Consider the following 72089-nt stretch of genomic DNA (forward strand, 5'->3'; position numbering starts at 1 on the left):
ATACAAGGAGAGACAAGAAACTGCACTTTTAATGCTTTCAAATAAACAATATACAATTGCATGAATTATTCTTGAATTGACCAAAGTGTGTAGAGGGAGAAGGTTACATTAAAAATATACCTTTTAAAAATGTATGTTAAATATACAGAATTGTTCTATAGTCTAATGCAATTACATCAGATTTATTTTAAATTACAGAAGAATTAAGAGTAATCCCTTTAATTAAATTGCAGTATTTAGATTACTTGGTAATTAATTACACCCAACACTGTATAACTAATTAAAATGTAAAGGTGAGAAAATGCAGACCTCTTTTTGTCTGGCGCTGTTGCCATGGTAACTCATAATATCTGCGCTCCATTGATAATGGCTTTTTATAGTTGTGGTGCACGCGCTTAACTCAGAGTAGGTCAACTCAGAGTTGATTGAACTAACTAATTTCAGCTGATCTGTAACCGAAAACTCAGAGTTTCCCATCTCAGGGTAAGTCAACTCAGAGTTCAAGTTTTAACTCAGAGTTGGTTGAACCTCCTTTCTGAAACAGGCCCCAGATGTTTTAAGAGCTGAATTATCCTGTGGTCACGTCACTGGTCCACAGACACTGACTGACTACTGCAGATTACAGCTGACTGATGTAAATGTATTTGTTTTATATCCTAAGAAGATTTAACTTTTTTAAATGCGGTTTTCCTTTACATTTTTTGAATGTTTATTATTATTATTATTATTATTATTATTATATTTAAAGAATGTTTTTCTATTCTCCAATGTACTATGTGCAATTTTGAGATGAGAATACTGAAATATCAGTACAATATCTTGATGATAATATTATTGCTCAAAATGATGAATTGCAGGGTAAACCTGAGCTGAGATGCCCTGTGTGTAGTGATCAATGGTCTTACACTGAAGTCCGTAAATTAGCCAAACTTACACCTGAAGAACAACAATTCTTTGAAGAAACTCTTGCCAACAATGCTACTAAAAAGATAGTTGACATCAAGAATGTAAGTATGTTGCCTTTCAAAATGGTCTCTCACAATGCTTGAAACACGCTTTGGGGGAAAACTTTGTTTTCTGTGAATACTGAAGCCTGATTTGTTCACCCTATGGCATTTCAGCTCGTAAAAATGGGCAGAGCCAACTGACTATATAAGTCGGCACCGAATGCCATTTCATCAGAATCTTTTAGACCATAACCTTGCTGGACTTCAACTAAAGAATCCTGCTACTTTCCATCGAAGAGCCCTGGCAGACAATTAAAAGAGCAACTAATTATTTGGTAACAACGTTCGGTGGTCCAAAATTATCTCAGGCGCCTGAATCTCAAGAATTAAAAAGGCACCCACTCAGGATGCTGACTTTGAAGCAGATCCTCGTGCAAGTATGCCCAGATGACTGGTTCTTATCAGTGGATCTGAAGGAGGCTTACTTTCATATCTTTTCATAGCCCCTCATTACCGACCATTCTTGAGATTTGTGTTCGCGAGGGTGGCTTACCACTATACAGCCTTTCCTTTCGGGCTGTCTCTGGCTCCACGCACTTTTACCAAGTGCATGGATGCTGCTCTCTCCTCTCTGAGGCAGGCGGGAATCCGCATCATAAACTACCTCGATGACTGGAGCATCTTAGGCTCAGAATCAATTCAGCCAAAAGCTTCCTATCTCCCAGCAAGGGAGTCACCTTCCTGGTGGCAGTTATCGACTCGGCCCGGTTGCGGGTCTGGATCACGCTGGAACGCTCACTGAGTATTCAGCGGCTAGCGGCATCTTTCAAAGTGGGGGCTGTCCTTCCCCACAAAGCTTTCCAGAGGTTGCTCTTGATAGCAGCAGCCTCCTCTGTAGCACCAATGGGCCTGTTCCACATGCAGCCCCTACAGTATTAGCTGAAAGCCCGAGTCCTATCCCACGCTTGGCGTCAGGGTCGTTTGCTCCTCAGGATAGACCACTGCTGTGTCACAGCTGTGGCCCCATAGAAGGACTCTCGTCTTTATTGTACAGTCATCCGACTGGGACTGACTTCAAGATGGATGGTTGTCTCACCAGATGCCTCCTACTCGGGTTGTGGAGGTCTGTACGAGGGCAAATCGACGTTCGGCTCCTGGTCCAGCCTGGAGCAATGCCTGCATATCAGTGGCCTCGTATTTTCTGCCTCTCAAAGCCTTCCTGCCAGCCCTACAGGGGCATAACATCCTGGTCCGTTCAGACAACATGATGGTCGTATCCTTCATAAATCGCAAGGGCGGCCTCAGGTCTCATCTCTTTACAAGATAGAGAGACGCCTGCTCCTATGTCCACAGTGCAACCTGGGCTCCTTGAGGGTGGTGCACGTACCGGGCAGGTTGAACCAAGGTGTGGACATGCTGTCCCAGGGCAGGGTGTCTCCGGTGGAATGGAGGCTCCACCCCCAATCAGTTCAGATGATCTGGGAGATCTTCAGAAGGGCAGAGGTAGACCTCTTCACCTCAAAAGACAACTCTCATTGCCTTATATTTTTTACTCAAGGGAACAGGACGCGCTGGCCAAGGATTGGCCCGGAACATTCCCAAACGATTCCCTGCTCTCTCAGGCGAGAGGTTCCCTGTGGCATCCCCAACCCGAGTTGTGGAGTCTACATTTGTGGTCCCTCAACGGGAGCCTTCGTAGCTCCCTGTGACGGTGGCCAGCATGATGGTGGAGGCCAGAATGATGGTGGAGGCCAGAGAGTTGTGAACAAGATGCCTCTATTCTCTTAAGGTGTCTGTCTTCGACTGGTGTGCAGTCTGGAATGAAGAACTATCCATTGGCGGTGTATCAGCCATTCTTTCCTTCTTAGGAGCTGCTGGATAAGGGGTGTACCCTTTCCATGCTCAAGGTATATATGGCGGCCATCACGGTGAATCACTTCTTCATGGCCGGCCAGTCTGTAGGAAGTCAAGTTGTAGGTTGTCAAGTTCTTGAGGGGAGCCAGGAGACTTAACCTGCCTCGCCCTCATACTGTTCCATCTGGGACCTGTCCACAGTCCATAGGACCCTTCAGGGCACTCCATTCAAGCTGCTCCAAGCAGCCGGACTGCTGAAGACTGCCCTGCTGCTAGCTTTAGCGTTGGTCAGACGTGTGGGCGACATGCAGGCGCTCTCTGTGAGCACTTCCTGTTTGGAGTTTGGGCCAAATGACTATAAGGTTGTCCTCAATCTCAGGCATTGATATGTGCCTAAGGTGCTCCGTAAAGAGCAAATCATTACGCTGTTACCTCTATCCGCCTCGGATGACGAGTAGGGCGCTAACCTACTTTTCCCAGTCCTGTGCCCGGTTGCATAAAGCACCTTAAGTTTTCCCTTAAGTAAGATACTTAAGGGGCGATTTCCCCTTACCTAAGAGAATAACTTAAAGGACAAGTTCGGTATTTTACACTTAAAGCCCTGTTTACAGATCGTTTCTGATGAAATAGAACGGTTGAGATTAAAATGTGGACACATGCTGCTGTCCCGAGAATTTTAGGTTTATTTCGCTTCTCCCCCCCACCTACACAATGGCAGCCTATGGGCACTGGAACAATCCTTCCTAAAACGCATTAAACTTTCGATTACAAAGACGTGAAACTCACCGAGTGGTCAGGGGTTGTTCACTGATATGCTCACACAAAAATCGCTGCAAAAGATGCTTTCCAACAGGTTTTATCGTAGTTTTTGTCCAACTCCATTGACTTGAATTGGATGGGCTGTGTGCGGTACGGTATTACTCCGCCGCTTCTTCTTCTGCTTCTTCTGTGTATTCAATGAAATGCCAGTGGTTTGCTTGTAATTGGCAAAGGTGCATTATCGCCACCAACTGGGCTGGAGTGTTTATTATTCAAGCTCTCAACGGAAGAATCTACGGGTGTGAGACGTTTGGAAAAATAGGTCCACAGTTTTACAACGAATGGTAAAACACCTGTTGGAAAGCATCTTTTGCAGCGATTTTTTTGTGAGCATATCATTGAACACCCCTGACCACTCGGTGAGTTTCACGTCTTTGTAAACGAAAGTTTAATGCGTTTTATGAAGGATTGTTCCAGTGCCCATAGGCTGCCATTGTGTAGGTGGGGGGGAGAAGCGAAATAAACCTAAAATTCTCGGGACAGCAGCATGTGTCCACATTTTAATCTTAACCGTTCTATTTCATCAGAAACGATCTGTAAACAGGGCTTTAAGTGTAAAATACCGAACTTGTCCTTTAAGGGTGTTGCATATAATCTCTTAAACGGTTCTCTTAGGTAAGGGAAACATTTAAGTGTTTCACGACAGCGATCCTGGATTCATTATAAAAGTCTGTTGTTGCCATAGATACGCAAAACACTAACACTAGCAATTTCGCAGTTTCATCAAATAAAGTAGGCTAGCATATCGGAATGGACAAAAAATAAATAAATAAATAAATAAATAAATAAATGCATTCTTCTTGACGAATATGGTAAAAGAAAAACAATTTTCTTGAAAAAAAAAAAAGCAAACTAAATCCCAATGTAACTGCGGGAATTTGACCGTTGCGTTTAAATGACGGGAAAGAGCCCCCGCAACCCGGTGAACAACTCTGCTGACAGACGATTTATGCACGTGGAAAACATCTCCCACTACCGTCTGAACTCTGAAACCTCCCAGTTGCAAAAAAAAGCAGTGCTATAAGCAGTTGTAACACCGCAGGTAAAGAGTGGTTGCGATGTGTGACATGGTCAAGGTCGCCGTCTAGTTTGTTAGCGAAGTCAAATATTGCGCGTCGATCAAACCGGTATTCCTGCAACAATTTTTCATCGCAAAGATGGTCCGAAGGGTTCTCCCTATCCCTAAAAATGATTCTTGGCACATAATGATCTTCAGCTGGTTCCATAAATTAAGCCATGTCGTCTCATTTTTGTCCGCGTTACTCTTAAGGTTACGATTTCCAAACCTTAAATTATACTTAGGGAAATGACCGTTAAGGGGTTTTATGCAACACTTAACGCTTTTTAAGGGATTACTTAAGTGAAAAAAAACTGCATTTAAGGGAATTTTTGGTAACACTTTAGAATACTGTATCTTACTTACTGCATAACTAATAAGTAATTATTGAAGAACTAATAGGTAATTATTCATTAACTACTTCTTCACTACTGTTAACTACTAAGGAAGATGTGTTAACTAATCGTAATATATTTTTATGATTGTGTTAAGTAACAGTTAGTTAATCAATAAATAATGAATTCTGTCATAACTCTTGAAGAACTACTACTAATTATCTACTAATTAAGGTTCAAGAAAAATAACTAAGAAGTAACTACTAATGAACAGTCATACAAAACTAACCTCAGATTAGTTTTTATATTTTATATACAGTACTGTGTGTGTCTGTTTTCCTCAGCATAGAATGCCATTGAGTAAATTCATGTTTGAGGCAATGACTGAGGGAAACTGAAAATATAGGGAACTTATTTGTAATTCATAAATAATTATAAAATAATTCTGCAGGAATTACTTAGAACCTGGAACAGTATTCTAAAGTGAGAATATAGGGAACTCATTAGTAATTAATAAATAATTATCAAATAATTATCCAGGAATTAGGCTACTTATAACCTGAAACACTATTCTAAAGTGAACATATAAGGAAATGAATTGGTAATTAACAAATAATTATTAGATAATTCTTCAGGAATTACTTGGAACCTGGAACAGTATTCTAAAGTGAGAATATAGGGAACTCATTAGTAATTAATAAATAATTATCAAATAATTATCCAGGAATTAGGCTACTTATAACCTGAAACAGTATTCTAAAGTGAACATATAAGGAAATTAATTGGTAATTAACAAATAATTATTAGATAATTCTGCAGGAATTACTTGGAACCTGGAACAGTATTCTAAAGTGAGAATATAGGGAACTCATTAGTAATTAATACAGAATTACCACATACTTCTGACTCAAATCAAACTTACTGTAAAAAACACATTATTAACGGTATTATCTAAACCTTTGTAAAATAGATAAGTTATCATACATTATGATACATTTTGCTAATTAAATAAAAAGTTTGCTTATTTGCAGATCAATATATAGCCTAGTAAATGTCTGCACTTATCTTTCTTATTAGTGCTGAAGAATGACTAAAACTGGCTAGAAAATAAAATAAAAAACATTGATCAGTGCTTTTTACTTTTCAAGTAATTACCTTTGTACATTTACTAAGGTAATTTTGAAAATGAATAGGCTAATAGTTTATCATTTTACTGGAGTAATATTTTATTGGGTTATCTGTACTTTTAATCAAGTACTTGATTTGTGTACTTCATCCACCACTCCACTGCTAAAATAAAACGGTTTATTGTAGTAACCACTGTGTATGACTGTTCATTAGTAGTTACTTCTTAGTTATTTTTCTTGCACATTAATTAATAGATAATTAATAATAGTTCTTCAAGAGTTATGACATAATTCATTAGTTATTGATTAACTAACTTAAACTTAACACAATCATACAATTCTATTACATACTAATTCGTTAACACATCTTCCTTAGTAGTTAACAGTAGTGACTTAAGTGTTAATAAATAATTATCTATTAGTTCCTCAATAATGCCTTATTAGTTATGCAGTAAGTAAGATACAGTATTCTAAAGTGTTACCGAATTTTTTTGTGTTTATGACGTTTCACTGAAAGAAACCCTTAAATAACACTTAAGGGGGTTTTTCTGCAACACCCTTAGGTTTAAGGGAAACATAAGGGCGAACTTAAGGGAAAATTACACTTAAGATGCTTTATGCAACCGGGCCCAGGCCCTCAGAACTTATGTGGAGCGCTCTAGCCAATTTCAGTGGGCTCTGAATGCCCTGTTGGAGTGATGGCCCACTCCTTTAGGGGAATGTCCTCCTCCTGGGCTTGGTCCAGCCGAGTCTCCATTGGGGATATTTGTACGGCAGCTGGATGGTCTTCGCCATCTACCTCTGGAATGTCTTTGCTGAGGCTCCAGCCCCATGGCCTGAGCCCCACTAGTTAGCCTATGTTGCTTAGGGCCCTCGTGGTAGCTCCCTAGGACTGGGCTTGTAGGACAGCTTCAATGTGAGAGACCATTTTGAAAGGGAATGCTCAGGTTACAAACATAACCTCAGTTCCCTGAGATAAAGGGAACGAGCATTGAGTACCCTGCCGTGCTATACATGCAGTCGAAAGATTCTGATGAAATGGCATTCGGCACCGAATTATATAGGTACTTCAGTATTCTGAGAAAACGAAATTTATCCTCCAAAGCGTGTTTCACGCAATGATGGTTCCCCTTATCTCCGGGAACCGAGGGATTCGGTTACGTTAGTAACTGGAGAGTTTCCTACAGCTTTTTATTCTTGCAAACAAAAGTATGGTTAAGTTATTGTTCATAAGCTCTTTCTGTTTCTTCAGTGTCCTGGTTGTGACTGGTTGATTGAGAGATCAGACCCGTCTAATCTCAGTGTGCAATGCACCGTTTGCTCTGCAAAAAATAAAACAACCTTTGAGTTCTGCTGGCAGTGTCTGAGAGAGTGGAAAGGTCATCAGCCTCGATCTGATAGATGTGGCAATGACGGCTGCAGCAACAAAGAGCTGGATCTGCTGAGAGATTGTGCAACTATAACTTTACGTGATGCTGGAAATATTGAATATCCAGCGGTTCGTGCTTGTCCAACATGTGGACTGCTTATTAACCACAACACAGAGAAATGTAAAAACATAGTGTGCTCTCGGTGTAATAAAGAGTTTTGTTTTGTCTGTCTCAAGCTCACACCTGACTGTCTGAAGACAAGTGATTACTATATTCTCTGCTCTGATGGTGTGGCTCCACGACAAACTTCATTTCCATTTTGGAGGAATAACCAATAAATTACAAACACAGTTGCAGTTATGTGGTACAATACTATTTAGAAAGCATGTGTACTCTAGTATTATTATATAGAAGATCAGCCCAAATTAATTATTAAGTCATAATCTCTGTTCCTCTGCCTACCTGTACCTCATCTACTGAGACCATCACAGCCTTCAAGAAACAGCTGAAGACACACCTCCTCTGCAAGCATGATCTTCATTTATAGGTCACAGTGAATAGAAGTATATGCTAAGTGAAAAAAATGCAATGGCGTTATCATTGTTTTAAAGTTTGTCAAGGTTTATTATTGTTGCTGTTTAGTGAGTTATGCTGTTCTAAATGTAACATTGCAATGGCATGAAAAATGGTATTGTATTTCTAAAAATGCTTGTTAAGCCATTTATTTAGACTTTATAACAAAAGCATGAAACCCATCAAGCACTTAGTCTCTCTCTTATTTCATCCTGGTGAATTATAGTATATCTTAAATATTTGCTTCATTAAAGATCACTATAGTGCATAAAACCTGCCATTTATCATTTGTTTATTGTGCAGTGAAAGAAACTGTGAGTCTGAATACTGAAGAGATTTTTGGTATGTTCGAGTATGTAGTCCTGACAAATAAACAAGGTTACAGTGACATATATTCAATATCTTCAAGTTTTTTTATCATACATGGGCTGGTGATAACATACAATTTTGAGTCTTTACAGGCTTCCATCAGTTGCATGTTAAATTTATCAGTCACATTTCATCATATATTAACTTTTGCTTCCAAACATTGGGCAAGTTAATGAGATAATCTCTGAGGTCTACAAGGAGCATTAATAACAGAAAAAGTGTTGTTCTAACAAGGCTATAAAGTGATTCCTTTATGTAGGTGCCAGGTTTGGGTTGATGTCTTTTATTTTGAAATTTATTTTTTGGTTTGTTACGTCACTTGCTTTAGGTGCATATTACCTGTTAGTTTGTGTGTGGTTGGCATGGAGGAAGGGGGTGAGTAGCTGGGACGCTCACTTTCTGTTGACTGTTTTCATTTTATTTAGATTTATTTCATTTCTTTTTGTTTACTTTGCCGTCATCATCTTCATGTTACTGTCCTGTTCAATGTTATAATAAATCACCTGGATCAACAATGGAAACGCGTCAATCTTTAATCCCTCTACTCAGCCTCTTAGCGGTTACTGGATACCGCTACATTTAGTCAACAGAAATCGGCCACTGTTGGATTTGATTATCGTGGATTGGAAAGGATTTCTACGCACACCGCATGCACGTGAAATGCTGACGCACACACTGAAGTGAGATCGCGCTTCTGTATCCTGAAGGCAGAAGAGGTATGTGAGCGGTTTTGCTATGTTTGGCTGCAACATTGCTGTTTATTGAATGAGAAGACGCTAGTGTCGCTGTGTTTGGATACCGCTTATTGGATGGATAGCGGTTGTGGAATGAAGTGCAAGTTTACTACGCACTCGTGATCGCGTTGTGGTGGTGCGTTCATTCATGAAATTGTTGGCTTGATCTACGCGTTGAATACAGCGCCGTTTGGATTACTTGGATTGTGTTGTGAGAAATGGACGCAAATGAGTCTGCGCACGCTGCTATATGCAGCAAAAGAGAACCTAAGCTTACAGCAAAGGCCTTGGCTCTTAGAATTGAGACGTTGCAAAAGGATCGCAAGTCTAAGGTGAATCAAATGAAGAGCTTAATTTTATCAATGAAAGATCTCATGGAATGTGATGAAAATGCTTTTCAATTGTCTTCAATGGTGGGATCTTTAAAATGTTTGAAAGATGATGCATCTGTGTTGCATAAAGAAGTACTTCCTTTTCTTCCTCCTGAGGAACAAAACAAACAAAATGAGTGGTTTGATGCAGTTTCTAAGCACAATGATGGATTTGTGGTAGATGTGGAACGATGGTTGAATGAAGCTAAGAATCTGAGGAAAAATGGTCAAATAACAGAATCAAATTCTACTCAACATTATGCAAATCATTGCCCATCACTTTCTGTCATTCATCATTCAAAAGCAATGGATAATTGTGCTGAACCTCATCTAAGCTGTGATACTAATGTTCCACCTTCTGCTGAACCAGTTTCATCATCTCATAATATGCATGTTCTAAGTGAAGATCCGAACTGTGACATGGACGATGGTGATGTGCAGAATCAAATACAGCCAACCGATAGTGTCTCTAATGTGGGCAGGAGAACGACAACTACTCATGGATCTCGAACCAGTCGATCTTCCATTGTATCTGCTCATCTTAAGGTTAAGGCCGAAATGGCAGCCTTGTTGGCACATCAGAAAATGTTGTCACGGAAACATGTATTGGAGAAGGAGGAGGAGGATTTGAGGAGGAGAAAAGAACAAATGGAACTGGACACTAAAATTGCTGTATCCATGGCCAAGATGAAAGTGTATAGTGACGTGAGGTCAGAACAAAGTGCTTGTACAATTTCTTCTGATGCCAGTGCGTTAAGGGCAAGAAATACTGGAACCAGTTCTCTTAACCCTAATGTGGAGCCATTTTTACCTTTGAGTTCACATTCAATGCCACAACATCTACCTGTATTTCATATACAGGCTCAAGCAGCACCAGAGAATCCAATGCGTTTTCCAACTCAGTCCGCTCAACAACAGCAACAGAGTGTAAATTCTAACACAAGGTTGACACATTCTACATTACCCAGCATCAGTCATGATGGTGGACATGGACCCGGAATGCAGGGTGCACATGGATCAAGTTTACAGGATGGTTTGGCAGGAGGAAGTATCCTTAAGCTTATTGACAAGCAGAATGAGATTGCTGCCCTATTAGCTCAGCAACACAACTTATCTTCACTTCCACCAAGGGAGGTCCCATTCTTTGATGGAGATCCATTGCGTTATCACGACTTTATGCGAACATTTGAAGAAGTGGTGGAAAAGAAAGCAAGTGGCCATGCAGATTGCTTGCATTTCTTGGAACAGTACACTAGAGGGCAACCTAAAGAGCTTGTTCGAAGCTGTCAATTGATGATTCCTTCACAAGGGTATATAAAGGCTAAGGCTTTGCTCAAGGAGCATTTCGGCAATGAGGTAAGAATAGCCTCAGCTTACATGAAAAGAGCACTCTCATGGCAAACGATAAGATCTGAGGATGCTAAGGCTCTGCAGGACTACAGCCTCTTTCTTAGGAGTTGCTGCAATGCAATGCAGAACATTTGTTACATGAATGAGTTGAATCTTGCCTCTAATATGCAAATTGTTCTTGCAAAACTTCCGTATAAGTTCAGAGAAAGATGGAGAATGGTGGCATATGATTTACAGGAAAGACGGAACCATCCAGCTTGTTTTTCTGATATTGTGGACTTCGTAGAAAGACAGGTAAAAATAGTCACAGATCCGGTATTTGGAAACATTCAAGATGTTCTGCCTAGTGGAGGTAGAAACCTGAATACCAAATTACCTCATACAAAACCTAGAAGTAGTTTTGCCACTACAGTCACTGCAAGTGGTGCAAAGGAGTGTGGTGGGAAGGCTGTGAATAAAACCTGTCCCTTCTGTGATGGAGCGCATATATTGGACTCATGCAAAAGGCTTTTTGAAAGATCTCATGCAGAAAAGATGAATTTTCTGAAGAAAAAAGGGATTTGTTTCGGTTGTTTATGTACAGGACATTTCAGCCGTGATTGTAAAGAGAGAAGCATATGTAAAATATGTCATCTCAAACACCCAAGTCTTCTCCATATTTTTCCATCAGAAAGAAAAGGCATGCAGTATAAAGATGAGTCAAAGTCAACAGTGGAAAGTGCTTTTGTCTCGCTCCAGTCCAGTGCTCTTACTGGGGCTGGTAAAGAAAATTGTGCATTGTCTATCGTTCCTGTATGTGTGAAATCAAAGAAAGGAAGTAAAGTTGTGACCACCTATGCCTTTTTGGACTCTGGGAGTTCTGCAACTTTCTGCACAGAGAGTTTGATGTCCAAGCTCAATCTCTCAGCAAAGAAAGTTAACATTCTAATGAGAACCATGAGTCAGGACAAATCCGTTTGCTGTTACGTTTTGAAGGATCTTGAAGTGTCAGCATTGGATCAAGAGCATTACTGTGCTTTACCAGAGGTATACACACAGAAGACCATGCCTGTGGGTAAAACTAACATCGCCACACAAAACGACCTTGCTTGCTGGCCTCATTTAAGTCATCTTTGTTTGCCTTCCATTGATGCTGGTGTGGAGTTACTGATTGGTGCTAATGTGCCAGAAGCTTTGGAGCCATGGCAGATTATCCGCTGTCAAGACAGTGGCCCATACGCTATTAAAACCATGTTTGGATGGGCAGTTAATGGACCAATCAAGCGACAGGAAGAGTATGCTGTTAAGGAACGTTCTCACATGACTGTCAATCGGATCACCGTTATGAAACTGAATGAGTTATGGGAGCAACAGTTCAAGGGTGACTTTCCTGAATGTGTGCAAGAGGAACAGCAAGGATTGTCAAAGGAAGATCATCAATTCATGGATTTTGTTTCACAGTCATCAAGACTGATCAATGGGCATTACTGCATTGGTCTTCCACTTAAAAACGAAAAGGTAGTCATGCCAAGGAATAGAGCAATAGTGGAACAACGTGCTCTGAATCTTAAAAGAAGGCTTCAAAGAAACACTTCTTTTCATGCTGACTATACTACCTTTATGGAGAGTGTCATCGCTAAAGGCCATGCTGAAAAGGTTCCCACAGCTGAACTGGAACGACTGGATGGACGCTTATGGTACATACCCCACCATGGTGTTTATCACCCTAAAAAGCAAAGGATCAGAGTGGTGTTTGATTGCGGAGCATCATATCAAGGAACATCATTGAATGAACAACTTTTGCAAGGTCCAGATTTAACAAGTCCGTTGGTGAGTGTTCTTGTGCGATTCAGAATGGAGGATGTTGCCATGATGGCTGACATAGAAACGATGTTTCATCAGGTTAAGGTAAAGCCTTATGATTGTGATCTGTTGAGGTTTCTTTGGTGGACTGGAGGAAACATTGATGCCAACCTGGAAGAATACAGAATGGTTGTGCATTTATTTGGAGCAACGTCATCTCCAAGTTGCTCTAGCTATGCATTGAGAAAGTGTGCAGAGGACAATAAGGATCTGTATGATGCCAAGACTGTGGACATTGTCTTTAATAACTTCTATGTAGACGACTGTCTCGTGTCTGTGTCTACAGACTCAGAAGCTGTTCGACTGTACCAGAAGCTCACAGAAATGTGTGCTAAAGGTGGATTCCGATTAACCAAATGGATAAGTAACAGCCGCACTGTGTTAAATGCCATCCCTGAGGAAGACCGAGACAAGAAAGTTAAGAACTTGGATTTGGAACATGACACGCTACCTTTGGAAAGAGCATTAGGTGTGCAGTGGTGTGCTGAATCTGATGTCTTCAAGTTCAAGGTGACCATCAAGGACAGACCTCTTACTCGAAGAGGAATTCTTTCTATTATTAGTTCCATCTATGACCCTCTTGGCTTTCTGTCTCCTGTGATTCTACATGCAAAAATGATACTTCAAGATCTGTGTAGAGAAAAAATTGGATGGGACAGCACTATTCCAACAGTGTACATTCAGCGATGGACAAGTTGGTTAGAGAAACTTCATGAATTGGAGAAATTCGAGGTCCGCAGGTGTTTAAAGCCGGAAAGCTTTGGAGAAGCTATATCTGCCCAATTGCATCACTTTTCGGACGCCAATGAGAAGGGTTATGGCATGGTGTCGTATTTACTACTTCATAATGATCAACAATGTGCTCATTCCTGTCTTTTAATGAGTAAAGCAAGAGTGACTCCTTTAAGACCTATCACTATCCCTCGTCTGGAGCTCACAGCTGCCACACTTGCTGGTCGCATGGATAAGTTGTGGAAGAGAGAGCTGAAGATGAAACTTCAGGATTCGGTATTTTGGACCGACAGCACCTCTGTCCTCAAGTACATCCAAAATGAGACTTCTCGATTCAAATGCTTTGTAGCCAACCGAGTTGCTGAAATTCGCAGTGTTTCTGAAATCAGACAATGGAGGTATGTTAAGTCTTCCAACAATCCAGCTGACCTAGCATCCAGAGGTCTAAAGGTTGATTCATTCTTAAAGAACCAGATATGGATTTCTCAAGAGTTGTGGCCCGTAGATCCTACTGATGTAGGTGTGATGTCGTCTTGTGACCCAGAAGTGAAAAGGAGTGTTCTGGTGAATACTGTGCAAGTTCATCAAGAGTATGATTTTATGCCATACTTTCATTATTACTCTTCATGGATGCGATTGAAAAAAGGCGTAGCTTGGATCCTTCGATTCAGGAACATTCTAGTTGATCTCAGCAAGGAAAGGAAAAGGTTGATGACTGCTTACTCTGATATGGATAAGGTGCAACGAGAGACTGTTGTTGAGAAAGAGATACAAAGATTTAAATCCAATGTGCCTGCAAAATTGTTGTCTTCAGATGAGTTGGAAAGAGCTGAATTGGAGATTATTTGTCTTTGCCAAAAGAAGAGATATTCTGAGGAACTGGTTAGTCTACGGAAAGATGGATTGGTAAAACGGAATAGTGAACTCTATAGACTTAATCCTGTGCTTCAATCAGATGTCATCAGAGTTGGTGGGCGACTGGACAAGGCTATGATGCCTGAAAGAGTTAAGCATCCAGTAATACTGGCCAAGGATTTACACATTTCAGATTTGATTCTGCGACAGATTCATCATGACATTGGACACTGTGGACGAAATTACATGCTGGCTAATTTACGGCAGAGATATTGGATCCCTGGTGCTAGCACGGCTATAAGAAGAATTTTGTCCAAGTGTGTGGTCTGCAAACGTCTTCATGGAATCCCGGGTCATCAGCAGATGGCAGATTTGCCACAAGATCGAGTCACACCTGACAAACCGCCATTCACGCATGTTGGAGTGGACTGCTTTGGTCCATTTGAAATAAAAAGGGGAAGGAGCGTTGTAAAACGTTATGGAGTGATATTCACATGTTTAACTATAAGAGCTGTTCACCTTGAGATAGCGAATTCTCTTAATACAGATTCTTTCATCCATGCATTAAGACGATTTATTGCACGTCGAGGACAAGTTGTCGAGATCCGTTCAGACAACGGGACAAACTTTGTTGGTGCCCAACGTGAACTGCAGGAGGCTATAAAAAACTGGAATCATAATCAGATCAATTCATTTCTGCTTCAAAAAGGAATTAAGTGGAACTTTAATCCCCCAACTGGCTCGCACTTTGGAGGAATTTGGGAGCGGCTTATAAGATCAGTAAGGAAGATTCTAAATTCTATCCTTAGAGGGCAAAGTCTGGACGAGGAAGGTCTTTACACACTTCTTTGTGAAATCGAATCAATCCTCAACAATCGTCCAATATCCAGAGCATCTCTTGGATGTTAATGATTTGGAAGCCCTTACTCCAAACCATCTTCTCCTCTTAAAAACACAGCCATCTTTATCACCTGGACTCTTTGACAAGAACGATCTGTATTCACGACGACGTTGGCGACAGGTCCAATACATGGTGGATCTATTTTGGAAAAGATGGACCGGGGAGTACCTACTTCAACTACAAGAACGCCAGAAGTGGCTGGTGAAGAAACGCAATTTTCAAGTGGGAGATATTGTGCTTGTAGTGGATGATACTGCTCCAAGGAGTTCATGGATAATGGGCAAGATCATTCAGATCACAAAGGATAAAAAAGGATTGATACGTCAAGTAAGAATCAAGACCAAGAGTTCCTGTTTGACCAGACCCATTACCAAAGTTTGCCTTCTTCTTGAAACGGAGGATTTTAACTAGGTTATTCTATGACCGACTGACTAATTGACTAACTGACTTGTGAGAGCTCTCAACTGACTTACTGAAGACTTTGACTAAAGACGTTTTAATTGACATGTTTACTTCAGTTGATTATGGACATTGTTCACATTGAAGAATTGGACATTTACATATACATGCAAACATACACATACATGTGTAGCCTATACATTTTTTATTTGTGGAATAAAATTTAGCGATTTATATGTATGTAGGTACATATTCAACGATGTGTAACTTGCATGATTGTGTTGTATTATGATTATTACAGTTTGTGGGTGTAATAATCAGGGGCTGGTGTGTAGGTGCCAGGTTTGGGTTGATGTCTTTTATTTTGAAATTTATTTTTTGGTTTGTTACGTCACTTGCTTTAGGTGCATATTACCTGTTAGTTTGTGTGTGGTTGGCATGGAGGAAGGGGGTGAGTAGCTGGGACGCTCACTTTCTGTTGACTGTTTTCATTTTATTTAGATTTATTTCATTTCTTTTTGTTTACTTTGCCGTCATCATCTTCATGTTACTGTCCTGTTCAATGTTATAATAAATCACCTGGATCAACAATGGAAACGCGTCAATCTTTAATCCCTCTACTCAGCCTCTTAGCGGTTACTGGATACCGCTACACTTTAATTTAGATGTTTTCATTAGAAATGGTTTCCACACTGACCCAGTACAAATCAAACAGACTCTGTTTAATGAATTTATTGGCTTTACAAAGAACATAAAGTCTACTTCTGTGTAGCTACTTACTTCCAGTCACTGCAAATTACACACAGAAACATGTATTCACAAAATCCGTTTTAACAGCATTTTAACCGGACAGATTTTGGGGACGTTGGAGAACCAGAAAAGTCCAGATGTAAGGAGTTTGTAAACCCCTTGGTATACACGCCTACTAGTGCTGGGTTTGTAGTGTAGAGTTTTGTTGTGTAAAGCTGAGGAACTGTCAAGATCTGTAGTCTATGCTTCCACTGCGCTCAACATTGATGTGCAAAGCTATTGATACTGCTTTATTTAATTTTCTTTGGAGAAACAAAACACATTACATTAGGAGATCTATAATAATGGATACGAATCAGGTGGGCTGAACTTCCTTGAGTTCAATACTCTAAATATTTGTTATTTTTTAATTATTTGTGACATTTCATTCTAAATCCAAATTCTTTTTGGAATTTTATACCTAGTTTTGTTTTCTCTAAAGTAGTTGGTCTTGAGTTTCTCTTGATTTGTAATTACAAATTTGACAGAATCCCTCTGAACTTATCTTGCTTTCACAAACAAATGTTGCTGGCTTGGTCCCTGTTATATAAGCATAACTTTTCACCCCATAGATATTTAATTTGTATGGAAGCTTGTTTCCGCCACAGGTATAATTGTGACTCTTTATCTCACAATTTTTTAAATTCAGAATTGCGTGATATAAAGTCACAATTGTGTGTGTTGATCCAAAGATTAAACTTTCAGCAGTTAACAAGCGAGTCAAGTGAACAATAAACACCTGAATTGTTCTCGATAATAAACAGCCCAATAAACACTACACCTGAATTGAACTACGACTTTAAAAAAGTCGTAGTTATCTCTTAACATTTGAGCAGGACGAGAACAATTCAGGTGTTTATTGTTCACTTGACTTGCTTGTTAACTGCTGAAAGTTTAAAGGAGCTGTATGTAAGAAATGTATTTCAATTAATCATAAAATGGCCCTGATATGTCACTAGACATTAAGAAATCATGTTCATTTCAAATACTTATATCACTGACAACAGTAGTCCGGCCAGGATATTGTCATTTAAAAGTGATAGTTGCAGCCGTCAACTGATGTTGATGTTGTCATGTTGTGTTTTGGCCTGAAGCCCCACCCTCCACCTATCTACCAATCACGAAGTCAGTAGTTTTTCGGCATCCGGGTTGCCAGCTCAGCTCTAGTTACCACAGCTACGTAACAGCCTACGTTCCTGCTGGATCCTGCAGCCTATCTGGCAACCTCGAGTCAGGGGGGAGGGGGAGGGGATACACCGCTCTACAGTAATTTGAAAGTGATTGCAGTACCAGTTTTGGCCACAATCTTACATACGGCTCCCTTAAAGTAACACTAAGTAACTTTTCAACCTTCATAATATATTTCCAAAACCCTTGTGTTGGTACATCGACATAAAATAGGTTGAATGACACGTCTGCCATAGCTTGACAGGGTTTGTATAGTTTTTAATCGTACTTTTAAACTTCGGGTTTCGGGTAGTAACCCGAGCAGCACAAAAAGAACTACAAAATTCGCCTGCTTTACGGCATAGGCTACCTCACTTCCCCCAACACGTCCTCACATGCTGTTGGACTTGTAAGTATATTGCTTATATTGTATATCACTCGGACAAGCTTTCACTCGTTGGTGTGAGCTAAAAAGCACCTGGCGTTCTTGTTGATGGATTAGTAGACATCTTCGGAGGCTAGCTGTGCTTGTTCGATGTCCGACGATTTGTAACGCGTTGTGTTTATTCCCCAATCGAACTCGTGTAACTGTCTGTCACACGTTCTACCGTCCACAGCATTACTTGATAGACAAAAATAGGACAAGAATGAGCATCAACAGAGCCCGTCTACGGAGAGCCTGCCCACTCCCTATTGTACCGAATTTTGGTTGTAGTTCCACCAGAGTTCCACTGGGGGCGATCGCCATGAGTGCAGAATGAATGGGAGTCTATGGGGCTAGACGGCTAAATTTGTCTCTTTCACCCGATTGCCGTTGAGAAATCTCAGATTTGATTGTAGATTTTGCAAGTTCAACATGGGTTATAGGTCGAAAGTTGAATGAACGAGTACTTATGACCTTTCGATTTCTTACAGGTTGAGTTGTTGTTGCCCATAACACGCTAGCATTCTGCTAATGAACGCTGATTGGTCAGTGAAGGACTGATTACGACCAGAGATACCGCTTGATGGCATCGTGGCATCCGAAGCGGGACCAGAAACAAACAAAACAAAAACTCTTCTAGCACGTGTATTTACCGGTGTCAGCTGTGTTGTCAATGCCTCGAGTGAAAAGAAAGGGCAGAGCGCGAAAGCACCAAAGTGACTGAAGGATTGCCGTAAAGCAGTATCTCTGGTCGTACGATGTGTATGACGTCATTGACACTTTAAAAGACTTTTTAAAGCAAATAAGTGACTCTAAAAAATCTATACACCCAGCAATGTGTAATTTCTTTGCATCTCCTTTCGAATACAATATTCAAATTACTAGACAAAAAATTATATCCTAAGAAAAGTGGATTTTGATAGCGCCATAGACCTCCATTCATTCTGTACTCGTCCTGTGAGCGCCCTCATATGGAATCAAAGTGGAACTGCAACCATTTCAGAAGCCAGAAGTGTACTGAGAGTGAAACTTCTCGCCTTATTAGACATTCTCTGGCATCAAACAGAAACAACCCGCTTACGGGGTGTTCGAGGCGCACAATACAGACTGCCGACAGTTAAACAGGGCTCCCGCAGCTCTTAAAGGGGCCACACCCAGAGCCATAGAGAGATGGCTCTGGCCACACCTTATTCTTCTTATTCTTCTTTTTCATTTTATTGGCAACCGCACTTTACAGTGCATTACTGCCATCATCCGGTAGCGTGGAGCTTGGACCAGAAACATTCCTATCTCTTAACATTTCTAAGCAATTTTTTCTAATTAATTTTGATTTCGAAATAACGAGAAACAGATTTATTTTTATTTTTTTCTTGAAATGAAATGGAGGGGAAAACAGCTAACTAGAAGTGTGTCTTGCCTCGTCATTTATATTAAAACGATACTGATATATCTTTTTTTTTTTTCTCATACTATGGTGAAGTAGCTAATCACATTTCATGAATCATTTAATTCATAATTCAGACCTGACCATCCTGATGTGGATAATCTACATTTTGTTTAACTGGTGTGGGGTTGTTCGTGCGTTAGTCTAAAGACCAGCTTAATTTCTCATTTGCAGGGACACAGCGAGACATACTCGGTCCTACACCGACTCCGAACACATTTTTTTCTATCATGTATGCTTATGAAAGACACGTGTAGCCCCGCCCAGATCTGCAGGCTGCTTTTTTTATTACATGTAAACTGTAGGACCCATAGACCCGAGACCGCGCCTTAATCACTTGTTTTACAGTATCCAAGATACGAGAGAGAGAGAAAGAAACCTTCTAGATGCGACAAGTAGGCTAATCGTGCACATGAAAAGTTCTGTTTTTTAGTTTGACAAACTTATCATGTCCAGTCACGAGAAGCGATATGATGGATCGGAGAATGACATTATATTAGTGAGAAAGTGTTGCGATATTGGTAAGTTTGTCATCATGTCTGTTTTCTACACCTTGCAAACATAATGTCTTGTCTTGATGTATCGCTAATTTGAGCCTGAATTGTTTCATTGCTGGCATTTTCATCTACACCTAGTTACAGGCAGACGATTAGGCTATTATTTATTTTCAGCTTTCTCGAGTTGAGCTTTTTTATGAACTGAAGGATATTTTTTTCATAGGCCTACAACTAAAGTCAAATATTCAGACCCCCCCCCCAGGGGCGCCACTATCAATTTTGGGCCCTATGAAAGAATATGAGGTTGGGCCCCCTACCGCACCCATTCTGTTAATAAAATCGATATCTGGGGCCCCCAAAAGTGCCTGGGCCCTTAGAATCGTCCTAACTTCCCCCCCCCTTAGCGGCGCCCCTGCCCCCCCCCCCCCCCCCCCCAAAAAAAACTTCGTCCATTATTTGCTATTTTTACAATGTATGCAAGCCTATCCCCAAACCACAGGTGTGTTACGTCACTAAAGAGAACAAACTTGACATAAGACTAAATGTTGGCAGTGTTTAAGACATGTAATTTCCACTTCAGATCCATATGATGATGATCCAGGGGTTTTAAGAGCTCGTTTATCCTGTGGTCACGTCACTGGTCCACAGACACTGACTGACTACTGCAGAATACAGCTGGATCAGGTAAGTGAACTTTATCTGACCAGTTTTATCAAAAAGTACAGGACGATTCGGAGTGATTATAAGTGTGCTTGAGTTTTGGTACTTAAATATGAGTACATGTTTTTACCATAAATATAAGTCATGTTAAGATGAGTATCTGGATAAGTTTAGTAACAGTATCATTTAGCAAAATAAATCTGTGTTGGTGGCATTTGACATATCAAGTGGTCCTATATATTCAAAATATGTATCAACCCCTTTGCTGCAATTTATTTAGAAGAAATCGTACTATTAATTAAACTTAAAGCTTCTTTCAATCTCAATACAAGAAGTGAATCTATATCACACTGGTTTAACCTACGACTCTGAGTGTCACAGATTCCCTTTGTTTGGATTTATGTTTGTTTTGCACCGTCTAATCTGTCGTCATGGACTAATGCGATTTGTTATTCAGCTCAGGTGTGTGTATTTAATTATACTCATTTTCCTTTGTATTTAAAATCCCTTGTGTTCAGTTCTGTTTGTTCAGGTCTCATCAGTGTTATGGTTTCAGAGCAAACAGAACACTTCCAGTGTAGACCAAAGCAAGACGTTTTATTTAAGCAAAGATTAATGTTTGCACAGATTACAGTTAACTCTTGTGCAGACATCATAATAATAAAAATAAAATTTGAGATTGAACAAAGAACCAAATAAATGCAACTTAACAGTAAAAATGATGAAAAACTCAGCGGTTAATTGCCTCAGCTAACTTCATGTCATGTGCATGAAGTTCCATATCGTCACCTTCCTAAAATAATTGCCTAAGTCATTTTTTTACAAAAATGATTTTTTTGCATAAGTCATCTCCTCATGATGCTGGCCATCTCTGGTAAAATCGCCCACGTCCTCAGTTGAACAGATCATGCAATTCTACCCCTATAGTATAATCGCCTATGTCAAGTGTGTGACTTAGGCTGTTTTATTTTGCCTAAGTCAAAAGGCAATGAGACTTAGGCAATTTTACAAACTTTTCAAGATGACAGGTGCATCAAGAAGATCGAAAAGCTACTCAACCTCTGAAGTTATTTCCATGATTCAGGGCTTACCCCCTATTGGTAAGTGATGAGGTTTACTATAATATAGGCTAGACTATAAATATTGCATAGTTTTTTGTCTTTTTTAGTCCACATTTTAGTCAATAAAAATAGCAAAGTCAATGAAGCTAGCATTAGGCTGTCTGTTAACCCTCTATGGCATGGTGTTGCCCTCAAGCAACAAACTACCTTTTGGACCTCACACCACCCCTTTAATTTGTTTAATATATTTTTTAATATAGCCTATATAATATCCCCTGACATGTCTGTTCAATGAAATGAGGGGCTGAAGTGGGTGTGACTTTTTGTTTGGGGGTGGATCAGTCCTTTCATGAAGCAAAGCCACATGGTACACAGTGCCACCAATTAAGATAAATATCACTTTTTAACATGTTTAAGTTAAAATAACTTCATATTAAAAAATATATGCATGTGCATCAGTATGTAAATAAGTATGTTTGATTGTTTAAAGATTTATTTTGTTTTTATTTATATACTAAAACTGTGTTTTTTTGTTCGTTGCCTCAGGGCAACACTGTGCAGTTAGACCGCTTTTGTTCAGGCAATATCATAGGGTTAGGAGGACCATATGGTGCATTCAAGTTCTCCTGGGAAGTTTGTTTTTACAAGTTTGGAAAACTCAAATAATGTGCATTATGTGTCAATTTATGTTTCATTATTGTTGTTGTTGTTATTATTATTATTATTATACTGCCACAGAGAATTATGGGAAATGTAGTTTGGTCACTCATGCCTATCAGCTCATAAACTGGCTAAATGAGTAGTGTTTTCTGGCAAACTTTATCTCTCTTCTTCATTAACAGTACACATAATACGTACACAAACTAAATTGTACTGTCGGAATTCAGAATTAAATTTATCATGATTGAAAACTATTTTCTTCCACCATTGCTTCCCACTCGTAATTACGACTTTGTGGTGATGTTCATGTGCATTCAACTCGTAATTACAATCTTTCTGACATGACTTGAGCGAATCAATAGTCAATGTTTTTGCGATCTACTGATACTTGCAGGAAATGGACACAAGAACATTTTATGGGTGAAATGAACATGGTTAGGGTCATTCCTTCTGAGAGTGAGGACAGTGAGCTTAAGGAGAGTCAGGAAGAGTGTATCCCTGAATCAGGTTTGAGAGACAGTTAGGAGGTCAGGGGTCAGTTAGGGGTCAGTCAGCAAAGTAACGTGTGTGTGTGTGAGTGAGAGAGAGAGTATGTAGTGTTTGTTTGGTGTAAATGTTTTTATGAATATGAACATTTATACATGAGGTGTTATGGGGTGTTAGTTGTAATTAGTAGTAGTAGTAGTAGTAGTAGTAGTAGTAGTAGTTTTTTTTGTTGATTGTTTGATGTTTGTGATTGGTTGAAACCATTTGTGATTGATGTTTGTCAAAATAAAACCTTTTCTAATGCACATATTGCATGTTTTCCCTATTCCACCTATGTAGAAAACCTTTGAGTTTTAGTACCCTCGTAGCACATTGTTGAACAAAGCAACAATAGTACCCACGTAGCACAAACCAATATCTAGTTCAGGGGTGGGGTGGGGCACATTTTATGATGGATATATTATCTGAGACCCCCAAGCTCCCAAAAAAATGGGGTGAAAGATTTTTTTTCCCCAAAAAACAAAAAGTCATGCCATACAGGGTTAACTCTTTTCGGCCTATTTAAACAATATTTAATCTACAGTTGTCGTCTAATTTTTTTCCACATTACATGATCTAATTAAGAAATATTTGAATAGGGTACCGTATTGGAATCAAACAGCTAGAAATGATGTGTATATAATCTGTTTGGTTGTAAAATGTATTACCTGAATGAAATGAAATCGAATGTATCGTCCTGTGGAATCATTCATTCAGACAGCATACGAAGATGTTCAACTAATAAAGATCTTCATCGCTGGCAAACAAAATAATTAATTTGCAGATTTGCTTTCACTTGACTGTACTGTAGGTCCACGGCCAGTACAGTCGGACGCTTGATGTTCTTAAATCTTCCTGTTATGAGTCCGAATGTGAAACCCATTCAGAATCAGTGCGTGCAGGAAACCGAACAAATCATTCAAACTGATTCGCAAACTGATTTAGACAGTTCTGCCAACTTATTTGATTAAGTCCCCAGCAAAGAAGAGCTGGAGGTAGAAGTGAGGAGATGCACATGCCTCCTCAGAATGATGTTTAGTTTGTTTGTTAGTGTTTTATTGTTGACAGAGTTGAACATTTAAAATTGCCTAAGTCACAAAGGCATGTTCAGAAATTTGCCTAAGTCATTTATTTCTGTTACGTTACATAATTGACATGCATTGTTATTAGTATGTCAATAGTCATCTTCTGCCATAACCTTTTTGAGTGACATTATCAATAAATATCATATATTCAATTATTGGTTCAGTTTTTTGTGTTTTCTGAGAAACCTGAAAAAATGACTTAGGCAATTATTTTAGGAAGGTGACGATATACAGGCATTTCCATAAACAGCCACTGGTCAAATTTTTCTCCACTGTAAAGAGTTTATTAAAAGTTTGTTTTTGCTAATTATTATTTTATTTCATTTAGTTTTTCAGTACCTGTTGTTAGTTTCGTTTAGTTTTTGTTTTTCATTTATTATGAATTTTTCATTTTATTTCAGTTTACGAAAATGTTTTTGACCAATAGTTTTAGTCTTAGTTTCAGTTTTCGTTTAGAAAAATAACCTCGGAGTAAAAGTCTTGGATCTTCGAGCCACATCTGGCTCTTTGACACATATCATCTGGCTCTTCAGATCTCTCATCCTTTACCAACAAATGATGGATAAAAAATAAAACACTAAAAATTAGCTTTCTGCTGAAGCTGGTTACAATGCCTTTTGTTGTACCTACCGAAGTTAAAGCACAATATGTAAGATTTTTACATTAAAATATAAAAAAACCACTAGAACAATGTTAGATTTTGTTCACTTGCATTATTCCAAATGTTTCCAACAATGTTTAAATAAAGAGAAATCCACAGTTTTAACCAGTGTAACGGCCCATGTCATTGCGTCGCCTGTCAATCACATCATATCCACCAGTGATGCGCGGGTAAATGTATAAAAAAACCGCACCCGACCGACGTTTTCAACTAACCCGCCCGCAACTCGGACCGCAAAAAAAGAAAAAGAAAATATTGTACCCGACCCGCTTCCTGACCCGCATTTTTTAAAAGTAGTAGGAAATGCTCATCGTAGCGTCTTAATATAACTTAATATATTCTAATTTTGTCAAGAATTATAAAAAAAATCGTCAATAAGCTCATAATTTGTACTAAAATAGTCTAAATGTTTAGTTATAAAAACAATTTTAAAAAGCTGGCTATGTCTATTTTGATGTTTCTGTGCATGTTCAGCAGACAGTGAGGTTCGGGTTTGTTCCGATCAGAGCTCGTGAGTGGAGAGCGCATTTCTGAATATTCCGCTCCAATCGCTCATTCCTCAGGGTCGCTCGCCCAACCCAGAATGGCCTGCTGGTTCGAAAATATGTGGAATAAGGGCTGCCTCCAACTAATTTTTTTTTTTTTTCTAGTCGACTAGTAGTCATTTATTTTGGTTTGAATATTTTCGTTTAAAAGTAGACATTTAAAGCTTTCTGTAATAGCCTATATTTCTCAAATCCGTGAGGCAGAAGCTGAGTTTCGGTGCCCTCCAGTTCACATGCAATGCAAGTGATCGTGCCGGGGCCTTATTACATTGTCTGCTATATATTTGCTTCTTATTTATTAAATACGGGCAATTGATTGATAAAACATTGATCAAAATTAAGATACAATTTATACAAAACGAAAATCTTTTAAAAAGAGTTTTCTATAAAACAAAACTTAATGAAGTCGTCAAAATCATGTTTTACCAAAAACAGCGCCGTTGCTAGGAGGGCGCCAGCGCCTCTGCCTCTCAGCGCCTCTGCCTCGCGAGTGGATGATAGCCCTGAAGACGCCTAGCAATGATATACCTTTACTGGTAGTATACCTTTAGTTAAGTTATACCTTATTAGTCTTCGTAGCGCGCTAAGAGACAATGTTATCAGAAAATGCAGCCCAGGTATGATGCGTATGATGCGTAATGGAGATTCCAAAGCGCTCTTCTTTGGTCAGAATCATGGAGAGCGATCGCGGATTTACTTTTAACAATGCAACAAAATATTTAAAGAGCATCAAGCTATTAAAATCTGTCTTATGTATATGCACAGATAATATAACAGTAGGCTATATTAGTCAATATTTTTTTTATTAGGTTAAGCAGTGATTGGATAACGTTTTTTAATTTTTTATTTAACATTTTTAATTTAAGGCCCACCCACAATTGGTCTGGCCCATCCAAAACTGGAATCCTGGCACCGTGTCTGGTTTGTCGTGCCAGTTTTGTGGTTATCAAATGTGTAAATAGCATCGCAAGAAGTACACATGACAAAACCAGCACTTTGGTCATCATCTTTCATTATTTCGGCAAATGTCTCCCACACTTTGCTCTTTCTATTTGTGTATTTGCGGAGCTTCCACTCCCCAGTCTTCACCTTTTCTCTTGCCGCCTCCATCTCTACCTGCTGACTGAGCTCGTGCGTCATCTTCGCGCCAGTTATTCAGCCAATAAAGTGTAGACATATGTATTTCATAGAAAATTGTGTCTAGTACTATATAAATTACAAAGGTTTAATTGGCATCTTTATTTCAAACGACCCGACCGACCGCGACCCGAATATCATTAAAAATATTTTTGGATGACTCGTAACCGCGGGTAACCGTGGGTGACCGCAGGTACCCGCTCATTTTGGATCAACTCGCGCATCACTGATATCCGCGTTACCCTCGATTTCAGATTTTACTTCAGTAGAAACCATGGAAACACCAAAGACACTTTAATGTGTTTTATTAGACGGGTGAGCAACTGTTTGGACACATTTATCAACAGAAATCGAATAATTGGTATAGCTCGACACGATTAGTTTTATTGTTTGATTCTCTATTTTTCTTGATTTACCGCAAGTTGCATGTTTTTACCTCGGAGACAACACTATTCTGTCTAGTGGCTAACATGACATAATCAGAGAGAGCTTTATTTGTAGTAACAGTAATACAGCATTTTCTCCTCCATTCAATATATTTTATGTTTCATACCAGCCACCGAGCAAACACAGTGTAATGTTAAAACATAACTTTCAATGCACTCAATGTATTTACGATTGTTTTGACCAATTAAAACAATGCCACGTTACCCCACATACACACGAACGAATAGAGCGGATGTGGCCAACTGTGGTGTATAAGCATAATATCTGCTGCTCTCAGCAGATATGGTCATGAAAAACCTGGAAAAGTCATCGAAATTTAGAAAAGCAATTTCCAGGCCTGGAAAAGTTTTGGAAAATAAATTAACCCAGAAAGTTTTGGAAAAGTCATGAAAATTTGTTTCAAAATATTTATATAATAGAAAATATGTTTAATTGATAATATAATATTGGTTAAAATAAATTGCAATACTTAACGTTCTTTCCATCAGATTTAGTTTTGCAGCATTGAGAATTATAACCAATCGCATACGTTTCTGTTGAGCTTATGAATGTGATGGCCAATCAGAGGCGTTCAGATTAGTTATCACTATACCGAAGAGTTTTGTTCAGTGAGCGAAAAAAAAAAAATGAAACGTGTAAATTCTCCCATCATAAACAACAAAGTGCAGATTGTATGTAAGAGATTAATGTCGCGGTGTAGTCAGCTTCCGGGATTTTAACGCAAGAGGTGAGTGTGCTTAAACCTGCGCGAGACCCAAGTTATGGACAGCCTCACGATCGCTCACATTCTCTGCTCTCTTTCTGTATACAGTTTATTCCAGTTAATATAATTTATTCATCATGCTGATAAGATCATGTGAAGTCTTCATTTGCTAATGCATAAAAAGCATTAAAATAATTCACAAATGCTTTTTAGATTGTTTTATTGGTGTAATCAGAATATGACGTGCAGTTTCTCAAAAACAAAAACATTATGTATTCTATTAATCAATGTTAATAATCATTATTACAATATCAAAAGTATTGATTGACAACAATGACCCTGTAATGAGTTATGTTAATTGTATAATTTATGAGTAACGTTATCGTTAAATTAACATGTGTGCTATTTCAGATGCAGCTTCTGTTCCACCTTTGCAGTGTAAAGATGGCTTTTGTGAATGATAAAATTTTATTGGTAACAAATAGTATTCTGATTTAATTCAGTACTTGGTTAAATTTGACACAATAGACAAGGTACTGCATTCATCCACTGAAACCCTGGAGCTGATTATGTGCTGACTGAGTGAGCAAAGTGCACACTTCTTTCTGCACTGCACAAACAGACAGTTTATTGATAAGGACAATTTTAGTTTGTTTGACAGCAATGGCGCAAAACAAAACATTAAGAACTTTTATGTTATTATGAGAATAGTTTCTATTTTCTATTTGTGCCAGAAAATGCTGATATTGTGGCGGGCACTGCAGATATTACATGGAATGTTAGGTCATGAGTATTTGCCTCAAAATTCATGAAAAAATTATGGAAATTTATTGGTAAATTTGTGTACGAACCCTGCCTCAAAAATGTATTCTGTCGACACACTCAAATTTCCATATTCATTCACTACTGACTCCCAAGGAGATGGCAGGTGAGTTGGAAGAACATGCCTTGACACTTCTTCTAAGGCAACCCCTTCCTGTAGAAATGCAAGGTCTGTCCGAGGGCTGAAAATGCCATGCTATATCGGTGAGATAGCCACACAGTGTGTGCCGCGGTGCCATGCCCATCTCAGGACTTGTGTCCAGAGCAAGTGCTGAAGCAGTCTTATATGTATGGACTTAAAGGATAATTCCGGTATTTAACACCTTGAGTCTATTTTGTAGGTTTTTTTGGATGAACTAGAGTGGTGGACACAGAAATGTTGACGATGGGTCCTGTCTCGACTCTTTGACTCATTTAGAATCGCCTTTGACCGCTTTAGAGTGTCTGACTACAGGCATGCACGAACATGTCCTTAAAAGGGGTCATATAATGCCATTTTTGTACAAGCTAATATGATTCTTTAGGGTCTAAATTAAAAGTTTGTAATATACTTTAATTAAAAATTCTCATTAGTATTGTAAGAAAACACTCATTTTACCTGGTCAAAAACAGCTCTGTTTTCAGCACGCCATTTCAGTGCATGTGTCTTTAAATGATAATGAGCTTTGCTCACCCCGCCCCTCTGTTCTGTGCGTACACCGTTTGTAACACAATAGTCTCAGCCTCAGACATCACGCCCACGGACCGTTGGCTGAACATCTGATGCATATGGCACACTAATCTGGAAACACTTCAGGAGTTTTGAAGTCGCGATCTGATTGGTTGAATTCTACAGGATGTCCGGGAGACGTGTGTGTCACGTGCTTTAACGGTCATCCTGGAAACAAATGCCGTGACGCCAAAACCCCTCTTGGAAGAAGAAAGCCATTGTGTTTACAACTGTGACAATGAGCGCTTACCAGGCTCAACTAAACACTGGATTTTCAAAAGTTTGTGAAGTTCGCGGCTCCATTGTTGCCAGGGTTCGAATTATGATTTCATCTTTGTGGGGGTCTCTTAAAAAAAAAAGAATAAAAAAAAAAAGAGTAGCCTATGAGCAGGCGCGGCGTAGCTTAATAATGTAATATAAAAATATAAAAATTTGTAAATATAATACAAATTTAATTAAAAAAAAAAGCGTTGGTAACACAATTCAATTTAAATAGTACATTTGGTTTAATTTGTCGTTTAATGAGGTCTAAGATGTTGTGAGTTGTAGAATTTTCACGTGAGTAAATAAATAGATCCGACAAGTTTAAACGTGTACTTAAGTGGTCCAGTGGTAGAACTTTTGCCAAGCGTGTCAGATGTTCTGGGTTCGAATCCGTACTCATATAGTTTTTTTTTTTCTTTTTATCAAATCCGATTATGTTTATCAGTGGTTGTATATCAGGCAGAGACACGTTTGTGTGCATTTTGTTTTGTAATTTCACTGGAATGAATAGAGAGTCTCCACAACGGATTGAAGCGAGTGAAGACTGCGCGAGCCACAAACAAACACAGTATCCGCGCTACTGATCGCAGCGGCAACGAGCACTTTGATCACTTGATTTAAGCATAAGGATGTAGTGTGATGACGATCCGAGATCCCGTGAGATCCATGTGTTTGGCATCTTGTCCTATCTTTTAAGTCACGCTATAGTAGTCCGAAGGAAAAAGTGCTTTATTTGTAATTTAAAATAATGGTGCTGATGATTTTTAGAGACCCCCACAGGTGTATGATTTTACTGCTTTCATGGGAGCTCATCCTCTCTCTATGGGAGCTCAGCTCCCACTGGCTCCCACGTAATTCGAACCCTGATTGTTGCAGTAAACTTGCATAACGTTCTTGAATGAATAATTTATTAGATGCACGCCGGTCTGTTATTGTAGGGACATTGACATTATATTGTCACACCCCTAAACATGACGCGGAAACAAAACGAACTGTGATTGGTTGCGTTACATGTCAGTCAAACGTCCTCTTGGGCGGTCCTTGGCCAAGAAAAGCTGCGATAGAGTCCAGACCTTCTGCCGTGAGTCTGAAGGTCTGGCTACCCGAGACTAGTAACACAAAAACTCAATAACCATAATGCGTTGTTCATTTTAAACGTGGGATTATGAATTATATTGAGAACGTCGTACATAGAAAACATGCCATAATGTACCCTGAGTGTAAACAGCCGCATTCATCGTGAAGCCTGCAGCAAGGTTTGCAAATTTGCAAAGATTAATATAAATATTAATATAAAAGTTAATAAAACATTACACTCACTTCTTCTGGAGGTTCAGCAGCAGGAACACGTTGGTACCGATCCGTTTTTTTTCTCGTTTGTAAAGCTGTCTGGTGTGAAATGATTCAGGCAAACATGATCGTGGGGAATCCCCGTGAGGGAATCCCCGTGAGGGAATCCCCGCGTCAATCCTTTGGGCATATAGCTTCAAAAACAAAACTCAGCCACTGCATCTTCAACGGTTCGGATTTAGGAACATCCAAATGACTGCTGTGTTCCTTATTACACCGAAGAACTCAACACCACAATCGCAGACGCCATTCTGCTCCAGTGAGGGTATCAACAGTGACGCACAAACTATGATGACAGACAGCTCGCTCACGAGCGAGGGCGGGTCTGTGTTTAAACGCTGCTGTCAATCACCCATCGTGGGAGGGGCGTCGATTTAGTGACGTCACAAAATCGAACGGCTTGATTTCAGAGAGGGTCAAACATATAAGGAGATTAAAAAAAAAACACTGGATGGATTTTTATCATTTTATGATGGTTGTGTACAGGCACTGCCAACACACATTTCAGTACAATCAGCTTGTAAAAGTGCATGTACCATTATATGACCCCTTTAAAACAACCCTTAACATTCGCTTTCAAAACTGTGCAACTCACCGAGTGGTTAGTGGTGTTCGTTGATGATTAAAAACAAGTAGCGTAGCGAAATACAGTTTCTGTCGTGTTTTATTTGGCATTTTGTAAAATCCCATTGATTTCTGTTGGAGGACTCTTTGCTCGTTGATATTACTGCGCTTCAGACTGTTGGCGCCCGCACAATCTGTCTCCGCCCCGATGCTCTTAAGTCGCATCATTACATATTCGCGCACGCCATCTGCTCCTCAGATTTCTCTGCCTTCAGAACGAAGCGGTCACATTTGCCCTTCGCTCGTGATTTTTCTGAGCTCGAAAAACACGACTTCTGGATTATTCTCGGCGCTTCTGCGACTGTTCAAGCGGAACTCTGTTTCTCCTTACAGTGAAGTTGCCATGGAATACCGATGCTGTACTCCGCCATGTGCTCGTTAAATCGCTAACGACGACCCACACAGTAAGTGTGTTAAATGTTTGGGCTTTTCACATGCGCGCGAGGCAGTCATAGGATCGTCTAAATGCAAATTCTGTGAAAATTTGTTGCTCAAAACCCTCAAATCGTGGCTCGCGGTTTTTGAGAGGGAATCATTCGTCTCCCCCTGTCGCGCTCCCGAGGCCTCTCGAGGATCCGCTACTTGGGGTTCGGATGTAGAGCTTGAGGATGTGGAGTTCGAGCAGATGAGCCCCGCTCTTTCTCTCCCTCCCTCCCCTCGGCACGCCAGTCGAATTTTCGCACGATTATTTGCGCCCCAGCCCGGGAGCACGCGACGCGGTTTCTTTCGGGATGGAGGATGTACTTTTTACTGAGGCTTCCGACTCCGAGGATTTCGGGCCTACTCTCGCCGACGAGGTTATCCCGCCGAGCGGCCAGGAAGCGCGGCCTACTGCGGCCTACGCGGAGCTCGTTGACGTACTTTCGCGCGCTACGGAGAAGCTCGCTATTGATTGGCCCGACGAGCCCCGCGAATCTCAGTCGTCGAAACTCGACGAGAGACTTCTCAGTGGCCCTAATTCTAGGCCTCAACGGAGAAAGCTGCCATTTTTCAGTGATCTGCATCATGAGATTTCCAGATCCTGGAAGCAGCCTTTCTCTGCGCGCCTCACTAATGCGGCAGCTGCTGATTTCACCAACCTAGTAGGTTCTGTGGAACAGGGCTATTCCGCCATTCCGGCGATTGAGGAGACTTTAGCCGACCATCTTGCTCCGTCGTCTGCGCCGTCCTGGAAGTCGCGCCCCCTCCTCCCCTCTAAAGCATGTAGGACTACCTCCTCTCTAATTGGGAAATCCTACATGGCGGCTGGGCAGGCAGGCATGACCCTGCACACTATGGCCATTCTTCAGGCCTACCAAGCGGACGTCCTGAAGGAAATGGACGAGGGCGACGGCGTGACCCCTGAAGCGGTCAAGGAGCTTCGTAAGGCTACGGATTTAGCCTTAGGAGCCACCAAACATACCGCACGCGCTATAGGTCGCTCTATGGCTGGTACTGTTGTGGTGGAGCGCCACTTGTGGCTTAATCTCACGGAGATCCGTGACAAGGAGAAGGTTTTCCTATTGGACACCCCCATTTCTCAAACAGGGTTGTTTGGTGAGGCGGTCAACACGGTGGTTGAGAAATTCCGCTCCTCCAAATCCCAATCGGCCGCGTTCAGACAGTTCATGCCCAGGAGGGCTAGGGAACCTTCTGCTCCCTCCCCTGTTCGACCCAGAGAACGTCCCTCTCATAGCGAACCGGTGTATCCCCCACCTACCATGGTTTGGGGAGCCCGCGGTCGCCCGTTTCCCCGTCAACGGCCTCACAAGCGCCTCCAGATGAAGCGGTCCGTCAAACCGACCGCTCCGGCGGCCCAGAGCCGTTCCTGACCCTCCGCGCAAGCGTTTCTGCCCTCCTCCCAGCTCTCCTTTCCTTGCCCTGTCACCTTCGCCACTCAGAGTGTCTCGAAGTGCAGGCCATTTTTCACCATCTTTACTCAGCCCAGCGCGGGAGGAAGGAGACGCTTTTTGCTTTCTCCCCTCACCCCCGACACTCTCTATAACTGCCGGTCGCATCCTCTGAGGCACTTTCCGTTTTCCTCCGGAGCAGGCGGACCTGGTCACCATGACCCCAGCATTGATGCCTCCCATCACGTGCCAGGACGCCAAGGGCTCTCCTGCACAGTCAACTTCTCTACCCCACGAACGTCAACACGGCACCCTCACTCAGGTATGTCGTCTGCATTACAACATCCCTCTTCCTCTTTCTCATTTCTTTCAAGAATGGGAGCGCTTACCAGGGGTATCGTCTTGGGTTCTTCGCACAGTTCGGTTCGGCTACACTCTTCAGTTTTGCCGCAATCCCCTCTGTTTCAACGGGGTCTTTCCTACTGTAGTAGACAGCGCCACTCAGGCTTCTGTACTTCAGGAGGAAATTTCATCCCTCCTTCTCAAAGGAGCAATAGAGGAGGTTCCTTCAGGGGAAACCGAGCGGGGCTTTTACAGCCGTTATTTTCTGGTCCCGAAGAAGGGCGGCGGTTTGCGTCCCATACTGGACCTCCGCCAACTGAACTTCGTCCTTTACAAAGGGAAATTCAAGATGTTGACGCTGAAAGCTATCATATCTCAGATTCGGCCAGGGGATTGGTTCGTGACAGTAGACCTAAAGGATGCTTACTTTCACATCCAGGTTGTACGGCGACACAGGCAGTTCCTCAGGTTCGCCTCATGAGAAAGAGCATTCCAGTACAGGGTCCTTCCCTTCGGCCTCGCTCTGGCCCCGAGGACATTCACGAAGTGTATGGATGCAGCTCTGGCGCCATTGCGGCTCCAGGGCATCCGTATTCTTAATTACCCGGACGATTGGCTCATTTTAGCCCAGTCCAGGGAGCTAGTGGCCCACCACAGAGACATCGTCCTGAGTCATATCCAGTCTCTCGGTTTGAGGTTGAACTCGGAGAAGAGTGTTCTTGCTCCGGCTCAAAGCACCATTTTCTTGGGGGTGAACATGGATTCCGTTCTCATGCAGGCCCGCTTGGCTCCTGCACGGATTTCCAGTCTGACGACATGCTTGGCCCGTTTTTCGCTAGGCCATCATGTGTCTGTGGGCACTTGCCGCAGGATGCTGGGCCTAATGGCCGCGGCCTCCTCCGTGCTACCGCTGGGCCTGCTCCACATGAGACCCTTCATGTGGTGGATGAAGCTCTCAGGGGTTCGGCCCTCTGGGCCAACCCTTTGCCTACTGAAGGTATCGCGCAGTTGCTTTCGAGCCCTGTCAGTTTGGCGGAACCCTCTTTTTCTTCAGAAAGGGGTCAGCATGGGTGCGGTATTTCGTCGCCAGATGATTATGACGGATGCCTCTCTCACCGGCTGGGGAGCAGTTTTCGAGGGCAGACCAGCGTGTGGGGTCTGGACTGGCGAGACTCTCTCTTGGCACATAAACTGCCTGGAGTTAAGAGCCGTTTTTCTGGCTCTGCATCATTTTCTCCCTCTTCTGGAGGGACACCATGTAATTGTCAGAACAGACAACATGGCAGTGGTGTCTCATGTGAACCGGCAGGGGGGTTCTCGGTCACGCACCCTAGACAGGCATGCGCGTCACCTTCTCCTGTGGTCTCAGAGCAGATTCCTATCTCTAAGAGCAGTTCATGTCCCAGGGGTTCTGAACCTCGCAGCAGATTTTCTGTCGAGGCAGAAACTCAGATCGAGAGAATGGATGTTGAACCGCCAGACGGTGGCCCTGATCTGGGAGGTTTTCGGAGAAGCGGAAGTGGACCTCTTTGCATCTCAAGAGTCATCCCAATGCCCGCTTTGGTTCTCCCTGAGTCCCCCGGCTCCATTAGGGATAGATGCGTTCGCTCACCCTTGGCCAACGCAGAAACTCTATGCCTTCCCGCCCATCAAACTGATCCAGGCAGTCTTGGCCAGAGTGAGAGAGAGCGGAGTCCGCCTCCTCCTGGTAGCTCCGTTCTGGCCGTCTCAGCCATGGTTTTCTAATTCCTCTGCTGGAATCTTCCCCCTGGAAGATCCCGGTCAGGGAAGACCTGCTGTCCCAGCTGCAGGGCAGGAAATGGCATCCTCGCCCAGACATGTGGAAGCTGTATGTTTGGCCGATCAGAGGCTGTTAGCATTAAGTTCTGATCTCCCAACTGACGTTCAGGAGACCATTGCGAGTGCTAGAGCCCCTTCTACAAGGAGGCTATATTCTTCCAAATGGAAGGTTTTTGAGACATGGTGCTTAGCACATGATAGGAGCCCAGTTAACTGCCCTGTTGGTTCAGTACTGGAATTCCTGCAGGAGAATTTTGCTTCAGGAGCAGCTGCTACCACTCTCAGAGTTTATGTCGCAGCTATTGCAGCACATAGGGAATCGGACGAGATTCCCCTGGGGAAACTAAGGTTAGTTTCGGCCTTCATGCGTGGGGTTAAGCGCCTGAAACCGGCTCGCTCCCCTAGAGTTCCCTCATGGGACCTTTCTGTTGTCCTAGAGGGTTTGACGAAGGCCCCCTTTGAGCCCTTGGAGTCAGCTCCAGAGCGGATTCTGACTCTCAAGGTTTCTCTTTTGTTGGCTTTGTCCTCATGAAAGCGGGTAGGAGACTTACAAGCTCTTTCTGTTAGCGAGTCTTGCTTGGACTTTGCTCCTGGCTTGGTCAAGGTTTCCTTGAGGCCGAGACCAGGGTATGTCCCCAAAGTTCTTTCCACAACTTTCCGCTCGCAGGTGATTAACCTTAACGCTTTCCACCCTCCTCCATTTTCTTCTGAGGAGGATAGGAAGCTTAACTTGCTCTGCCCAGTTCGTTCTCTTAAGATATATGTAGACCGCTCAGGCGGTTAGAGGAAATCTAACTAGCTTCTGGTTTGCTTCGGTGCTGGCCGCCGTGGGCTTGCTGCATCAAAGCAGGATTTCTCACTGGGTCACAGAAGCTATCTCGTTGGCTTACGAGGTGCGTGGCTTGCCTTCACCTCTTAGCATTAGAGCACATTCCACCAGAAGTGTGGCATCTTCTCAAGCTCTTTTTAGAGGAGCACTTTTGTTGCGGCAGGCTGGTCCTCTCCGCACACTTTTGTAAGGTTCTATAACTTGGATCTTGACATGACCCCGGGTTCCCAGGTTCTTTCTGTTTGAACTCATCTTGGTCGTTGTCTCATTTATGTACCAGTCATGGAAATCGCTCTAGCTTGGCGAGTTTGGTAGTCTGTTCCCACTGCGCTATCCGCAGCGTTGAGTGAACCTATGAAAGAGAACGTCTCTGGTTACTTACGTAACCTATGTTCTCTGAATAGGGAACGAGACGCTGCGTTAGCTGCCAAGCTCCTTGCACTGCTGACAGTTTTCTTTTCGGCAGAGAAATCTGAGGAGCAGATGGTGCGCCCGCGAATATGTAATGATGCGACGTAAGAGCGTCGGGGCGGAGCCAGATTGCGCGGGCGCCATCAGCCAATGAATTGGCGTGATTCTATAGGGCTTCAGACAATCGGGACATTCAGAGAACATCCCACTGCGCTATCCGCAGCGTCTTGTTCCCTATTCAGAGAACATAGGTTACGCAAGTAACCAGAGACGTTTTTAATAATAAATAAATAAATACAATAGTCAACATTAAAAATAAAAGTATATCTTCTTTGCAGGGTTTGGAATTCACTTTTTTACTCACCAGCCAATTTGGCTACAACATTTTTAAGTTACCTGCCATTCAGAACTTCTACTAGCCAAACAAATAAAATAAATAAAGTGGTGACATTTTTGGTGAAAAATCCTTTTCACCAAAAATGTATTTAGGTGGACAGATCTATACAATACAAAGAACATCAAAAATTAGGTTCACGAGTTCACACTTACATACAATTAGAGGGGTGAACTCGAGTTCGGCCCGAACCCAGAGTACTCCCCCCGTATATAAGTGGTTAGGACTAGAAACGTGGAGAAGGGGTGGTGGGGGGATGCTGCAAAACTGTCAATGGATTGTGGTGAGAGACTGCTGAATCTATATACAGACCCTTTCCAAAAAAATAGAATATCATGGAAAAGTTTATTTATTTCCATAATTCCATTCAAAACGTTAACTTCCATAGATTATAGATTCAGGGCTCACAACTTAAACGATTTCAAGTATTTAGTTGTTTATTTGTACATAATTTGGGCTTCCAGCTCATAAAACCCACGAAAACAGGATTTCAAAAAATTTGAATATTACATGAAATCACACAGTAATTACACAGTGATACCATGGTCATTGAACCAGGTTTTGGTTCTTTTGGCAGTGTGGGCCGGTGCAAATCCTGCTAGAAAATGAAGTCAGCATCTCCATAAAGCTTGTCTGCTGAAGGAAGCATGAAGTGCTCTGGAAATGTCCTGGTAGATGGCTGCGTTGAGTGGACAGCATAGTGGACCAACACCAGCCGATGACATGGCTCCCCAAACCAGATAAGACTGGGGACACTTCACACTGGACTTCAAGCATCTTGGATTGTGTGCCTCTCCATTCGTCCTCCAGACTCTGGGACCTTGGTTTCCAAATGAGATGCAAAATTTGCTCTCATCAGAAAAGAGGACTTTGGTCCACTGTGCTTTATTAAATCCAGAGTCAACGCAGCCGTCTACCAGGACATTTTCAGAGCACTTCATGCTGACTTCATTTTCCAGCAGGATTTGCACCTGCCCACACTGCCAAAAGAACCAAAACCTGGTTCAATGACCATGGTATCACTTTGTAATTACTGTGTGATTTCATGTAATATTCAAAAAAATTTAAATCCTGTTTTCGTGGGTTTTATGAGCTGGAAGCCCAAATTATGTACAAATAAACAACAATAAATACTTGAAATTGTTTAAGTTGTGGGCCCTGAATCTACAGTATAATCTATGGAAGTTTAATGTTTTGAGTGGAATTATGGAAATAAATAAACTTTTCCATGATATTCTAATTTTTTGGAAAGGGTCTGTACCTCTTACCATTGATTGCTGAGTGCTCTCCACTTGTGTTAATTATCTGTACATGCTCCTCCCGAACTTAATAAAACATCATATGTTGGAAAATAACAATGTCTTTTCTGTTCAACAAATGCCTTCTAATCTTCGCTATTGTTTCAATGCACATGAGCAAGCGCACCGTTATTTGTTGTCTAGTGACGTGTGTGTTCAAGTAAGCAGATATGAGCAGATTCTGTGCAATACGCTGTGTTTAATATATCATGATGACTCACGAGGTGTGTATTTGCGCTAAATTTGCACGGATTTAGCTTACACAAACTTCCCCAACACAGTGAGTAAACCTGCCCTGAGATTTTTACCTGCATTTGGCGGGTTGGCAGGGGTTCATTTCAAACCCTGCTTCCTTGTAAAAAAGTTAAAGGAAAGCAATGTTGAAAAACATACAGATGCCCTGTAGGAAAACTATCCACTTTATGGAAGAGAGGGGGCATGAGACGGCTGCATTGGCACCGCTCCTCCATTCTTCTCATTTCAAAATCGAGATGAAATCCATCCAATCCAACCATCCTCTCAGCTTCTTCTCCCATTTCAATCTGTCCCTCTCGTACCTGAAGCAGCTTCATGCTGGAAAATGCAGTCAAGGCCCTTTATTTGCTACAAAACTTTTGCTTTCCCTTGCAAGACATGTTGTGAGCTTGGACAGACACTTCCAGTTTAATGTCCTGCTGGCAGTGTTTCAGACAGATCCACACTTTAACAATGGAGCGTTTCATAGTGTTTGAACTTCAATGCTTATCTCAAGGAGTTCAGTGAAGTTCCTGGATCAATAACTTATGAGCTAAACTTTGTTAAAACACAAATTACACCTCTGTTCAATCATAGTAACAGACAATGAGCTACAACCCTATTTCCCTTAAAACGAGAAAAGTCTGAAGGCACTGTCATGATATATCGTGATTAGGGCTGTGTATTGGCAAGGACCTCAAGTTACGAGACATGGGTCACAATAGGTGAAGGTGAAGGTTGGTTATAAACACAAAGCAAACAAGGCACAAGTGAAAAAACAAGACAGTGATTCAGATAGTGAGACTGTTGGACTTATGGTGAGTCATGCACTATCATCAAGTTCTGATGAAAGAATGGATAGCTGGATTGTAGATTCAGGAGCAACCTGTCACATGTGCAATGACAAGAAACAGTTTGTTGAGTTTAAAAGCCTGGAACCCTCACAAGAAGTAACACTTGGAGATGGTTACTCTGTTGAAGCAACAGGACGTGGAGTTGTGCGGCTGAAGATGACATCGTCTGATGGTAAGACAAAAGAATGCAAGCTGAATGATGTTTTGTATTTACCACAATTGACCGTTCGCAAAAGCCACGCCCCCTAGTTATTGTTACTACCCCCGTCAAACAATTGAAAAACAGACACATGGCTCGGTTGAGCTCCATACCGGTATAAGTGATTGCTTTTGGAGTAATGCAGCAGATATATCCTCCAGGGCACGACAGAAAGGGCTGCAATATGCATATGTTTATAATGTTAAAAGAAGCAAAGACGGGAATATTACAACAATCGAGGCAAAGGTGCTTGAAGTGGGGGAAAAAAGGTGCCGGTAGGCAGGCTGACTGTTACTCTCTTGCATTGGCAAATCATGACATTTGAGATTAATACAGTGAAAAACAAAACTTGAAGATATTGCTGGTACAACAACAATTTATTGTTATTTATTAACTATATAAATGTATTTAAACAAGTCGTGTGTGTGTGTGTGCGCTTGTGTGCAAACGGAACTCCTCCAAGTCTGCAAGTCCAAAAATACATTTAGGCTATGGTGAGTTTACTACATTTTATTTTTTTTAATGCATTTATGGTGAGATTATTATATTTTTATGTCAATCTGTGTTCGTTTTGACCAAGAACCATGCGCTGTCACTTTTATTCAGCGCGTGCAGCACAGCAAAATTAGACTCAGTGCGGAAACGCTTGCAGCATCCGCTTGCAGTGTGAAAGCTTTACCTGTTAACATGGGTGCGGGAAAAAAATACACACTTCAAACGCACTGTAAACGGACTACGGAGTATATGTGAAACAGGCGTGACTGACGCTTATATACGCTGACAAATGTATGCTTATTAATCTTCGAGGCATTTAGCTGTGAGTGAGGTCTCCCACACTGCTTAATCCATTGTCGGCATCTTTCCGCTTGGGTCTTGGGTTTTGGAAAGGTGAAAAAAACGACCCCTCCCTCTAAACTTTTGGGGTACCTAGTGTCAGACTTGCAGGTGCCATAGGCGCTTCGTTTCACCATGTGCTGAATATCGCAATGTTTGACGGAGGTCCTTCTCCTTAGTTACCGTTGCTGAGCTAGGATTGGACGAGGAGCGTTCAAGGGCGGGGTTTTGCGAACGGTCAATTGTCATACAACTTACTGAGTGTGTCCAAGGTAACTCAGTCTGGAAAAAAGTCAAGTTCACAGAGAACAGATACTGCATAACGGATGTTAATCAAAAACTGATTGCTAATGCAACAAAAACTGGCAGTCTCTATTATGTGAACTGTAGAGAAAGTGATCACTTTCATGTAACAGAAAATGTGCATTTGCATAAAGATACTAAGGAACAAACCTGGCACCGACGTTATGGTCATCTAGGTGTACAAAATCTGAAGAAGCTGTGTAATGAGTGTCTAGTTGATGGCTTTGACTTTGATGTGTCAAAAGGCATAAACTTTTGTGATTCGTGTGCTGAAGGAAAGCATCATCACAGCAAGTTCAAAAGCAGTGATCGCAAAAGAGCTGTTGAACCACTTGACTTAGTGCACAGTGATGTATGCGGGAAAATGAATGCAAAATCCTTGAGTGGAGCTGAATATTTTCTGACATTCATTGATGAGAATACTCATCAGTTTTTCAGAAGTATAGTTATGTTGGATTTGTGTCTATTTCAGTTGAAGTTGTTTAGGTTATAGAGTGAATTTCTCTTTAAGTTGTATGGTATAACCACTAGGGGGAGCTCTAAGCATGTTTTTGTATTCTGGTTTAGAACTGAAGAAGAGCTGTATTGTTGAACACGCAGTAAAGGATGACACATTTTTTGTTCTGTGTGTTATATTGAAAAATAAGTACTCCGAGTCTTTATTAAAAATCAACAAAACATTCTAATCATGTTACAGTGTAAACACTTTTCTTTTCTATCATACTGTATTATATTATAAATCATCAAATATCATTGTGTCGTCAGACATTTAGATTTATTTAGACATGTAGACAAGTCTACCTGCCTATATTTTTCATACACTCACCTAAAGGATTATTAGGAACACCATACTAATACTGTGTTTGACCCCCTTTCGCCTTCAGAACTGCCTTAATTCTACGTGGCATTGATTCAACAAGGTGCTGAAAGCATTCTTTAGAAATGTTGGCCCATATTGATAGGATAGCATCTTGCAGTTGATGGAGATTTGTGGGATGCACATCCAGGGCACGAAGCTCCCGTTCCACCACATCCCAAAGATGCTCTATTGGGTTGAGATCTGGTGACTGTGGGGGCCATTTTAGTACAGTGAACTCATTGTCATGTTCAAGAAACCAATTTGAAATGATTTGAGCTTTGTGACATGGTGCATTATCCTGCTGGAAGTAGCCATCAGAGGATGGGTACATGGTGGTCATAAAGGGATGGACATGGTCAGAAACAATGCTCAGGTAGGTCGTGGCATTTAAACGATGCCCAATTGGCACTAAGGGCCCTAAAGTGTGCCAAGAAAACATCCCCCACACCATTACACCACCACCACCAGCCTGCACAGTGGTAACAAGGCATGATGGATCCATGTTCTCATTCTGTTTACGCCAAATTCTGACTCTACCATCTGAATGTCTCAACAGAAATCGAGACTCATCAGACCAGGCAACATTTTTCCAGTCTACAACTGTCCAATTTTGGTGAGCTCGTGCAAATTGTAGCCTCTTTTTCCTATTTGTAGTGGAGATGAGTGGTACCCGGTGGGGTCTTCTGCTGTTGTAGCCCATCCGCCTCAAGGTTGTGCGTGTTGTGGCTTCACAAATGCTTTGTTGCATACCTCGGTTGTAACGAGTGGTTATTTCAGTCAAAGTTGCTCTTCTATCAGCTTGAATCAGTCGGCCCATTCTCCTCTGACCTCTAGCATCAACAAGGCATTTTCACCCACAGGACTGCCACATACTGGATGTTTTTCCCTTTTCACACCATTCTTTGTAAACCCCAGAAATGGTTGTGCGTGAAAATCCCAGTAACTGAGCAGATTGTGAAATACTCAGACCAGCCCGTCTGGCACCAACAACCATGCCACGCTCAAAACTGCTTAAATCACCTTTCTTTCCCATTCTGACATTCAGTTTGGAGTTCAGGAGATTGTCTTGACCAGGACCAAACTCCTAAATGCATTGAAGCAACTGCCATGTGATTGGTTGATTAGATAATTGCATTAATGAGAAATTGAACAGGTGTTCCTAATAATCCTTTAGGTGAGTGTATTTCAACATGTTCCACTCTAGTTTACACATTTTAGTCCAGCAATATGGTTTGGTAAAAGTCCAACTAGTACAATGTGTAAAAGTTTAATCAGGCCGTGCGTCGAGTCACATTCTTATTCTTCTGAGGTAAATTCAAGGCTTATTTCTTACAGTACTTCTTCTTCCAAACTTGTTGAAAAGCAAATGAACCCAATGAAGCTTGATGGTTTGTTTATCGAGGTAATGTTTACAGGTTTGACAGCAGAAAGCACACCCTGTTTATTTTCTTTATTCTACAAAAGCACAAAGTTTTGCTGTTATTGTGAGTGTACCCAAATAAAACTATTCAGTTTTGAATGATATATTGTTCTTATCTGTATGACCAAAATCGACTGATTATTTTAAGGGTGCTTTCACACTGGGCTCGTTTGCTGCGGTCCGAGCCCGAGCGCGATTGTTCCCGGCACCCCCCGCAGCTTTGGTCTGGTTTCACTCTCAACTTGATTCTATCGAACCCTGGTGCGTTTGCGTGCATCTTACATCATCAAACGTGCACGGCGCATGATAGAAAATTTACTTGGTTAGTTACGTACTTGGAGCGTACCTGCCGGCCGCCGCACAAATGTCTTCGATAGGGACTCCACTGGACCATGCCCAAGAGGAAGCCATGCCTCTTGTGGAGTGAGCTCTTACATCTATGGGACACGGGAGGCCCAGTGAGGTGTATGGCAGAGCAATAGCATCCACTATCCATCTAGATAGCGTGAGTTTCGTGACCTGCAGCCCTTTGGTGTGGCCCCCGAAACAGACAAAGAGCTGTTTAGACTGTCTGAAAGAGGCCGAACGCTCCAGATATATTCTCAGGACTCTGACGGGGCAGAGCTTGAAAGTATCACTATCTTCTCCCGAGACTGGGAGGGCCGATAGAGAAATAACCTCGGCACTGAACGGTGTTGAGAGCACCTTAGGTACATATCCGTGTCTTAGCTTAAGGAAGACTTTAGAGTCGTTAGATCCAAACTCAAGACAGGAAGAGCTGACGCCAGTGCTAACAGCAGAGCGGTCTTAAGAGAGAGAGGTCTTAAATCAGCCAACTGCAGTGTCTCGAAAGGAGGTCCCTTAAGAGCCTGTAGAACCAGAGAAAGGTCCCAAGCCGGCACTGAAGGTGGTCGAGGCGGGTTAAGCCTTCTGGCTCCTTTAAGGAAGCGAACTATGAGGTCGCTTTTGCCTAAGGAAGAGCCGGCCACCTGCACATGGAAGGTCGCGATAGCTGCCACATATACTGAGCGTAGAGGGGGAACGTCCCACGTCCAGCAGCTCTTGGAGAAAAGAAAGTACCATTGGTACTTCACAAGTGTGTGGGTTGAGGTCCCGAGTTAAACACCAGCTGGAGAACACTGACCATTTAATTTGGTAGAGGCGCCTAATAGACGGAACTCTAGCCTCCATAACGGTATTCAGGACCCCTTCTGGGAGGTCCTGGGATACCCGTTAAGTGGCCATGCATGGAGGGCCCACAAGTCGGGACGGGGGTGCCAGATAGTCCTGTTTGCCTGCGCAAGGAGGTCGCTCCTTAGCGGGATTGGCCACGGAGCTATCACAGACAGCTGCATTAGCTCTGGGAACCAAGTCTGGGTTCGCCAGAAGGGGGCTACAAGGAGGACTGCGCAATTCATGTTCCTGATCTGTTCGATGACCTGAGGGAGCATCGAGACCGGGGGAAACGCATAGAGGGGGAGGCTGGGCCACTTGTGGGCCAGCGCATCCCTGCTCTTTGAGAAGAAAATTGGGCAGTGACAGTTGCCTTCTGAGGCGAAGAGGTCGACTTCCGCCTTCCCGAAGACCTCCCATAACAGGAGAACCGTCTGGGGATGGAGTGACCATTCTTCTGGGGGAACATTGCCCTGAGAAAGCATGTCTGCTCCTACATTCATCGTGCCGGGCACGTGAGCTGCCCTGAGTAAGCGCAGGTTGGTTTGAGCCCATAGCAGTAGCTGTGTGGCTATGGCTAACAGGTTTGGCGATTTATATAGGAGACCACTGACACGTTGTCCATGCGGACCAAGACGTAGTGTCCCGCCAGATATGGGATGAAGGTTTTTAAGGCTAGAAAAAACGCTCTCATCTCGAGGCAGTTGATGTGTAGGCGTTTCTCCGAGCTCGACCAGAGGCCGGAGGCAGGCCTGCCCTCGTCCCCAACCGGAGTTGGAAGCGTCTGTTGAAATGACCCTCTTCTCTGAGACCAAACCCATGCTCACACCCTGCTGGCACCAGCCAGTGTTTTTCCAGGGGTCCAGGGCTCTGATACAGCGCTAGTCCACCCTGATATCCATGAGGCCTGAGCGCCATGCATGGAATGGTACCTGAGATGCTAGCCACAGCTGAAGAGGACGCATACACAGTAGGCCTAGTTGGAGTACTGGTGATGCTGACGCCATAAGGCCCAAGATCCTCTGAAATGTTCGGAGGGGTACATAGGAGCCCTCTTTGAACGACGCGGCGAGGCCCAAAATTGACAGAGCCCGGTCTGTCGTGGGCCATGCTCTCATAAGTACGGAGTTGAGAACTGTTCTCAGGAATGTGATACATTGGCTGGGGGACAGTATACTCTTGGAAAGATTTACCCTGAGCCCTAGACATTCCAGATGGCTGAGGAGCCAGGCTTTGTGAGTATGGGACTCTGCCTCTGACTGAGTCAGTATGAGCCAGTTGTCGAGGTAGTTCAGAATGCGCATTCCCCGCTGTCTCAGGGGGGAGAGAGCAGCATCCATGCACTTCATGAATGTACGAGGCTGAGGGGGATGTGAGAAGCACTCGAGCGGTCTTTGGGGCTGGTCTGGCCGCGGCGGGACACAAACCCCTCTTTATGCCGGCTAGGATGGCTTTTTGGGCACGTGGTCGAGCTTCAGCTTCGGCCGTGGGCCCTGGCGCTTGGGAAACGGGTACCGTTTCGCTGGCGTTCAGACGTTGGCTGGTCTCAGCCGCTGAGCGGGGCTGATGAGCAGCGGGGTCTTCTCTGGCTGCGGCTTGCCCTTGGGGCGCCGTGAAGCCGAACTGGAGCACTTCGGGAGGAAGTGCTTTATAGCACTGGAAGCCTTTTAAGCTTCAGTGAAGCGTTCTGCAAAGCCGCTGACGGATGGGCCGAACAGACCAGTTGTGGAGACCGGTGAGTCGAGGAAGGTGGTTTTGTCCGCGTCCCTGATCTCAGTTAAGTTAAGTCATAGATGCCGCTCCAACACTACTAGGCTGGCCATGTTACAGCCGATGGCCTGAGCAGTGGTCTTAGTTGCCCGTAGCGCCAAGTCCGTAGCACTTCGGAGGTCCTTAAAGGTGTCCGGGTCAGGTCCTGACTCGTCCATAGCGCGGAGGAGCTTAGCCTGAAACACTTGAAGGGTTGCCATGGCGTGAAGTGCAGAGGCAGCTTGACCGGCGGTGGAATATGCGTGGCTGACCATAGCCGAAGTGGTCCTGCACGGCTTTGACGGGTGCACCGCTTTTGTTCTCCAACTTCTTGCAGTGGGAGGGCACAAATCAGCGGCGACCACTTCTTCAAGTGGCGGGAGTGAGTCTCGATTGGAGGACAGCCACAGGCATGTTGTCACAGTGATGACAGCTGCCTTTAGTGAGCGCTGCCTCGGCGTGCTCAGGGCCGAGACAGATAGCGCACTGGGTGTGTCGTTCTGACACATGCAGGGGAACCTCGCAGGATTCGCAGATGGGGAGCGGAATTTGCAACAACGCGATCCACTGTTAAAACAGCGTTTTAGCTCTTTTAGAATTGTCTAAAGGATACTCGACGGATGCCACAGGGAAATGCTTGCTGGGCGAGGTCTGCCGACGGCGCGAACGCGAAACTGTTCCACTGAGAGGCTTTTTCTACGGCGAGCGCTTCCTATCCAGAGAAATCAACGAGGTGTGTCTCTGAGCTGAAGGAGAATAGATCTGTCATATGGCGAGTTTTCTCTGAATTTATACTCTCCTGACGCGTCCAATTTTTGGATTGCGCGCTCCTGCTCACTTGCCATAGGTTTGTGCAGTTGCCGCAGCATAGCCAATCAAACCTATGATGCTCTCGCTGTGCAGCTGCAGTGCATTTTAAAATAAAGGCTTCAATATTCTCGAGAAAAGGAGTTTTCCCACAGTTTTTGCAACGCAGTACGAGAGAACATTCTCGTAAGGGAACAGAACGCGGTTTAATATATTATGTTTTTTATTAATTTGGTGCTATTATGCGCAGCTGAGTGAACGACACCGGTTTACTGTGTCGCGTTTGGCTTTCTGCTGATTGTAAACGCACTCTTGAGGACACAGTGGATTTCCATTAATGTGTTGCTCTGATTCAACACACTATGCACGAATACCGGTACACTGCAGGCTCACTCTCGCTCGTATCCAAGGTAAATCATCAACGGTGCCATCCCTTACATGTGGTTTATTTAACTAAATACATCATAATCAGCTAAAACGCATGCACAAGTTACTTTACTTCCTGAAAAAGGGCGCACCAGAGTCCGTGTTGCTTTCACATTCACGCGAACCGTGGCAGTGTTGGGAAGAGACTGCTGTAATGCACTTTCAACCACTCGGCTCCGAAGAACAAATCTGAATGTAAGCCATCTTATTTTATATATTTATAAGGGAGTGGCATGCAAATTCTATAAACCAACTCTCATTGGCCTTTAATGAAGTATCAGAGGTGTTTGGGGCTCCCAAGTGTAACCCCTAGTATCATCACATCGAAACAATGTCAAAGTGACTGGCAGATAGGAAACAAGATAAAAACACCAAAGACATTACTAAAGATGAGCTCTTTGCCCCTAGTGGTCATTATTCAGAGAATCAAGACAAGGATAATATGCATTTTGAGTAGACTCTAAAATGCTTTTGTATGTGAGAATTATGAGAAAACTGTGTAAAATCTTAAAATCTTTAAATCAACATTTTTTTTTTTGATTCAGTGCACTGCTCTTATGATCATTTTCAGGGTAAAGCCGAGCTGAGATGCCCTAAATGTGAAAAACAGTGGTCTTACACTGAAGTCCGTCTATTAGCCAAACTTACACCTGAAGAACAGCAGTACTTTGAGGAAAGACTTGCCAACAACGCTACTAGAAAGATAGTAGACATCAATAATGTAAGTATTTTTCCTTTACATTTACTAAGTCATAAAATAAATGTGGGGTAGGCAATTTGTTTCATAAACACTTTTTGCATAAATATTCTTTGTCCAATGCGATGTCTACCTGCCTGTTAGTTTATGTATTTCCATAACTCCGTGCACCCTACTCGCGCAGACATCACGCGTCATCTGCACGTTCCATGAGGCCATGCAGAGTTGTAGATCGCCAACGAGCATCACGCCGTCTCTCATAAGACGCTTTGCTGAATCTGCTTTGGCTGTGTGTGTTCATGTGGTTTGGAGGAGCCGTGGCTTTTGGAGAGCGCTCTGAAATGGCTTTAAACCCTCAATGGGACTAATTATATAATCACAGCTAGAAAAAATAAATGACTTTATTGTTTACATATATTTAAGTAAAATAATTTTCCAAAATTGGTTTTCTACACATGAAAATCAACAAGACACTTCTTTTTCAGTGTAGCCCACACACGTGACTCGATTTTGACCTGTTTAGACTTACACATCAATGCTTCTATCCTCCTTATTTTCTGTTGCACTGCTGTAACTATCATCAATACTTTCTGATAAAGATACCACTTTTCCTTTCTGTCTTCTATAAAATGCACTAACATAAACCTAAAACACAAGCAAAAAGGTCATTGTACTGTCTGCCAGTAATGAACAATAGTCCAGATACACAGGAAATATGTATGGGATTGTTCATTATTTTATATGCATAAGCTCTTTCTCTCTTCAGTGTCCTGGTTGTGACTGGATCATCGAGAGATCAGACTCGTCTAATCTCAGTGTGAGATGCACCATTTGCTCTGTAAATAAGGGCAAAACCTTTGAGTTCTGCTGGCAGTGTCTGAGAAAGTGGAAAGGTCCGCGTCCTCGATCTGATAGATGTGACAATGACGACTGCAGCAACAGAGAGCTGGATCTGCTGAGAGATTGTGCAAATATAACTTTACCATCTGTAAAAAACATTGAATGTCCAGCGGTTCGTGCTTGTCCAACATGTGGTTTGCTGCTTAACCACAACACAGAGCAATGTAAAAACATAGTGTGCTCTCGGTGTAATAAAGAGTTTTGTTTTGTCTGTCTCAAGCTCACACCTGACTGTCTGAAGACAAGTAGTTACTATAAACCCTGCTCTGATGGTGTGGCTCCACGACAGACATCTATTCCACTCTGGAGAGATAAACAACACATTACAAGCACATCGAATCACAATATTACAAGCACATCGAATCACAATATTACAGGCTCGTCGAATCACAATATTACAGGCACGCCGAAACAAATTACAAGCACATCACCTTTGATATGTTGTATATGTGTTGCATGTTTAGCTTATCTGCTTCATTTAATACTTAAAGTAAGTGTATAAAACTCATTGTGTATTTTTCATTGTCAAGATCCGTTATGCAGTGAACGAAACCAGTGGCATGCTGAAAAAATGTTAAGCAACATAAACGTTAATATGTTTTAAAGGCTTTTATTTGCAAAAACATTCAATATATGCAAAGTGTCAATAGATGTCCCAAATAGTCGGAAAGGAGCTTCAGAAAATAACATCGCACCATCTTCTGCTGTCCAATCCTTGTACATCATGCAGAATTTCAGGCTGTCCTTGATGTTTTCGTTGGGGAGAAGTTGCTTCTTTGCTGCTCTTCTTGACACCAGGCTGTTGTCCAGAAGTCTTGGCCTGTGTGTGCATGCTTCACACCACCTGCTGCCAATATTGAGCAGTTCTGCACTGGTGGAGACATGATTACGTACTGTAGCTGATTCCTCAGGAGTAAAGGTCCTGGGTATTGCTGGACACTCTGGGATGTCCTGAAGCCTTCTTAACGGCAGTTTAACCTCTCTTCTTGAAGTCCGTGATGATCCGGTAAAGTGATTTATCATGACTAGTTCTCGTTCACTCTTTCCCATGTTCTGATATGATTAGTCAAGTTATGTTTCAATTATTTAAAAGGCATCTGCATAATGCACAACAATCTAGAAACAATGTGAATCAGCACCACAACAACTGAAGCTGCAAATTTGCAAAACAAAGAAATGTGTCACTGCCAACTTTTGGCCAAGGCTGTACATTTTAGAACCAAACCAGCAACTTCAACATAATGTTTATGGCAACACTTTACTCCCATTAGCAGTGCAGAAAAGTTCCTTTTCCCAACATAAATTATTATTCACCCCTTTTATTGTATGAAATCTTAATGAAGTGTGTCAGTATCTTGTATTGTATGATCTTTTCTCTTGCTTCTTTAAAGGGGTCATGAACTGTATTGTTTTATTGCTTTATAATGTTTCCTGTGGTGCACTTACAATGTTAGTATTATGTATACATCAAAAATAGTCATAATTTAGAAATAAAAGGCATTTTTCCTAGCCTGATTTGAACGCTCTGTTTGAAGGGGCGTGTCTGCTTTGAGACTTCAGTGTAAACACCCACTGCTGTGATTGGCTGACATCTTTGCATATGAAATAGCTCATTTTTATATGTGAAATTCTCTTTTGAAAACTTTTAGCACATTTTTACTATTACAGCTCTCAATGTTAACTAATCGTGTATAGTGTTGATTAAAGTATTATACTTAGATCGTGTGATGAAAGGTTGCAGTGATGACTATTGTAGCTGATCACAGACATGAATGCAGTGATCTCATCATTGTAACTCGAATTCATACACTCTCATGAATGCTTTAATCATAACTAACAGTGCAAACATGATCTAAATAAGAGATTTGTTGATTATAACGAGAGTTGTGGCGAGAGTCACTGATAAACTCGTGCTGTTTGATTGAGAGCTCCAGCAATTGTAAAGGAGCATTCTTTGATTGTTTTCTATTTATAATGTAATCACAGTTTAAATAACAGATTATTTTCATCCTACTAAGAGAAACAATGTGAAGTTTACCGTTCAGGTTTGATTTGCAGAAACAGAGACAAAGAACATCTGACTGTACATGAGTCATTAGATATCAGAAATCACTGGTCACAGATCAGCCATTAGAATTAACACAGTTACTTACATGTTGTGGCATTACTATGGAGTCCATGTCATAAAAGTCTGTTTGCAAAGCCTGCGCCGAAACTCTGACTGATTTACTAAAGAATCCACAGTGAAATGTACAGAATGTACATAAATAATGCTAAACTGAGACATTCACATTGTTGAAAATATATAACCACATTCCTAGCATTAGATTCCTTTAAAAGGTAATGTTATTTTTAGTCCAGTGATCTGATTGCTTTTCTCATCATCTCACTGACACACCTGTGGGCGGGGCTACAGTGATAATGATGATGAAGTAGGCGTTGATCTTCTCCAGCAGAGGCGGTCCTTCACTGGGCTTGGATTTAATGAAAGCTGTTTTTGAACTAAACAATGATATTTTCAGTTCTGAAACTTACAGTATATTCTTATAGTATGATGACCTCTTATATGTCAAAAGCTCAAGGAAAATTATATTTCTCAATTCATCACCCTTTAACATAATTTGCCACACCTGTTCAGAATGCCAGAATATTTTACAGAATTTATTTCTTCTCCTCTACCAAAATATTTTTGGTAGAGAGTCAATTATCCTTAGAGAAATATAATTTTCCTAGAATGTTTTATTTTTTTTTAACTTACAGACTTCATGGGGTGGCAATATTCATCAGCCACATTACATCATATGTTTACTTTTTCATCCAAACATGTTGCTTGGTAATTAGATAATCTGTGTTGTAGTTTCAATCTTTATCGGAAATCACTTCTCAGAGATCTTTTGATGCCAGAAATATTAGACTTTATTTCACAAAAGCCGAACGCGTCATCTAGAAAGACGCGCTCCAGAACAATGGCCCATATTACATATATACCCACATGCGTGTCCAAACATGGTCACACCCTATAGATATTTTGGGCAGGGGTCTTACACCACGTGACACACTTAAATAGAATTCTCTGTTGCATCAGCATTCTGACCTTTCTTTTCAAAGTCAAACCCAACACACAGCAAGGAAATAATGTTGTATAAATCTCTAGTAAATTACTTATTTTCTTAATAATAAAATCTTCAACATCTGTCACCTGATGATGGCATTTGGGTTCTTGTCAATGTAGCCTCCAAATGAACTCTGTTTTCAAGATTGAATCATTTTCCTTGAGGAATAGACTTACTGTGTTTTCAATGGCATCCGCAGTGAAAAGCTGTTTAAAGCTCCTAGATCAGTGTTCCTAAACTGGTGGGTCACAGTGTTAAATCAAAGAAACAAAAAATGTAATTCTAAATGCTTTTCTGATGCAAGACTTTTAATGTGAAAGACGTGCATGAAAGTGTTGCATCCCCTGTCAGACCCAGTTTGAGTAAAGAATGCCCAAGATGTTGTCATGCTCTATGTCAGTGTCATTATTCTAAGGTTATTTTCGTAACTTGTTACGAAATAAAAAGTCTTTCACCTCAGAAATACGAACTTTCCTGTCCTGTCAGAAGTTATTCTGTGCTCATAGCAAGCACAAATTGCATGCAACATCAATCAGTAGTTACACTGTCAATTAGTAAGACATGAAATGACCTAAAAGTACCCGTAAAGTGTTCGCTGTGAAGGATTTGCATGTATGATGTTCTTTCTATTTATCAAGAGCAGTTTCCATGTTTCTTTAACAGTTCGTGTTAGCATTGTGTATTTATCATGGAAAATGTTGTTTTTGTAACCCCAACATTTTTCTCATATTGAAAATATTTGATTTACAGAATGTAAACAGCAATTGAAACATATGTCAACATTTATTATTTACACTGTGATACTATACTATGATGTCATCAATAGACAGTTCTGAATATCACTTTACAGTTGTACACACACTTCTAAAGGGTAGTTTGACTCAACTACTCAAATTGTAGTTAAGTCAATTAATCAAGGAATCAATTTAAACCATTTTCAAATACTATTTTATAAGAAAACACAAAACGTTTCTTGTCTCGTTACATTAATTTATGAATTACATGAATCATGTACATACTGTAATAACATGTTTTCAATTCAAAATAAAATTTGATTAAAAAAGTGTAGTATTTTGCATCATTACTGTGGGTGGTTGAACATTTCTATTGTAAAACAGCTGTCAAATATTACATGTTTAGCTCCTTACATCTAACCAAGCACTTGTTCAAGGTAAAACTAAAATACTTCACACTCGTCTTCTGTGAACATTAAGGCCCGTCTTCTTTGATTTGATTGGCCATCTCACTAATTTTGACAGTGACGAGCGCTGTTCGACCGCCGAGGCAGAACGGCCTAAATATGTCACTTCATCAAAGATCAACATGATCCTGTCAGATTCAGCAGGTTTCATTTTTTGTGTTTTCAAAGATTTGCTGGCGAAGCTCCACTCCTTCACCGTCTCTGTTTGAACATCTTTGAATAGGACAAAAACACAGTTCAACAACTTTTACGACACGCTTCACTGTTAACTTGCATCAATACTATTTATTTTACACATATTTTGAGTCTGTATTAAGGACTTTTCAAGAAACTAGGGAACATAAACCCCTTAAAATTAAACTAGAATTCACTTCAATATTAAAAGAGTTTGAATAAAAGATGAACAGCAATGAGACAAATGTGTTTTAAAGGACAGATGTGTTTTACAAATGACAAAACCTCTAATTCACATCTACAGTAATGAATATAAATGTCATGCAGATTCTGTTACTGATTACCTGAGGAGTGACTCTGTGTGCTGATCTCTGGACTGATCCTGAGGGTTGTTCCATAAAAGACGCTTAGAAAAGCGGGGATTAAACTCAAAAAGCCGGACTTGAATGAGCCTAACAAATAAGTTGGGGCTAAAGTGGTTCCATAAAAGCTAATTGAAGTTCACACAATCTCACTAATTTGATCCAGGTTTATCAAGTCTAGATAATTGCGTGTGCATGCATTTCTGAAGCAGCCCTAGAGGTCGATCGTGGATCAAATCGATCCACCATCGAACAGCGTATATTTTGTGCTGTTTTATGCGTTTGTGATATGTTTATTTTTTTTCCCCTCAGTGCAAAACTTACATTTTACAGTTATAAATAAATATATATATATACAGTGAGGAAAATAAGTATTTGAACACCCTGCTATTTTGCAAGTTCTCCCACTTAGGAATCATGGAGGGGTCTGAAATTGTCATCGTAGGTGCATGTGAGAGACATAATCTAAAAAAAAAAAAATCCAGAAATCACAATGTATGATTTTTTAACTATTTATTTGTATGATACAGCTGCAAATAAGTATTTGAACACCTGAGAAAATCAATGTTAATATTTGGTACAGTAGCCTTTGTTAGCAATTACAGAGGTCAAACGTTTCCTGTAGTTTTTCACCAGGTTTGCACACACTGCAGGAGGGATTTTGGCCCACTCCTCCACACAGATCTTCTCTAGATCAGTCAGGTTTCTGGGCTGTCGCTGAGAAACACGGAGTTTGAGCTCCCTCCAAAGATTCTCTATTGGGTTTAGGTCTGGAGACTGGCTAGGCCACGCCAGAACCTTGATATGCTTCTTACAGAGCCACTCCTTGGTTATCCTGGCTGTGTGCTTCGGCTCATTGTCATGTTGGAAGACCCAGCCTCGACCCATCTTCAATGCTCTAACTGAGGGAAGGAGGTTGTTCCCCAAAATCTCGCAATACATGGCCCCGGTCATCCTCTCCTTAATACAGTGCAGTCGCCCTGTCCCATGTGCAGAAAAACACCCCCAAAGCATGATGCTACCACCCCCATGCTTCACAGTAGGGATGGTGTTCTTGGGATGGTACTCATCATTCTTCTTCCTCCAAACACGTTTAGTGGAATTATGACCAAAAAGTTCTATTTTGGTCTCATCTGACCACATGACTTTCTCCCATGACTCCTCTGGATCATCCAAATGGTCATTGGCAAACTTAAGACGGGCCTTGACATGTGCTGGTTTAAGCAGGGGAACCTTCCGTGCCATGCATGATTTCAAACCATGACGTCTTAGTGTATTACCAACAGTAACCTTGGAAACGGTGGTCCCAGCTCTTTTCAGGTCATTGACCAGCTCCTCCCGTGTAGTTCTGGGCTGATTTCTCACCTTTCTTAGGATCATTGAGACCCCACAAGGTGAGATCTTGCATGGAGCCCCAGTCCGAGGGAGATTGACAGTCATGTTTAGCTTCTTCCATTTTCTAATGATTGCTCCAACAGTGGACCTTTTTTCACCAAGCTGCTTGGCAATTTCCCCGTAGCCCTTTCCAGCCTTGTGGAGGTGTACAATTTTGTCTCTAGTGTCTTTGGACAGCTCTTTGGTCTTGGCCATGTTAGTAGTTGGATTCTTACTGATTGTATGGGGTGGACAGGTGTCTTTATGCAGCTAACGACCTCAAACAGGTGCATCTAATTTAGGATAATAAATGGAGTGGAGGTGGACATTTTAAAGGCAGACTAACAGGTCTTTGAGGGTCAGAATTATAGCTGATAGACAGGTGTTCAAATACTTATTTGCAGTTGTATCATCAGGGCCGGCGCTAGCTATAGCAGGGCTGATAGCACTCCGGCGCCATGCCGGATTTCCGGCGTGTACAGGCGTGTCTGCAAAAATAAATAAATAAATCAGGTTCGCGTTCGCGTGATCTGACAATTATCCCAAGATCTGAGAGGCGCTTTTTTTACTAAACCACACCAGCCTACTTCATCCAATCGGTAATAGGGTAGGGGCTGGTCTTGGGTTTTGGCCAATCAGATAGATTCAGCAGTCACTCCACGTGCGCATTTGTTTTGTGTTTCCCATACACTACGAATGTGTTTCCCACACTGGCAGCGCGAAACGTAGCCAAAGTCATGGAGTGCAACTTTATGAAGCCAGGGGAAGACACCAAACTTGTCGATAAAGGCATAAAGAATAAATGGTCTTCTTGGATAGAGGAGGTGGGTAGAGACGAAAAGCCCTTTGGAAGCTGGTGTCAAAAACTCCGGCAACCAGGAGCGTGTTTCTGCACTTTGTGCGCAAGGAAAATATTATATGGAACTAGCGGGAAAAAAGTGCTGCCACGGCACGAGTTAGATCCTAGTCATCAAGCAGCTGTAGCTCGTTGCCTGATTTGAGGTAGCTCGCCAACAGGCCTTTCACATATCGCGTCTTTTGCGCGCTCAAGTTCATTCAAATGTAGGCGCGCTTAGGTAAGCACGCTCATAATTGAAGCGACGCGCTCGTTTTTTTACAGACGTTTTTCGGTGGTGGAAATCCATTAGCCACTAAAACTTTTTTGTCATTGTTGAGAGAGCAGTCAGTGCATGGTTGCAAAGCAACGCCACGGGAAAATCGGACCTAATTTTACTATTATTAATAATAAAAGATAAGCTAAAGTGTGTTGTAAATGTCAGTCATTTATCTTTTTTTGACTCATTCTTTTTATAAAAATAATTTAAAGTCTGAAATATGTGAGTTTTATCTTTTTATAAAAAAGTTTTTTGTCAAAACTTTATTTGAACTTGTACATGTTAGTATATAACATGTTGCAAGACACTTTTAAAATCTGGCTATCATTTTTAATGGTTTGTGTAAACAAAAAGTGCATATTGATGCTTTATTTGTGATTTTCTGGTTTTCGACATAAAACTTGGTGAATTGATTTCATTGTGTATTAGTACTTTTTGAACAGGATTCTGTGATAACGTGATAATTTTTGTCACTATAATCATGAAATGAAATGTTCATGCCATTTCATCTCTTGTTATGATCAACTAAAATCAACTAATTATGTGTTTTTTTTTACAGTATAATATGCAAAGTACAATTTTCTATAAAAAAATTATATCTGATTTTGTTCTTTTCTCTGACACGCGTTGCTGGGTGTGGAAGGTTACTAATGTGATCGCTTTATCTGTAAATTAAATTAATGCTTTTTCAATTACTGAATTCATTGAAATAAAATGAATTCTTTGATTTGAATATTTTTCGTGTAGGTCTTACATTTCAATCTTTATGGTCTTAAAATGTCTTTAAAAGGTCATAAATTTGACTTACTGAAACCTGCTACTGTAGTATAGGCTTGTATTGGGTTTGTTTATCTCATGTCTGAATGATGTCCATTTATATCCACAAAAGTCACCAGAATCTATCATTTAAGGGACTATTTATCAAAATGTTCTCCTAGGGGAGCACACCCCTGGATCCCGCTTGACAATTATGTTGATCAGGGCATATATCTTGGCTTAGCCACCTCGCTTACCTCCCAGGGAAAAAAGTTCAGGCTCAGGATTTTTTTCTACTATCACCCCTGCTATAGGCAGAGCAGGCGATTGCCTAGGGCCTCGGGCTTTGAGGAGGGGCCTTCATAACCATAACATCCCCTATATATATAGTCCTAGTCAAGACTGGCAGAAATACTAGCCTCATTGTTCATTGGATATTGTTGAATTGTCACTCATCTCATCTGCAGTTAAACCAATTAATGTTTCCGTTTCAAAGCAGGTGCCGGCTTCTAAAAGTTTGTGTAACGAACGCATCATCAGGTTCTGAGAAGCAAAAGCCTAAATAGGCACGCAAAGAGGCACAGCTCGTAATGCAGGTGTGTGAGTTGTTGTCATCTATTTTGGAGTGATTGCAATGTATTCTAAATATAAACTTGGACTGTAGATCAGCGTCATTTCTGGAAAAATCATTCACCGCTTTATTACGAGTTTAAAACAGCGCGAGTGTCATTAGCCCTATTCAAACATTAGCCCTATGTTGGATTAGTATTACCTGGCGACCTCTTAATCCCGTGTGAATCGGCCATGTCTGTAATTTGTAAAGTAAAAATTCCCCCGCAAATGACCTACCATATTTCGGCGAACACCGAGGTCCTGTGATAATATTAGTCCCGTGCGAAATGCGAATAGGCATCTCTGTGATTTAACAGGGTGCCTATATAATTTTTTCAAGGTTTTTGTTTCCTGTGCGTTTTTTTATCCATCTTTCATGAAGAATGGAGGCTGTGTTGGAGTGTTATGATAGTATTTTGGGTGCTGGGTCATATCTATACACCATGATATGATACAACTATACAATTAGCAGAAAGAGAAAGCTGAAAACCATGATTAGATGGAGATGAATGAATGACATATATACTGTACATAGGCGTAATTTGCTGGTGGGACAGTCCCCACCACTTCTTGCTAAGGTCGATATTGTCCCCACCACTTTTGAAACATCTCGCGGCACGAATGTACCAATACAAATAAATAAAACATCTCCAGTTAACTAGCAGAGCATTCATTTAGTTCGTTTGTAAGAGGCGATCTAGCACTGATATGTGTTGTTTTTGAAATCAAGTGATCAAAGTGCTGGTTGCCGCTGCGATCAGTGTTGCGGATACTGTATTCTCTTGTGGCTCGCGCACAGTCTTCACTCGGACGCGCGCTTCAATCCGTTATGGAGACTCTCTATTCGTTCCGGTGAAATTACAAAACAAAATGCATACAAACGTATACTTGCCTGATATACAACCACTGATAAACATAATCGGTTTTGATGAAAAAAAAAAAAAAAAATGAGTGTGGATCAGAACCCAGAACCTCTGACACGCTTGGCAAACGTTCTACCACTAGACCATTTTACTATACACTTTGTTTAACGGATTTATGTATTTATTCACGTGAAAATTCTCACCATGAACAACATTTATCAAACCTCATTAAACGACAAATTAAACCCAATGCACTATTTAAATCGATTGCTGGACATCGTAATGTTATTGTACATAAGCCTACATCGATTTATGATTTAGCATTCATAAATCCCCCCCCCCCCCCCCCCCCTCCCCCGTTAAAACCCGTCCCACACCCACTTTTTAAAACAAAGTTACGCCACTGCATATAGCAGCATGCGGTGAGGAACATTCTTCTGTTTATGATAGCCTATATCATACAGCTAGACCTATAATAACGACAAGTCATTTCCAAGCAATAGCCTATTGACATCATATCCGGGAGATAAGTCAGTAAATTCGAGTAAAATCACAGGCTTCGGTTATCCCGTGCGAATGCGCCACACCAAATTCAGACGGGGGGGGGGGGGGGGGGGGGTGATTTCTAAATCACATGAGGTCCCCAGATAATACTAATCCCGTGCGAATAGGGCTATTAACGTACCCAGACGCGACGCTTTGAATTTGCACGTACAATGAATAACATCGCGTCGGGAGCTGACTAGTAAAAAAACTACAAAAGTAAAAGACAAGACGTTTGTAGGCTATTCAAAGTTAAAACGCCAACACACTACAACAATTTTAAATGTTTCAAATAAAGGATCTCATATCTATGGGTCTATCTTCTAAATGCTGCTGATGATTAGATTATACCCTGACATCATAAACTACTTACGCCAGTAATATCACTTTAGAAAAAAAAAAAAATTCTGCTCAGCTCGATCGTGTCTTTCTCTTCCACTTTTATTGGTGTATAGCATATTTAAGGTAACAATGCAATACATAATATCATAATATCTGCTGTCAATATTGATTAAATGGGAGGGAAAAATCCTGGCCATACCGCTATGAAAAAAATGATAAAAGCACTTATGTTTGTCTACAGAAGTTGTATTCTGGAATAAACTGAATAAAACAGCAAAATAACAACAACAACAATAACATCTAAATTAAACAAAAAAGAGATTACCTTAGATAAAGTTTGATTAATATGTTTATACAGTACCAGTAAAAAGTCTGGACCCATTACTATTTTTTTATGTTTTTGAAAGAAGTTTCTTATTATGCTCTACAACCCTGCATTTATTTGATCAAAAATACAGAAACTTAGACTTTTTTAAACAACTTTTTAATAATCAAAAAATCCTGAAAAAAAGTATCATAGGTTAGAAAATAAATATTAAGCACCATTTCTAACATTTGATAATAAATCAGAATAGTATAAAGTTTTCTGAAGGATCACGTGACACTAAATTCAGCTTTGCATCACAGAAATATATTTTAAAGTATAGTAAAATAGAAAACCATTATTTTAGATTTTAATAATATTTCACTATATTATTTTTCTGTATTTTTGATCAAATAAATCCAGGCTTGATGAGCATAAGAGACTTCTTTCAAAAACATTAAAAAAAGTAATGTGTCCAAACTTATGTAGGCTACTGTGTAAGTCAAAATATACTAAATTTAAAATTAAATGTTGTAAATAAAAAGGTTAGGAATCATATTTGTTTCAAGTGTTTTTTATTGGGGGTGGGGGCCTCCAACATGAATTTTGCCTAGGGCCTCCTAATGTCTAGAACCGGCCCTGTGTATCATACAAATAAATAGTTAAAAAATCATATATTGTGATTTCTGGATTTTTTTTTTAGATTATGTCTCTCACAGTGGACATGCACCTACGATGACAATTTCAGACCCCTCCATGATTTCCAAGTGGGAGAACTTGCAAAATAGCAGGGTGTTCAAATACTTATTTTCCTCACTGTATATATATATATATATATATATATATATATATATATATATATATATATATATATATATATATATATATAAATGTATATAAATAAATATATATATAAATAAATATGTGTAACAGCTGAGGCTTAGCCTGACAGTTAGCCTGCCCTGGACCAGGCTAGTTTCCCAGCATAAGTTGTCAGGGTAACTGAGTTTGAACTATTTTAAGTTTGCTTTATGAAACAGAATCCACCGACAATAAGTCTGACTAACCAAAATAAGCCTGACTTGTATTCTAATCTTGTTTTATGGAACAACCCTCTGGACGGCTTGAGCTCAGTCCACTGAAAACAGACAAACTCCACGTCATGAGGCTAAATTACATAACCAAATATCTTATTATAAGGTTTAATCCAGGAGCAGACTTTAAACTACAGTTTTGTGTGTTTGCAGGTCTCAAACACTTGAGCTTATTGATGTACTGATGATTATTGTAAAGTAAATCATTAAATTTACTTCATCCATGTTCTTGATTTAGTTGTAAATGATTCATGACTGCTGAATGATTTCTTTTCTGCTATCATAATCATTAATCCTGCTTATTTTTAAAATTAAAGTGACCCATTTCCAACCATCCAATCAATACCTTTTGAAGAAAAAAATCTCGTCAACAATCAACACAATAGAACATCATGTTACGTTGATTTCCCATGAAATCAGAATCAAAGTAAGTAATCATTGTAATTTTGCCTTTTATTTCATGTAGATGGAGTAGTCCTGAATGTAGATTCAGGAGTCTGCTAGTGTTTTGTCCTATGAAATGCTAAAATTACGATTTCCCCCCACATACATTATACATATCACTAATATCACTGATTAGCAATACTTTGTTTAAAACCTCATCGACACAGAAAAGAAAACAGAACCCGTCAAGATATTTCACAGGACCTGATTTTGTGTTTCACAGAAAGGTTTGAATGATGTGAGAGAGTCAATGATTATTTTTAGGTGCTCTGTCCCTTTAAGGAGGCTCAGTGTATCACACGGTTAATTGTCAATAGAGAGGTTTGTTTCAGTGCATGCTTTCCACTTTACACATATCAACATGCTTTAGTAAATATTAGCTGGATTATAAACAATAACAAGATTCTGTACCTTCTGCTTTCACTGATGGGTCTTTTGTGACCTTCATCTCGTCCTGAAGCTGCAGCTTCTTCTGTCACTATCAGATGAAGATAATTTTACTATTTGGAAATTACACAGTTTGATATCATATACACTTTTGTTAAGTATTATTGTATTGCATTTTAACATATACTGTACATGTTTTTTTAAGTTCAGCTCACATGTAGTCAGAGATATTTCTGTTTATTTCAGGTGCAGAAATAAAATACTCACCTTTTCTGTACATCAGTAAGTACGCTGACTTAGAGCTGTGTATAAGAAATATGTTTATGAATATTTGGTACACATGTCCAAACATATTGCATTTACTGCCAGAGATTCTGCTGAAACATTGTCCTTAATCTTCTGTGACAGAATCGTTTTTATTGGAGGAAACATATGCATTAATCAGTCTGCACAACGAGGCATTCTAGATTAAAATCCTTTAAATTAACTATTTAAATGAATAAATATAGGGAATGTTTTGTGATTTGTAATGTAAGAATATTACCAGGCATCGACCATCTGAAGTTCTTTTGCAAACTTTTGAGGAATATAGAGGAAAAAATACTTGATCAAGTAGTAAATCAGGTGACAAAAAGGACTAAAATATACAATGCACTGTTTTTTCAACAATAGTTATTTCTAATAGTCCTCCTGCAGATATCAGGACATGAAAACTCACCGTTGTAACTGTGTGATCATTAAAATGATACCAGTTTCCTTTCTTATCTTTAATGACTGCGTCATAATGACCACTAATGTATGAGCCGTGGTGATTAATGATGGCATACAGATCATACCAGTAGCACCTCAATGTAGTACACGAGATCCAGGAGGCAGAGTTGGATCCAGATTTAAGGGGTGTAGATCGGTAGGTTTAGGGGTGGGTTTAGGGATCAGGGGGTGGAGATGGGTAGGTTTAGGTATATGTAAGGTAGGTGGGAGGAGTTGGATCTGGATCCAACTCCTCCCCCTGGATTTCGTGTTCTGCAGTGAGGACCATCTCGATCATACAGTGAGGAAGATTCATACATTACTGAATTAACCTGTTGAGAAGAGAGTTGATTAACTCTTCTGATTATTCTTTTCACTCCTCTATCAGAAATCTTGCGAGGAGCACCTGGTCGAGGCAAATTTATGGTGAAATGATTGTCTTTCCACTTCCGTATTATGGCCCCAACAGTGCTCACTGGAACATTCAGAAGCTTAGAATGGCGCCTATAACCAATGCCATCATTATGTGTTGGAACAATTAGGTTGCGAAGGTCTTGAGACAGCTCTTCGCTTTTACCCATCATGAGATGTGTCTTGCGTGACACCTTGGCAATGAGACCTTTTTGTAGGCCATCATTTGGGACTGAACCAGCTGTTATTAATTTCCACTGACAGGGGGCTGGATTGCTTTTTAATTACTGTAAGTTTTCAGCAGTTGTCTTGGCTTTCAATGCCTTTTTGCACCTCCCTTTCTTCATGTGTTCAATACTTTTTCCCGGTGTCATTTCACATTATTACACGTAACTTAATTTCTGAAGTTATTTTTGTTTGTTTCTTTCTATGTATGGCTTACTTGGGTTGTTACCAACATCACCTCGTCACCATTCAGGATCTCGGGGACCTGCGCAGCGACATCGAGAACACGAGCACCAGGAAAGCAGTGAGTGCGCACCTTACCTTTACCTGAGGAAGCGTGGACATGCCGGACGATGGAAGTGCCGATGATCACAGCGTCGCTTTCCAACTCGCGAAGAGGGGAGAAGCGATTCCGGGTGGAGATCTCAAAGGCCGGGAGGGGCGGAGAGGTCCTTGCTCTGGTCCTGGCTCGCGTCTTCCGCTGTGGAATCACCCAGGGTCCATGGTGTTGTGTCGGTGCTGGAGTGAATGAAACCAGGGATGATCGCGTCCTGTGTGCTCGGGTCCTGTGCAGAGAAACACACGGAATAGACGAGGTCGGAGTCAAAAAGTTACTAACCACTGACTTGTGAGCATCGGCGGGTGATGTTTCAAGCGCTGATCGCCAATCTTGCAGCTCGGCTTGCCTCTCTATTAGTTCTCGGATCTGCTTTTCCACGGACTCCTACTCTAACTGCACCGAATGCAGCTCGAAGGTGTCCGCACCTGCACTCAAAGGTAACGTTAGTCACACATCCAATATATTCGCCATTATAGCAGATGAACAATAAATTAGCAGTGATACTACCAATATTACTACTAATTTAGGACTGTAATCCTGGATAGAACCCATATCCTTTCAGTGATACGGGTGTAAATAAGACGATCGATAGGCGAGACCACGCGTGCAATGCTAGCGGGCTAAGGCTAGTAGCGGAAGTTTGGAAAGTTGGATATAAGTAGCGATATCAAAGCAATCTAATTGTTTTTTATAAAGAATAGTATTGGAGATATGTTTATACGCTGTAAAATAGAAAAGTTTTGTTTGTAAATAAATGTGAAAGAAGAAAATCAAGGATTATGAATCAATTTCGACGGAGCTCCAAACACAAACAATACGCTTAGTCGTGACGCATGCGCATAGAAAAAAGCTCAATTTCCTGTAAGTCAATTAGTTGAGCATTGGTTTTTATACGCTAAAGTCATGGGTTCCTTCTACAGGGAAACTAGTAATAAGACGTAAGTGTGTCTTGAAGTTTAATAAAAGTTGTTTGGATGGAAGCGTCAGCAATGGACAAATGTTTAAATATATGCAGCAGCAGATTATTAAATGCACATGCGTAGTACACATCTACACATAATACCTTTCAGGTTCTGTTCTAATCATGATGAAGTGGCCTCTTACTAATTAGCTATCGGCCATGAGGCATTCCATGTTCATGCTTATCATGTTAACTCTTCTTCTTTTATGTTTTAGGAACTTCAGGATACACGACTGGTGGGTGTACTTTTTACCGCTTCTAGGGGTGGGCTCCGTCTTGGTGGAACTGTTCTTTTAGCCCCTGCCTTGATCTTCAGGCAGGATATGCAGAGTCCGGACCCTCAGATTGCGAGCTACGGACGGGGCCTACACCAAAGAACTTTATTGCTTGCTGGGCTGTTAATGTATAATTGTCACAGTATTTATTCTCCCAAGTCTTTATAGAACAAAAGGTTATTGTTCAGTCTCACGTAAGGAAACCACACAAGGAAATGTGATCATAAATAGATGAAGAACAGAGTAAACTTTCTGATTCTTTCATTTTCATTGAGGGACAAACATTTAGTGAAAGATCAAATTTAAATAAATGTATTTAATTTAATGAATGCACATATGAAAATAAACATTTGGTTAATACACACCACTGTAATTAAAATGTAAATTTAAAGAAAAAGATTGTCACCCATTATCTCAGCTTAAAAAAATGTATCTCTCTAAAGTGTAATGTAGACATGCATTTTATGTAAAGCTTCTTTGAAACACTGTGTATTGTGAAAGATGCTATAGCCTACAAATAAATGTGTGTGAATTGAATAAATAATTTTGACCATAAGAACTGAAGCATGTGTACGAAATTGTAGTCTACCTCGACCCAGATTCCACTGCAACGTATATTTTAGAATGAGCTCAAATTGGCTTATATTATCAATATAACTGTAGAAAGTCAACATCATATTGTTTCTGCATCATTTGGGTTGATCACATCCCAAGCAAATAATCATCATAGAATGGGAATGAGTGTGGGACACCCGAGAACCATCCCAGACAATAGCGTCTCTCAACTTCATTAAAACATGTTTGTCAAGCAGATCAACCTGTTTTCTGTCCTACTTTGTTTAAACTGATGTTAAAGTTAATTTAGTTTAACAGAATTGCTTATCTGTTGGGCCCCAAGACTATCAGTTGTTTAATCCTGCAGGGAAAGTTTTATCATCATATTGCTGACAGTAAAACAGTGATTTTCCTTTCCATTTCTTTTAAAGTGTCTGAAATGAGAGATCATCTGTGTTTACAGTAACAGCTCCATCTGGTCATTCATGACTCCGTCATAACAGTGAACTCATGTCACACACACACACACACACACACACACACACACACACACACACACACACACACACAGCGTGACATTGAACACTCAGCAGTTTCTCAACACTTAGGTCACTTTATTAAAGAATAACTCTTAACACAATGAGACTATGGATCATTTCACTGCTTTGGCATTAAATACATTGACTACATCTTTCAAATGACAGATTATTTTCTCACTCAGACAGATTTGTGCTTTTGCACCCGTCGCTGATGAAAGTCTAGATGTTCCCTATGAAAGTCTAGATGTTCCCTTTCGTCTTTGGGACAGAGAACCTCGATGTCTGTTTCTCACAGTCTGAAACATGGACTCATCTGACCACAGCACACACACTTTCCCTGTTTCAGAGCCTCTGAGACAAGCTCGAGCCCAGAGAACTCACCAGTATCTCTGCTTTGAACAGATGTAGAGCTTTCTCCTTTCCTCACAGAGACTCCAGTGGCATTTTCTTGATGTGGCGTCAGACTGTGTTCAGTGTTTTCTACAGCACTCCTGAGCACATGAGGCTGTGTTAAACACAGGAACATGATGGTTCCTCATGCAGAGCCGTCTGAGGGGTCAAAGGTCACGCACATTTATAGGTTCAAATCTGCACTTGAACACAGGAGAGAACTACAGCGACTGTCAGCTAGCGTGTGTGTTCTGTGCCTGTGTGTGAATGAGACAAGTCTATTTCTGCAGATTTATTCGTCTATATTCGTCACTCAAAAAGGGAAACTGACGCTGCAGAAACACACACCGTAATAAAGCAGCGTGTGCTTACCGTTCTGAATGTCAATCCTGCTAAACACTTTCTTTATTCCTCTCCGCTCATGTTAATATATTTGCCGAAGAACACTCGGGTTAGATGACGTAACATTAGAACAGCTTCTGTCTGTGCCGTTTAGATGACTTTGATGACTTGATGACAGTAAGCTGAACAGCCAATCAGAGCTCCTTCTCTCACTGACGACCACTCACACACGGCCCGACGTTTCCCAGCGGCTGATCGTTGGCTTGGTGTGTCCCGGGATAAACAGACCTCTCCTGCCCTGCCCTAAATCTGCAGATTTCTAGATTCCCTGAATCTTTCACAATAGTATGTGTTGTAGATGCTGAAAGACAAAAATTATTTGCCATCTTGCAGTGAGAAATGTGATTTTTGGATTGTTTGACAATTCTCTCATGATAACACAGAGTGGTGAGCCATGACCAATCTATGCTAACAGAGACGAGAAGCTCCATTCACCCAGACATGAGACCCTCATCTATTACCAGTTCACCCAAATACCTATTACCAGTTCACCATCTCACTGTGGAGCGTTTCAGAGCTGGATCATCTAACTTTACAATATTTTCACTTTAACTCCCAACTTTTCTGTAGTGTGTTGCAGCCATCAATAACAAAAGTCGTTTATTTACAAAATACAGTTATGTTGGTCAGTGAAAACATTAGACAACTTTTCTTTGTACTTTTGTCAGTTAAAAAAAGGTTCAAGAGAATTAACAAAATCACAGATTGTGAATTGTATTGCATTTTATAAAATGTCCCAACTTTTCTGGAAATGGGGTTGTAATAAAACATATTTTGATAATTGAATATAAAATTGGGATTAGACAAAGACATGCTGTGGTGGACGGAAACAGACACATGAGTTACTGGAGTAAAAGAGCATGTCATGTTTGATTCATATGATCAAGTTATAATACAGTACAATATAATACCATATAATACTAAACGTGAATTACATGTAATACTAAACATTTCAATAGTTTGCTTTATTCTGTTATTTTCCTGCTTTGAAACAATCTGTATTGTAAAAATTGCTATAAAAATAAAAGCATCTTGACATGTCAACAATATTTTACTGTTATTGTCTGTATCTGCTGGTCTGAGACACAAGATGGTGTCAATATGTGTCATAACTTGTGTGTATAAAGCGAGAGTGTGGAGATGATGATTAAAGGGATAGTTCACCCAAAAATGAAAATTCTGTCATTTACTCACCCTCAAATTGTTTCAAACCTGTATGAATTTCTTTTTTCTGCTGAACACAAAAGAAGATATTTTGAAAAATGTCAGTAACCAAACAGTTGATGGACCCCATTGACTTCCATAGTAATTTTTTTTTTCCTACTATGGAAGTCAATGCCTGCTCTTTCATGAGTGTGAAATATGGTCAGTGCTTCATCATGTTCACTAGTATGGACAGAAAAGAGTCGGTTCTAACATGAAGATGTTCCAGATTAGAGACCGGTCAAACTCGTTTCCTCACCCTGGGGTTTTGATCAGTTGGTTCGTTGCTGCCGCGCTCTATCACTCGCACACCATCAGGGCAAGGCAAGGCAAGTTTATTTATATAGCACATTTCATACACAATGGCAATTCAAAGTGCTTTACATAGAAGAAATTAAAATAATAAAAAGAAATAAGAATAATTAAAACAGTTTAGAAAAATAAAATACAGTACAGTACAAACAGTCGGACGAGCATTGGCACAGTGCTCATTCAGTAAATGCATAGCTAAACAGATGTGTTTTGAGTCTGGATTTGAATGTGATTACTGTAGGAGCACATCTGATCTCCTCTGGAAGCTGGTTCCAGCTGCGGCTGGCATAATAGCTAAAAGCGGACTCGCCATGCTTAGAGTGAACCCTTGGTATTTCTAGCTGATATGATCCTAATGATCTGAGTGATCTGTTGGGTTTATATTCTGTGAGCATATCTGCTATGTATTGAGGTCCTAGGCCATTGAATGATTTATATACCAGTAATAATACTTTAAAATCAATCCTAAATCTAACTGGGAGCCAGTGTAAAGACCTGAGGACTGGTGTGATATGTTCATATTTTCTGGTTCTGCTCAGAATCCTGGCGGCAGCGTTCTGTATGAGCTGCAACTGTCTTATGGTCTTTTTGGGAAGGCCAGTGAGGAGTCCATTACAATAATCCACCCTGCTGGTGATGAAAGCATGAACAAGTTTCTCTAAGTCTTGTCTGGAAACAAAACATCTAATTCTTGCAATATTTTTCAGATGATAGTATGCTGATTTAGTTATTGCTTTGACATGACTACTGAAACTAAGGTCTGACTCTAGTGTCACACCAAGATTCCTGACTTGATTTTTTGTTATTTGACCCCTAGAGTGAAGGTATGCGTTCACCTTGAGAACTTCATCTTTGTTTCCAAACGCAATGACTTCAGTTTTGTCTTTGTTTAACTGAAGAAAGTTTTGACACATCCAACTGTTGACTTCATCAATGCATTGGCACAGGGAGTCAATGGGGCTGTAATCGTTAGGCGATAGGGCTAAGTAGAGCTGTGTGTCGTCTGCATAGCTGTGGTAAGAGATTTGGTTCTTTCTCATTATTTGGCTCATTGGGAGCATATACATGTTGAACAGGAGTGGCGCAAGAATTGAGCCTTGAGGGACTCCGCATGTCATGGATGTCCACTCAGACTTATGGTCTCCTATACTCACATAATAACCTCTCCCATCTAAGTATGACCTGAACCATTTTAGGACTATCCCAGAAAGCCCCATCCAGTTTTCCAGCCTGTCCAGAAGTATGTTGTGATCGACAGTGTCAAATGCAGCACTGAGGTCGAGTAGCACCAGCACTGATAATTTGCCTGAATCAGTATTTAAGCGAATATCGTTTATTATCTTTATGAGCGCTGTCTCTGTGCTGTGGTGCGGTCGGAAACCAGATTGAAAATTGTCAAAGTATCCATTCAAGCTCAAGAATTTGTTCAGCTGATTGAAGACAACTTTTTCAATGATCTTGCCTATGAAAGGAAGATTTGAGATCGGTCTATAGTTGCTTAATATGTTCTTATCCAGATTGCTCTTTTTCAGAGGTGGAAGTAACGAATTACAACTACTCACGTTACTGTAATTAAGTCGTTTTTTTGGGTACTTGTACTTTTTTGAGTATATTTTTTAATCTGTAATTTTACTTGTACTCAAGTACATATTAAACTAAGTAATCTACTTCGCTACTTGTAAAATCACATTTCGTTACTGAGTACAATTTGAATTGATATTCAAATCTTTGACCGGCATTTCGGTGGCCAATAAAAATATTCGATCGTAAACGGACCAATAAAACCCCTGATATTTGGACTTAATTAAAACCGCCTTCAAGTTTTGAAGAGCTGATCATAAGTGAAGGGGGCGAGGAGCTCAGAGTGATTAATGGCTGGACTGAAAGTTTGGAGAAACTACAATCTACATAGTAGTATTGTCAAAATATCTATATTTTGATACATATCAATACTGAAATATCTGTCAATACTCATTTTGGCTTATACACCAGCTACGCGTTCTCATTCTCTCATCTCAACGACAGCGAGTTTGATACACCCGCCTCCTCTCAGCGCGGGATTGCAGGTAGGCCTATTACGCATAATTTTATTAATACCTGCAAGTTTCAATGTCACGAGTGCAATATTATAACGCGAGGGCACATTCATGTAATCGCAAAAAAACTGGACGCGAGCTCTCAAATATACGAATGAACTGGACTCGGATATTGAGTGTGCGCTCTCGGACTGTGTCATAGGCTATCATGTGCAATCGCGATTGGCGAATCTCTCCAAGTGGTTCTCACTGCAGACTCAAATGACGTCCAGCTCCAATCTCTCCATGCTCTTGAATTAAACGTTGTCAAAAGTTATGAAAAATCTAGTCTTTTTTGCAAATTAAATTCAGTTTGAAATCAAGCTTCCTTGTGCTGTGTGTGAGCTATTGCAACAGTTAACGTTACCCTATTGTCAAGACAAATACACTGAGTGAGTAAATATTTAAGTTAGATTATTGTAATGGTTATTGATCAATGTTTAAATATGTAAACAAAAGCCTAAATCTCACTGTATAAAGTGGACGTGTCTCTTCAGAATACTTGAATTAAACTTTTCCATTCAAATAGATTACTGTTACAATGAGTGTTGTGCTTTCGATGCTTGAAAATAATGATTGCCTTGACAAAATGGATGGACAAAAATGTAGATATTAAAATATTTAGTATGTGGTAGTTTTCCCGATGGTATTAAAAATTATAGGCTAGGCCTACTGAATACTGACATATTTCAAGGTGTCATATATTGAAGTTAGAAATTCCAGTATCATGACCACTAATTAATGTCCTTCGACAATAAGGTAAAAGCGTGTTGAAAGTAGCTATTTTCTACATAAATCTATGATTTGGTTAAATATTTATTGGTAATACATGAACTATCGCCAGCTAAAAAGTAACGAGTAACTAGTACTCAGAGTAGTTTTTGAGAAGAGTAATTTGTACTTCTACTTAAGTACTTTTTTGACACCAGTACTTTTACTTGTAATTGAGTATTATTTCAGCAATGTAACGGTACTTGTACTTGAGTACAAATTTTCAGTACTCTTTCCACCTCTGCTCTTTTTCAGGAGGGGCTTGACAACTGCAGTTTTTAGGGAGTTTGGAAAACTCCCAGAGAGAAGTGAGGCATTTACCACTTCTAGAAGATCTGCTTCTAAACTGTTTAACACACTTTTGAAAAAAGATGTGGGAAGTGTGTCAAGAGCGCACGTTGATGTTTTAAGGTGCTGTAAAGAGCAAATTGTTTTTTAATGTTTCAATTTCATGATTAAAATGACATAATTTGGAAGCGGATAATTTCTTCACAAACAGCTCATTATGACTCAATGTTAGAATGCTGCACCTACACTCGATAGTGTGAATAAGATCAGTGCAACGCAGACCACTGCATTGACAGCGTGAAACATGATCTGTCTACGGCCAGGGCTCAGCGGAAGACAGAGAATGCCGGTCCAGTGCTGATTGAGGAATTAAATTAGAAAATAAAAGACAGTTCGACATCTTTTTTCTCGCATCTGTGAATTTATTTTTTAATCATTTGCTCTGAGATGAAGCGAATATATTTGTGCGGGAATTTCTCGCACTATAAAAGCTAACCTTACGGGAATGGTTTAAATTATGCGCAATCCCCACATTCCCGCACCGAAATTCAAGCCCTGAAATGGCAGCGGGATGTGTAACTCTAGCATATGGCGCATATGTCATATAAAGTAAGGCAAGGCCATACAGCGTTATCCATGTTGTTGCGATTGCATCGCTAGAGTAAGCTAATAGTGAAACTGATAGCGTTCTTCATTTAATTACAATATGAGGACTGACGGTAGGCTATAAAAATCAGCGTTTCTGTGTAGGTGATGACAACCATCTTGACAGCAGCAATCAAAGCATCGCTAATTACGGTAGACCTTAATTTGAGATAGTAAATTTGTTCCTAATCAAAGGGAACACTCAACCACAGAACAGCTGGGTGAGTTTTGTATTGGCTTATTGGATACAGTAAATGAAGACTGTCAACTTCTTTTCAATACTATTTCATCTCCCAAAACACTCCCACTCTCGCTCGATGGTGTTTTAAGCCCCCAATGGCTCCTTAGAGGCAGCTAACCCTACCCTCAACCTTAAACCTACTCATCCCCTCTCTGCCTGGAAGGCGCCGTTGGGGGCATAAATCACCAAACACCCCCACTCTCTGCTGTATATTCATAACCAATAATTTCAAAACCAACAACCAAGCCACATAAACAATGCCATTGGCACTAGTCTACATTGCAGACATGTCTCTTAATGCACATAACTTTTCACCTTTTTGCACAATCTTGAAAAAAGTACTATTGTTGAAATTCTCAGATCAAGCAAACTTCAACGCACCCTTACCCACTTCCTGCTCATGTTAGTGCACTGCACCCGAGCAAGTTTCCTCCAGAAATGCATTCTAGTTAATT

At 40.9% G+C, this 72089-nt stretch overlaps 1 protein-coding gene across 1 annotated transcript; it reads left to right on the forward strand.

The window, feature by feature from the left end:
- Nucleotides 1-19848: 19848 nt before the first annotated feature.
- On the forward strand, nt 19849-53090 carry LOC307151688 (E3 ubiquitin-protein ligase RNF19B-like; the record flags this gene model as incomplete). The annotated part of the gene is made up of 5 exons (XM_079859803.1): nt 19849-19980; nt 20537-20640; nt 47542-47691; nt 48434-48968; nt 53050-53090. Exons 1-5 carry the CDS (start codon nt 19908-19910, stop codon nt 53088-53090), a joined length of 903 nt encoding a protein of 300 aa, XP_079715929.1. The 5' UTR covers nt 19849-19907.
- Nucleotides 53091-72089: the final 18999 nt, after the last annotated feature.

The sequence above is a fragment of the Squalius cephalus genome, assembly GCF_949319135.1.
Source record: "Squalius cephalus genome assembly, chromosome: 23".
NCBI lineage: Eukaryota > Metazoa > Chordata > Actinopteri > Cypriniformes > Leuciscidae > Squalius > Squalius cephalus.